Source organism: Notechis scutatus, chromosome 2 (genome assembly GCF_049901735.1).
Source record: "Notechis scutatus isolate UNSWTSFEM ecotype Mainland chromosome 2, rNotScu1.2, whole genome shotgun sequence".
NCBI lineage: Eukaryota > Metazoa > Chordata > Lepidosauria > Squamata > Elapidae > Notechis > Notechis scutatus.
In genome coordinates this window covers 44,302,979-44,375,067 of record NC_142010.1, presented here as the reverse complement: position 1 = coordinate 44,375,067, position 72,089 = coordinate 44,302,979, and positions in this window count along the sequence as shown.

Below are 72,089 nucleotides of genomic sequence, written 5' to 3'. Positions count from 1 at the left end.
TCTTTCTTTCTTTCTTTCTTTCTTTCTTTCTTTCTTTCTTTCTTTCTTTCTTTCTTTCTTTCTTGTATTAGGGAGAATAGAAAAATTAGCTGGCATTAAAAAAAACACCACACACCTCTAAAAGGACTTGGGAAAAAATCCAGCCCATTCAAGGAGTATGGTTTTGACCAGTCTAGTTTAGTTCAATGATAAAGCAAAGTGTCAAGAAACAGAAAATGATGGATAAATTAAGTTATAATTTATATAACTTAATTACATAACCGGTTAGTGGACCCTGGGATTTAAAATTATGAGTTTAGTGCTCCCTGAGGTCCAAAAGGTTGGCGACTCCTGCTCTAAGTGGTTTGCAGAGTCACACCAACACACCAACAACACCAACAACAGCCAAGCCTCCTACAACTAGCCCCAATCCATTGGGCTCACAACCTCTGGTGATCACAGAAAAAGAAGTGCAAGATCTATTACACAGACAGAAGCCAGGAAAAGCACCAGGGCCAGACAAGATAACTCCTTCTTGCTTAAAAGTCTGTGCTGACTAATTGGCCCCCATCTTCACTCGAATCTTCAATAGATCACTAGAGATGTGCTATGTTCTTTCCTGCTGCAAACGTTCTACTATCATCCCAGTGCCAAAGAAGCCCTCCATCAAGGAACTGAATGACTACAGACCAGTTGCTCTAACATCTGTAGTTATGAAAATCTTTGAAAGGCTTGTGCTGTCCCACCTGAAAACCATCACGGATCTGCTGTTAGATCCCATGCAGTTTGCATACCGAGCAAATAGATCGACAGATGATGCTGTTAACATGGCTCTGCATTACATCCTACAACACCTTGAATCTCCAAATACCTACGCAAGGGTCCTCTTTGTAGACTTCAGTTCAGCATTCAATACCATCATTCCAGACACTCTTTTAAGTAAATTAAACCAACTAGCGGTACCTTAACACACTTGTAAGTGGATCATAAGCTTCCTAACAGACAGGAAGCAGCAGGTGAAGCTAGGCGGAATCACATCCGATACCTGTACAATCAGCACAGGAGCACCTCAAGGCTGTGTGCTATCTCCACTTCTCTTCTCCCTATATACCGATGAGTGCATCTCAAATGATCCATCTGTTAAAATACTGAAGTTTGCTGATGACACAACAGTGATTTGTCTCATTTGAGACAACAATGAATCTGCATATAGACAGGAGGTTATACAACTTGCCTCGTGGTGTAACCGGAACAATCTGGAACTGAACACACTCAAAACCGTAAAAATGATGGTAGACTTTAGAAGAAACCCTCCCATTCTACCACCTCTTACAATACTAAACAACACAGTATCAACAGTAGAGACCTTCAAATTTCTAGGTTCTACTATATCATATGACCTAAAATGAACACCTAACATCAAAAACATCATCAAAAAAGTACAACAAAGAATGTTCTTTCTGCACCAACTCAGAAAGATCAAACTGCCCAAGAAGCTGCTGATACAGTTCTACAGAGGAATTATTGAGTCCATCATCTGCACCTCTATAACTGCCTGGTTTGGTTCTGCAACCCAACAGGAGAGACACAGACTTCAGAGGACAATTAGGACTGCAGAAAAAACAATTACTACTCACCTGCCTTCAGTTGAGGACCTGTATACTGCATGAGTCAAAAAGAGGGCTGTGAAAATATTTATAGACCCCTCACATCCCAGACATAAACTGTTTCAACTCCTTCCCTCAAAACGATGCCACAGAGCACTGCACACCAGAACAACTGGACACAAGAACATTTTTTCCCCGAAAGCCATCATTCTGCTAAACAAATAATCCCCTCAGCACTGTTCAACTATTTACAAAGTGTACACTACTATTACTGTTCATCTTCTCATCACTCCTTATCACCCATCCCCTCCCACTTATGATTGTAGGACTGTAACTTTGTTGCTTGTATCCTTATGATTTATATTGACTGTTTCCTAGTATGATTTGATTGTTGATTGTACCCTATGACTATCATTAAGTGTTCTACGTTATGATTCTTGATTCTTAACGAATGTACCTTTTCTTTATGTATTTACACCAAGACAAATTCCTTGTGTGTCCAATCACACTTGGCCAATAAAGTATTCTATTCTATTCTATTCTATTCTATTCTATTCTATTCTATTCTATTCTATTCTATTCTATAAGCTGGAAACACATACTATAATAAATGGGTGTGATTAATTTTATCAACAATGCTTTGACCCATGAGAAGATCTTTGTAGGATCAAACCAAAGGCCTGTCTAGTCCAAAATGCTGCCTCCTGCATTAAATACAGAGTGGAATCTCAGAAGAAGGGACATAATATAATACCTCCTCTTTCCATCACACAAAATGATTTGTGTACTATTGGTCTCTGTATGATCCACAATATGTATAATGTTGTAAACATTTTGTGTCATTCTTAATTCTTTAAATGTCTAAGCTAAAAAATGTCAAGATAATTTGACCTTAACTTGTAAGGGAAATCTTTGAATCCACAAAAATAAATTGCTTTTTTCTACATTTTACCCCAACCCCAACCCCACCTGTCATGCCCTTCTTGGAGTCTGATTCTGAGGCGGAGATGGGAGTGGGAGTGTGGGTCTGGTGGCTGTGGAAGAAATGGGGAAAGGGCATAGTCCAGCTGAGCATTCAGAGGAAGACCCAGGCCCACCCCCTCTTCATCCTAGGGCATGCAGAGAGGAACAGAGAAGGGAGCAATGTGGCTTACAGGAGAGAAAAAGGCCCTGATCCCTTTCATTAAGAACAGAATATAAGAAGGGTGTTTGAACACAGCACCTTGCTGGAAGCAAAGCGTGCATTATCATTTGTTGAGGTTTATCTGGATTTTGGCATCCTCCCAACTGTGTGTGCTTCATTATTTTTTGGAAGTCTGCAATTTATTATCCTGGCCAGTCATGTTAATTACTTCAGCATGGTTTGTGTTGGTTTTTTTTATTTCTAATTTATCTGTACTTTGGGTTTGGACTGCATTTCTTCCCTTTGTAGACTGTTTTTGAAAGAGTTTGATCTCCAGCCGAGGATAAGTGGACATTGGGGGCCAAGTTGGATTAAAGGGAATTTATCTACTTTTGTGACTTTGTTATTTTTGTGCCATGCTCCATCATCACACCATTCTTCTTTTAGGGAATGAGTAGTTACTGTATTATAATGTGAATCTATTTCCACATCAAGATAGCACAATAGTATATTCTGGTGTTCTTGGTCATATACTTATTAAATTACTTGTAGAGAAAATAATGTTTAGGCCCACCCCCATATTTGGGGTGCAATCTGAATGATAACCACTAGAAAGAACCAAAGAGATAAAAAGTTTATCTGTGAGTTTATATGAAAGCCAGAATTAGTTACCCCAATGCAGTTTCAAATTCTGCATTCTCAGGGTTTTACATATAGAAAAGGCTGACTCTTCTGATATAATGAATGGATGGCAACTGGGATATGGACATGTTAGAAATGGAGCACTGTCTATAACAATATAAAGGATCAGAAACCTGAAAATTGCATAGAGTAGAGTAGAGTAGAGTAGAGTAGGATAGGATAGGATAGGATAGGATAGGATAGGATAGGATAGGATAGGAATAGAATAGAATAGAATAGAATAGAATAGAATAGAATAGAATAGAATAGAATATGGCTTTATTGGCCAAGAAACTTGTTGCTTTTGGTTCATACAAAAGCAGCCCTGACACCAAGTGTGATTGAACACACAAGGAATTTGTCTTCAGTACATAAGCCCATAGTGTACATATAAATATTAAGTCATAGGTTGTAACTCATAAATCAGGCCACAGGTCATAAATCATAATACTTATTAATATAGATCTACTACAGTATTTGATCATTGGATAATGTCAAACAATTCACATGAGAAACTCCCCTTGTGAAATAGTATTATATAACAAGAAAAAATAAAAAACACCTTTGGTGGTGGTTTTTATCATGGGTTCATTTTCTCATATTCTTTCTCTGAGTCAAAACTATGATCTGGCATACTATGGTCAAACTCATACTTCTTGAATGGGCTGAATTTTTTCCCAATCCCCTTTTAGAGATTTGTTTTTTTAAATACTGGCTAGTTTTTCTCTTCTCCCTAATATAAGAAAGATTCCTAAAAGCCTATTGAACTAAGCCTGCTAGAGAAACCCATGTTAGACATCAGAAGAATTGAATCCACCTAAGCCAATGAGAAGGCAGACTTTGCAAATTCAGGCAACTGAGAGCCAAAACAAGATGGAATCATAAGGAAAATCTTGGGAATCAAAGAATCTTTTCTGGTGGAAGACTTTATTTATGAACTGACTCTCTGATCTCATAAATACTGGGGGAGAGGTGGTGTGTAGAAGTTAGGGCTAACAATTATTGCATGCCATTGTAACTCTGAATATTTACGAATGAGAAATAAAAGGCACGAGTGAGAAATAAAAGGCATCAGATGAAAGCAGCGTCTATTGCAATGATGTTCAGCCTGATGTAAACTTCTCTTGCTAATATCTATTACCTGTCTTTTACCCATCCAATTTCCACATGCTTGACTCCCTGAACTTATTGATATTGTCTGACTCACTTCTTATTTCTCCTGTTGGCTGGATTTCACCTCCCTCTGCCCTCCCTGTTTGAGCTACAGAACAAGATAATTTCTTGGAGTTTTCTTCCTTTCCTACTCATGGAATTGGTATTATGGCTATTTTTCTGTGCCTTCGGTGTGCCAGATGCAGCACTGTTCATGCAAATGGAACACTAACAAAGGCAGGTATTATTTGGGTTGGCTGGCTCAAAGAACAGGAGGGCCAGCATCAGTAACTACCCTAGAATCAGAAGAGCTTATGAGCCTCCTTTGAAATGGAAGAATCTGAAATATAGATGTAGTGAGAGTGCATAGTTGACAACTGTGGCTTTTAGACAGAATGGTTCCTACACTTCTTGTATGAAAGCATTAGAAACCAATGGGGAATTTTCTGACAGCAAATGCCACTTCAGTTGGTTTTCCTCTGCTGGCAACATAGCTAAGATAACTCAGCATTCATCTTCCGGTGCCCTTTTGCATATCTTAGATTGTGACTCTCCAAAGTCCATTAATTCAATAGAGCTTTTTACAGTTTCCGTCCTGTCAATGATGGAGTTCACCTTTATCTTAGACAATTTCCTACGTTGTGACAAAGACTTACTAAAGAAAAACACGTAGACTTTTTTACTTCATTTGGAATATAAAGAGCAACCGGTCCAGCACATGATTTATAAGACAGCATAATAATCATTAGAGTAATTTGATGTCTGTCTGTTGTCTGCTTGCTTGTCGCAGTCTCTGTCTCTCTCTTGAATTCATTAAATGCTATCTACAAAGTGAATGTGATTTTTTTTTTCCAAAGAGACTTTCATGGAAAAGATGTGAATCTTTATAGCCCACTCAGTCTGTCTGTAGATGAAAGGAAAGCCAGCTAAATTCATTTGGAATTAATTCAAGCAAGCAAGCATAGGGAAAGATGAATAAAGAGCCAAACTAAAACTCCATATCTAGAAACAAGCAATATAATTCTGACTACAAGATGCTGGGTGCGCATAATGGAAGAGGTTACTTATCAACATGCCTTACTTGTTAGCAAACCTCCAGCATCGCTTGACTAGCACTGTTGGAACCAGACAAAGCTATTCATTTAGCTTAATATATTCTGTCATGCTTAGCAAATTAGCTTGCAAAGTTAGACCACTCAGGTATCTCAGCCAAGACCACAAGCAGAAAACAAAGAAATGTTTTCAGCTGGATGAAATGTGCAGGTCTTACATGAGGAGAAGAAAGATTTCATAGGTTTATGCTTTCGATACAATGGCAACATTATGGTTTAAGACCTACCTTCCTCTTATTTTTTATTTAATGAACAAATTAAGTGCTGAATATGCTGTATGCAAACTCTATATGTTTTACTTCAATATGCTATACAAAGATTTCAGTCAGATTTCAATACCCAATTTAGCCAGCCACTAAGGTTTTCAAGAAAAAAATAGACATCCATTTGTTGGGAGTTGGTATAAGGTCTCCTGCCTTGGGCATGATGTTGGATTAGAAGACCTCCAAGGTGTTTAGGGGACTGGAGACTAAGGCATATGAAGAATGGTTGCAGGAACTGGGCTTGGCTAGTCTGGTGAAGAGAAGGGGAGACATGACAGCAGTCTTCCAATATTTGAGGAGCTGCCACAGAGAGGAAGGGGTCAGTCTATTTTCTAAAGTGCCTGTAGGCCAGACAAGGAATAATGGATGGAAACTGAAGAAGGAGATATTTAACCTGGAAATAAGGAGAAATTTTCTGTCAGTGAGAGCAATCAACCAATGGAACAGCTTGCCTCCATAAATTGTGGGAGCTTCATCATTGGAATCTTTCAAGAAGAGACTGGACTGCCATCTGTCAGAAATGGTGTAGGGTCTTCTGTTTGGGTGGTGGGTTGGACTAGATAGCCTTGACTCAGCCTTCCACCCTTCCGAAGTAAAATGAGGACCCAGATCTATTAGACTTACATACCACTTTATACCTCTCTAAGCAGTTTTACAGAATCAGCCTATTGCCCCCAACAATCTGGGTCCTCATTTTACCTCGGAAGGATGGAAGGCTGAGTCAACCTTGAGCCTGGTGGGATTTGAACTGCCAAATTGCAGGCAGCTGGTAGTTAGCAGAAGTGGCCTGCAGTACAGCACTCTAACCACTGCACCACCTACAAGGTCCCTTCCAACTCTATTAATCTGTATCTGTATCTAATCTGCCCCTTCCAGCTCTATGTTTCTATGTTTTTTTTAATGTTTCTAAGATCAGCAAACAATCAGTCAGTAATATTACAACATACAAAAAGGTACACACAACAGGCACTATATAAATACCACACACAGTATAGTCCAAAGCACACTCTCTGCTAGAGAGAAATTCCTTGAGGATGGGCTCCCACATGAGTCTGAATGCTTGGAAGATAAAATCTCTAACCAGATTGGATCCTGCAACATTATCCTGGGACACGTATATTTGCTTTCATTCGTGAATATTACAACATGTTTGATGTTATATGGCTTGCAGGATTATATAGGTAATCCTCATCTTCAACCATTCATTTAGCAATTATTCAAAGTTAGAACATTACTGAAAAAAGTGACCTATGACTGGTCCTCACACTTATGACCATTGCAGCATCCTGCAGCATGATAAAAAATTGGGCACTTGTCAACCGGCATGAATTTAGAGTGGTTGCAATATCCATGGTCATGTGATTGCTATTTGTGACCTTCCCAGATGGCTACCAACAAGCAAAAGTCAGTTCGGAAGCCAGATTCACTTAACAACCACATGGTTCACTTAATAACTGCAGTCATTCACTTAAGAACCATGTCCCCTCCCAAAAAAAAACCCTTGCAATATCGGTTGTCTTTCTTAGCAGCAAAAATGCTGATCCCAAAGTTGGTTGTAAGTCAAAGACTATCTGTACTCTTTGCCAGCAAACTTTGGCCTCTAGAATGGATGTAATATGCATGTGCACTAGAGCAAGGGGATGGTGAGAAAGAGAGAGATTGGAAGGAAAAAAAAACCCCAATATTCAAATGCCTTGTGGGAAAGATTGCCTACTAAAGAACTGTATCTGCATTTGACAACTCAGAAACAGATTTTTGACAGCGATACTGCAGTAGAGAGAGAAGAAACATTCAACATTCATGAAGTTGCAAACCAATCCCAACACAAAGCCTCTCTGCCCTCAAGGGAATTTATTAATTCAAGGATGAAATGCTGCTTTCAATTTTTTTTAAAGGAACCCAAGAAGGAACTGCATTCATTAGTATTTCTATTGCTACAGGCAATGATTTTGCATTATATTTTTATTTGTAACATTGAGGGTTTTGATTGCTCTATTTTCCCCCCAGAATTGCCTTTAGTGGATATGCACACCAATATTCAAATGAGTGATAAAGTGGACAGAATGTGATAACAGGTCAATCTATAAGTGAGGCTGGCATTTGCAAGGCTAAATACACAAGCTGTACTTGCTGTTTCCTCTCTGGTACGTATCTAATATTTGTAGGTAGTGACAACCTGGCCATAAATTTAGAAAGGAAGCAGGAGGGGGGAAATCTAACATCCAGGATGTTCAATTTTTTTGCCCTGCAGATGCAGAAGGAGTCTTTGATTAAGCTGCCTCTATTATCATTATCCTATCCCCCACTTTCCCCAACAATTTTAGATGAGGAAAAAAAAAGATTATCTCTTAATATCTCTTGAAATTTGGCTCCCAGGTCCATCAAATGAATGTAAGTATGCCTTGGATTTGCATGCTCTGGTCATCACTCTTTCATCTTTCCACATTGTCTTCTTTGTCATGTACACTGGAAAAACAGATGACTACACTTGGAATATTTCCCCTTTTTAATGTTATGGTGAGAATAGAATAGAATGGAATGGGATGGGGTGGGATGGAAGAGAAGAGAAGAGAAGAGAAGAGAAGAGTTGGAAAAGACCTTGGAGGTCTTCTAGTCCAACCCCCTGCTCAGGCAGGAAGCCCTATACCAGGGGTATCAAACTCGTGATTTGTGGACCGGATGTGTCACACACTGGCCATATCCACCCCCAGTTTAGCAAAGGGGGAAAAAGTCATGATATGTCACATGGTGACAATGTGACACTGTGAGTTTGTAACCCCTGCCCTATACCATTTCAGACAAATGGTTGTCCAATCTCTTCTTTAAAACTTCCAGTATTGGACCATTTACAACTTCTGGAGACAAGTTTTTCCGCTGATTAATTGTTCTAATTGTCTGGAAATTTCTCCTTAGTTCTAGATTGCTTCTCCCCTTGATTAGTTTCCATCCATTGATTCTTATCTTGCCTTCAGGTGCTTTGGTGAATAGGTTGACTCCCTCTTCTTTGTGGCAGACCCTGATATATTGGAACACTGCTATCATACCATCCGTAGTCCTTCTTTTCATTAAACTAGACATACCCAATTCCAGCAACCGTACTTTACATGTGTTAGCCTGCAATCTCCTAATCATCTTTGTTCTGATGTTCTAGTATTCTGTGTAATAAATTTAGGACAGCCAAAGGAGAGATGATATGTCATAAGGAAGGGGGAAAGTATATCACAGTGAAGGGGCTTCATAAAAGAGTATATGAGCCAATCAGTTTTTGACTTTAATTTTACTCCATAACTTGTGATTCTCTGCTGCTCTTCCAGAACCATATATCTTGCATAATATTTTACATGCCTGAGACTTGTAATCAAGTCTAGGCAACCCTTTGGAATCTCAAATTTTGGAGTATTTGTGGGGATTAGGGTTTGCAGATGTAACACCTGTCAGCAGCTCCTTAAAGCTGCTGTATCTTTTCCTGGAATCAGGTAGTTGCCCTCAGATGTTTTGGTTAAGGAGCTGCAGACAGGTGCTAATCTGAGCATCTGGATTTGCATCTGCTCTGCTGCTCTGGGGGAGGAAGACCCAGACTGTCAGCACATCATGAGTTTTCATATGTTCATTTCAAAGATACATAGCTCCACTTTTCTTGAAAATCTTTTCTCGCTTGGTGGTATATGGCTGACTGGCAGATATTTCTAATCAGAAAATCCCCTTTATTTCCTGTGCAAGCTGAAGTCTAAGAAAAAAGGCATGAGAAATGTCTTTTTGGCTGAACACAAGCAGTTGACTGCAGTTGGGCTAATGTTAATATAGTATTGGAAAGTGGATTTAAAATGGTTAGGGATTTTCACTTTGTCTTTTCACTGAGCAACAGGCTCCTCACACATTTTGAGTCATTTACTGTGAGTTTCAAGAGGTAGATCAGAGTTCATTCAACACTTACAGCCAAATGGTTTCAGAGAGTAGAAGATCTGTCAATTGAGACAGAATGTTGGTGTTCCTAAATTGTACTTGTCCAACCCTAGAGGCCACCCAAATTCAGCAGCTGAAGACTGGATCTGCTACCTTTTTATTTCACCCCAGAAGTCCCTTAAAAAGTAAAATCCTTGAGTTGACAGCAGATTTTGTCTAGAATCTACAAGGTTAACGAAAAGAGAGTTAGAAAATTTGACAAGGTGGTATCGATGTCAAAGTGAAAAAATATAGGAGCTCATATTTTGGGGAAATCCTTTACCTACACATTACATCAATTGGAATAGCTATTTCCTTATGATTATCTTACTATATCTTCTCATATTATTAATTATTAGGAGGAAAAAATCTACCTCATATTAACTAGACCCTAAACGAATGTACAACTGAACCCATATATGCAACCTTTTACAATGCTGTTACAAATCTGGGACTGGAACAACTAGTAACCAACAATACTAGAATTAACAACTGCCTCAATCTCATCTTCTGTAATAGTTTGAATTTAATTTACAGAATACAAACTAAAGAACCCTTTTCCAACAGTGACCACAATATGATTGACTTTTATCTCAACATACGCCCACACAAAAATAATCACAATGACGTAATCCCCAATTATAACTTCAAAAAAGGCAACTATGATCTTATAGACAACAATTTCTCATCCCTTGATTGGCAATCTCTATTCACTGAATGCAATACTGTTGAAGACCATTACAACATATTTTTACTTGAAGTCAAACAAGTCATCAAACTATATGTACCAATAACAACTCCCTCCCCCCCCAAAAAAAAAAACAGATTAGCCATAACAATAAGGAAACTTCAATCCAAAAAGAGATCAGTCTGGCGGAAAAACAAATCTGGTCACGTTGCCAACTTCAAAAGCCGATACAAAAATTTATGTCACCAGATAAAGACTGAATGCACCAATTATCACATTAAACAAGAGGAAAACCTTCTACGCACCAATTCCACCCATGCTTCTTACAATTTTGTAAACAACAAACTAAAAGACTCAAGGTCCATCCCACCCCTGATAGGACCTAATAGTAAAGACTGCAACGATGACACCATTAAAGCCAACCTCTTTAACACATTCTTTGGCTCAGTATTTGTAAACAGCAATGGATCATGCCCAGTATTTCCTAGCTGAACCACAGAAAGCTACAATGATCTAATACATATCGATTTTACAGAAGACAATGTTGAAAAAGCACTACGCAATCTAAAACCACCTCTATCTGTTGGACCAGACGGAATATGTACCTACTTCTTAAAAAAGCTATCCACTGCCATAGCAGAACCTCTAAGCATAATCTTTGAAAAATCTTTCAGGACCAGCTCCTTGCCTAACCTATGGTCACAAGGCACAGTCATCCCCACCTTCAAAAAGGGAGACCCCAGCCTAGTTGAAAATTACAGACCAATCCCTTTATGTTGCATCACCTGTAAAGTCATGGAATCAAATATTAACCAATCCATTATCCTCCACTTAGAGACAAACAACCTACTCTCTAACAAACAATTTGGTTTCAGAAAAAACTATCCTGTAATCTGCAACTCTTACACTGCAAAAACATGTGGACTACACAACTCGATCAGGGCAAAGCAATAGATGCAATCTACATAGACTTCTGTAAAGCCTTTGAAGGGGAAAAGAATCATCATTTTTTAACTTTTGTATTTCCATCAAAATTTCTGCATTCTGAATTGTTTATTATATACAAAGAAAGAAAGACAATCAATTTACAATCAATTTGCTATCCTTTTACTCTAACAGACTTTTAGCAATTTATCTGATTCTGTATTTCAAACAGTTCTTTAGTAAGTTTCCAAAGTCTGATTGTCAGCATACTGCATGGGATGACCTGTTTTATTAATTGAAGCAGAAGTTCTTTGCCTAACAAATCAATCTGTTTTGAAGTTGGGAGAATGTATTCCCATTTTTAAATTGTTTTCTATTCCCTCCTCCAGTTTCTTTACAGTTTCATGTTGCCTTCAGTTATTTAAACTATCCTGTAATCTGCAACTCTTACACTGCAAAAACATATGGACGACACAACTCGACCAGGGCAAAGCAATAGACGCAATCTACATAGACTTCTGTAAAGCCTTTGATTCAGTGGTACACGACAAACTACTCCTAAAAATAAAATCCTATGGTATCTCTGGACAACTGAATAACTGGATAGAAGCATTCCTGGCAAACAGACAACAAATGGTCAAAATTGGGAGTGTCCTATCAAATTCTGTACCTGTCAATAGTGGTGTCCCCCAAGGCAGCGTTGTAGGACCAACTCTCTGCATACTCTACATAAATGACCTCTGTGATCATATTAAGAGCAACTGCATTCTTTTTGCTGATGATGTAAAGCTGTTCAATACCACAGACAATACTGCTACCCTTCAAAAAGATCTTGACTATGTATCAGAATGGTCAAACAAATGGCAACTTCAAATCTCAACAAATAAATGCTCTGTCTTACATATTGGCAAAATATATCAGAAAATAAAATACAAACTGAATAGTCAAGACCTTGTTGATGATCTAAACTCTGTAAAGGACCTTGGAATTCTCATCTCAAATGATCTAAGTGCTAGAGCCCACTGTAACTACATAGCCAAAAAGGCATCAAGAGTTGTTAACCTAATCCTACATAGCTTTTTCTCTGATAATATCACACTACTAACTGGAGCATACAAAACATTTGCTAGACCAATACTTGAATACAGCTCATCAGTCTGGAAACCACGTTACATATCTGATATTAGCACAGTTGAGAAAGTCCAGAAATATTTCACAAGAAGAGTTCTCCACTCCTCTACTCATTGTAGAATACCTTATGCCACCAGACTTGACATTCTAGACCTAGAAAACCTAGAACTATGCTGCCTTCGGTGCAATCTAAGTATAGTACATAAAATTATATATTGCAATGTCCTACCTGTCAATGAATACTTCAGCTTCAACCATAACAATACAAGACCACACAATAGTTACAAACTCAAGGTAAACCACACCAAACTTGATTGCAGGAAATACAACTTTAGCAACAGAATGGTCAATGTCTGGAATACTCTACCTGACTCTGTGGTTTCTTCCCCAAACCCCAAAAGCTTTAACTTTAGACTGTCTACTATTGACCTCACCCCTTTCCTAAGAGGTCTGTAGGGGGCGTGCATAAGCGCACCAACGTGCCTACCGTCCCTGTCCTATTGTTTCTTTTATTTTCTTATATGTACCCATTTCATGTATTAATAACTATGTATATACTTATACCTATTATCTTGTATACAATTGACAAATCAAAATAAATAAAAAGTAAAATAAAATATAGTGGAGGGATTCCCTTTTACCCAAAATTAATCTTTTCAAAAGGCAACTGAACATTTAGCTTCTCATCCAAGGAGCTTCTTTAGTTCTGAAAATCTTAGATGAAATGAAATGAAGATGTTTCTTGGATGAGAAGTGAAATGTCTTCAAGTTTTCAAAAGTCCAGTTGCCTTTAAAAGAAGCATCCTTGGGACAACTATGACCTGGATGATTAAGAATCAAAAAAAAAAAAAAAAAAACATTATTTAAAAATCCCAATCTGGATCTCAACAATGGATGCGATGATACATCCAAATAATCTAGATCTTAATAAAATGATAAAATCCAAAGACCTTCTTGATGCGCAAGAAACTTTAAAATCATGGCAAGATCTCCAAGAACAAGGGCTACAAGTAGACTGGTGGGCTTATCTGCAAATTCAAAATAGATATAGCCAGGACAAGAAAATTTTTGGAATTTATGCTAAGCTACAACAATTAGATAAAATCCTATTAGGCCCAGATAAAAAAATATATAACTAAATTTTATAATTATTTATTAGAGGTAGAATTAGAAGAGGAAGTAGTCAAAGGCAACATGATAGCTTGGAGTAGAAACATAGGACGTAGCATTACATTATTAGAATGGGAAAAGGTCTGGACAAGGAATAATAAAATTACAAAATCAGCAACATATAAAGAAAATGCCTATAAATGTTTTATAGATGGCATCTCTCGCCCTCGAGAATAGCGAAAATGTCTCCTAACATGAATCTGAATTGCTGGAAATGTAAAAAGAAACAGGGAACATTCTTTCACGTGTGGTGGTCCTGCACTGAAGCCCAAAGATACTGGCATAGAATAAAAAATGGTTAGAGAAAATAACAGTGGAGCAAATTGAATTAAAACCAGAATTCTTCTTATTGGGGATATTTAATAGACTAATTTCTAAAAAAGTCAAATATATAATACTGCACATTCTTACTGCAGCTAGAATAACCTTTGCACAGTGTTGGAAACAAGCAGATATTCCAACAGAAAATAACAGCCTGTGCAGAGATGGATAAGTTAACCTTAGCACTTAAGGAAAAAGAAACATCAGAATATTATAGAAGCTGGGAATGCTGGTATGACTGGATAGAACAAAAATAGAAAATATATTAGTAAACAACATAAAATGTAAAAGAGGTAGTAATTATATACTCGCAATAAGATGTATTTGTAAATATATCACCAATATATATTGGTGATATATTTACAAATACAAGGAGCCATAGGCTGTCGATAATAGAATTGCTAGTTTTTAATTTTTTTTCCTTTCTCCTTTTTTTCTGTGTGTTGTGTTTGTGTTTGTTTGACATTTTAGTTGTATAATCAATAAAGTTTGTTTGTTTTTTAAAAAAAGAATTTCCACAGAGATACCCTTTTCCTAACATATACCCCCCCCCCCCAAAGTATAATATGCAACAAGATTCTGCATGTATAGTTCAAGTGGATAATGTGAAAGATATAAAAATGTGTTATATTTGTCTTCAGGACAGTGCTTTGAATTTGGGACTTCAGGCTATGAATGTAGATTTTGATATGAAAAGGCAGGAAATGGCATCTCTGTAACCTGTCTCTCATTTCTATATAAAAAGAAGATAGCAGCCAGTGTTGGGCTAGATGCATATACTTTTGCTTTGTAAATCTTCTTAGGTAGAACTGACATTTCTGGAAAATAGGGGTTCTAGAAAAGATACAAAACATGTAACCCAAGAATTATTGGTATTCCTGTCCTATCAAGCATATCTTGAGATATTTCTCCAAAGCTCATTAGCAGGATCTCTTAAATGAGTCCTCCTCCCTTGGGAAGCATATAATCTGAAGCACATAGTGTCGACCTGCAAAACAAGTTCAACTCAAGTCATTCTTTCTCATGCTTACTCCTGCTTCGTTTCTTGGTTGCCATTCATAGGGGGAAGGATGGCAGAGTTTGAGAATGTGGTCAAAACATCTACCAGCTGTGAACCAAGGTCATTGTTGAGGTAATTCCCCGTTAGGAGAATGAGCGCATACAGGGAGACATATTTGAGAGAAGTGTTTGAATAATACACACACAGTACACAGATACAGTGTAGACTAAATGTAGGTTTTTACTTCCAGAAAGGTTGAAGCAAAGTTCAAAACAAGCAGTCCAAAGTCATTTGCAGGTAAAATCAGTCAGTTTTCAGTCCAGGGATAATCCAATAACAAAGTCCAGTGTCAAAAACAGTTCAGTATCAAACTTACATCAAATCCAGGAATAACAGTCAACTAGAAGAAATGGCAAAACTCTCCAACAGAAGGAAACAGAGAGACTCACTCAGACACACTCTTCTGAGACTAAGACTAAACAACCCAGGTTTCTGGCTCTATCTTATGGCCGTTTGAAAAACCACACCCAATTACAGTTTTTGCATTTTCTTAAAGATACAGTATTAAAATGTCATGTCAATGGACCCCTGTCAGAGCTGAGTGGGAATCTGTGGCTGAATTGATTGCCCCATGTGATCTAAAAGACACAGGGGGTGGGGTGGGGAATTTCTATTCTTTTAACTATCCCTAAGCATGGAAACCCTTTAGAGCTAGCTTCACCTATCTAAATGCCAACATGATGTACTCAATACAGGGTTTCTTGAACCTGAGCAAGCTGTCCAGAGTCTTGACTGCTTTGAGTTCATTACTCAGAACGATGACACATAGTCTAATGCTTTTCTGCTTTCCTCAAGTTTTACCTCCACTTGTGCCTACCCAACGACTTTTGCATTTTCTGCTTGTCTTTACCACATTTAAGCCACCCTGAGTTGCTCTGTTGGGGAGATGGATGGCGTATACATTTAATAAATAGATAAATAAATAAAAGTTTTCAACTAAAATATTGCTTTTCTTTCTCCATCTCCTACCCTCTCTCTTCCTCTTCTTTCCATGTTCCTGTCTGCTTTCTCTTGTGCCTCCCTGCTATCTGTCTGTCTCCCTGGCTTTCTCTCTGAATTTTCTACTGTTTTAAGCACTGCCTCTCTCCAGTCCTTCCAGGATTGTTACAAGAAGTTGTTCTCCTCAGGCCTTTCTCCTTGTAACTTTTCCTAACTTCTGCTCACAATTTTAGCAACCCACTGAAAAGTTGTTATTATTATTATTATTATTATTATTATTATTATTATTATTATTATTATTATTATTATTATTATTATTATTATTATTATTATTATTATTATTATTATTATTATTATTATTATCATTTTGAAGAAGTTGCTATGACATTGAGTCTTAGTTTCATTGCCTCTTCTGCTAATGGAAGGAAAATGTAGCCTCTATCTCTTGTTTGCCTCTGGAACAGATGGAAGAAATAACTTCTGTCTGGAATGGACAGGAAAAAAATAACAAAAATGTTTTGATGTGCTTTGTTTTGTTTCATTAGTAGAGGAGACTGTGAAACAATCTCAGGGTCATAGCATCATTTATTACTGAAGGAAAAAAAGTTGCAGTTTCTTTTTCTTTTTAATGTTGCTATTCTACTCCCACACAACACATAAAATTAAATTAAAAGTAACAATAATAAATATAAAGAAATAAGTTTTTTTAAAGAGTTTCCTTTCCCACTTCTGCAGTGTGGCAATCAACAATGAACATGCAATATAGCTCTTGTATTGATGGAAGTTGGGCATCTCTCATTTATGGCAATGAAGCCTGTAATATAATCTTGGTATTTAAGAATGATGTTGGAATGCTCAGGATGAGAAATGTCATATCATGAGAGGGAATATTGTAGAAAATTATTCTGACAGGGATCTCTTTACATTTTTAAATCTTTACACTTTCTATTTATTTTCAAAGAAAGACAAATGTTTGTCTTCATATTAAATAATATGTAACCTTGCTGTGACACCTGAATTTCAATTTTAAGATGAAAAAATAGATTGCACAATGAGGTGAAAAGGATGCAAGTTAATTGTAGTTTCCTGCACTGAGGTGTTCTAGGCAATGAGCCTCAGATCACTAGATAGGAGTGAATGTGGCTCCACAAAGCCTTAGAGAATTCTAAAAATTTATGATTAAATCTAAAGAAATGCCTGGACAGAGACAAAGGCTAGATTCACACAACAGTAAGCAATAATGTGGTATCTTCACTTTCAAGTTCTTTATATACTACCAAATGATTTAGGTACAAAACAACAGACAACATAAAGATAATGGCATGGTTTGTAAACACAGGCATTGTAGTTGGTCAACTCTGGCTTATAGCTTAGCCAAATGTGTCAACCCAACCTATGTGGCTTGCTCGGTTCAAAATTATTGTGCAGGTGAACTCAGCCAGTGTGGTTTCTGGGTTCTAAACTAAATTCAGATGCACTACTTATTTACAATCTTCTTACTCCTACCTCTGATAGTTTTTTGGGGTTGAATGCTGCAGCTAATTAGTTGATGCAAGTAACTACTCTAATTAGTAAGTTATAATAAGCCTAAAGGAAGAAGGACAGCAAAAAAAAATTAGAAAATAGGGAAAGCATATTTTAGATGAATAGAGACAGAGAGTGCAGAGTCTGTAAATACACTGAAAACATGCTACATATTTTATTTTCTAATTGGTCCCCTTGAGAAAAGATTTTGCCACTGAGGTTATTGTCCTGGATAGACATTTGAATTAGACCTTGTCAACAGCCTTCTGACTGCCTTCAGTTCTCCATATGCTAATTATGGATTTGGGCAGTTCCTTCTGAGTGGCTAGATGTTCAGAAATGTATTTAATTGCTCTATCTTTTATGTACAAATAGGAAACAAAGCCATCTAAATCTCCCGAAAAGGCAGAAACTGGCAGTGGATTTAAAGATGCAAATGATTCTCCTGTTATTTGTAAATTCAATTTGCCATTCATTGTCTCTTCCTCATATAGGTGAAACTCAAAAAATTAGAATATCATGCAAAAGTTCATTTATTTCAGTAATGCAACTTAAAAGGTGAAACTAATATATGAGATAGACTCATTACATGCAAAGCAAGATAGTTCAAGCCGTGATTTGTCATAATTGAGATGATTATGGCTTACAGCTCATGAAAACCCGAAATCCACAATCTCAGAAAATTAGAATATTACATGCAATCAATAAAACAAGGATTGTACATAGAACAATATCGGACCTCTGAAAAATATAAGCATGCATATGTACTCAGTACTTGGTTTGGGCCCCTTTTGCAGCAATTACTGCCTCAATGTGGCATGGAAGCTATCAGCCTGTGGCACTGCTGAGGTGTTATGGAAGACCAGAATGCTTCAATAGCAGCCTTCCGCTCTTCTGCATTGTTCGGTCTCATGTCTCTCATCTTTCTCTTGGCAATGCCCCTTAGATTCTCTATGGGGTTCAGGTCAGGCGAGTTTGCTGGCCAATCAAGCACAGTAATCCCACGGTCATTGAACCAGGTTTTGGTGCTTTTGGCAGTGTTTGCTGGCCAATCAAGCACAGTAATCCCACGGTCATTGAACCAGGTTTTGGTGCTTTTGGCAGTGTGGGCAGGTGCCAAGTCCTGCTGGAAAATGGCTCCCCAAATCAACACAGACTGTGGAAACTTCACACTGGACTTCAAGCATCTTGCAGTGTGTGCCCCTCTATTCTTCTTCCAGACTCTGGGTCCTTGGTTTCCAAATGAGATGCAAAAGTTGCTCTCATCAGAAAAGAGGACTTTGGACCACTGAGCAACAGACCAGTTCTGTTTTTCTTTAGCCCAGGTAAGACACTTCTGATGTTGTTTGTTGTTCAGGAGCGGCTTGACAAGAGGAATATGACATTTGAAGTTCATGTCCAGGATCCGTCTGTGTATGGTGGCTCTTGATGCACTGACTCCAGCCTCAGTCCACAACACTTGTGAAACTGACTCCTTGTGAAAGTCCACAACACTTTTGAATGGCCTTTTTCTGACAATCCTCTCCAGGCTGTGGTCATCCCTGCTGCTTGTGCACCTTTTTCTTTCACACTTTTCCCTTCCACGTAACTTTCTACTAATGTGCTTTGATACAGCACTTTGGGAACATCCAACTTCATTTGCAATTACCTTTAAAAAAAAAAAAAAGTTTTATTTGGGTTTTCACATACACAAAATACAAGTAAAACATCTTTTTTGAAAATAGCATGGTCCCGGGTTATGCTTCTTTATACAGACACAAACTCAATTTCATGCTCATTTTTGTGTTCCTTTGCATATCTTATTACTATTCTGCATTTTCTGTATAGTTTTTCCCCTCTTTTAATTTTCTCAATTTTATTTTGATTATCTCATCTCATCTCAATTCAAATCATTATATTTATACTTTTGTCTCTTCTGTTTCAATTTCATATTATCTTTTCTCATTAGACAAATTTTCTCCTGTAATTACTAATTGGAGTATGACACCTTTATATCTTTTAATTTTATCCATTCAACTCTTATTTAAACTTCGATATATACCTTAAGGTTATAACATTCAATATAATACATAACTTCCAATCTAATTCTGCTTGGTACATTCTTAAAATACACACTATATTCTTTAAAAAAAGGATTGTAAATATATGCAATTAAAACCCTCATTCCATTCCAATTCAGTTCTATCATTAATATTCATTAAAGTCTTAACCTCTTTAACATTTCTTTTCAATTAAATATCATACTTCCTTAAAGACACATATAATCTCCATACTTAATTTTTCCCTTATTTCTCTTCACATATGTTTTATATTCATTTTGTTACATTTATTTATTGACAAGCATTCCACTAAGTTACAATAACTATTTTATCAAAAATTTTAATCATACATTGTTTCATATTTTCTGAAATTATTTCTATTTCTAATATAACAATACTGTCTTATGTACCTTTGCAGAATCCCTTTTTCCATTAAGTTTTCACCCATTATCTCTAAATAGGCCCTGTTTCTCAATATTTTGTTTCTGTCCTTTATAACTTCTTTTCCTTTCTTTCTTCCCTCTCTTCTTCTCCCTCCCCTTTTTACCCCCTTGTCTCTCTATTTCTAATTCTCTCTCTGCATTTCCCTCTTCTGTTGCTTTCTGATTTTATACTTATTTTTCACTCTATTCTTTTTTGGGGTTGTTTTTCCCAATCTTAAACTTTCCATTCTCTTTCCCCACTTTCCTTTTTTCCCCCCACCTGAGATTACTTGTTCATTAAAGATGGCTTCTTCTTTGTCCCAGTCTTCTTGTTCTGCAGGCATTTCTTGTTGTTTCTCATAGTTCCAAATCTCCATTTCCAAGAACTGAAATATGAACCTCTCCCTTCTTCTGCATCTTCTTTGTACTTTTTAAGTTCCATTTTCAATTCTTCTAAAAGTGGAGCCATTTTAAACACTTTTAAACAACCACCCAATTGATTTTAGTCATTCAAATGCAGTAACCAAGAATCCAGAGATCACCAAATAATCCAAATTGTCCCAAGCTGTTTCTTCTTACTTCTTTTTTCACTTTCTCTTTCTGGGGTTTTACTATTTTGTTGCGATGTTTCAGTTAAGATGTATCTTTTGAAAGTCTTGTTGAGATTTTACTGTAAATTCTTTTAAATTCCAGGCAGTCTCCTCCCTTCCAGATCCTGCCCATTTTTTCTTTCTCTCTCCTTTCCTGTTTTCAAAACCTTTAATTATCCAGAAATCTTTATTATCCCTTTGACTTTTTATTTTCAGCATTAAATGCCTATTAATGTCAAACTGGATTTTTTTTTCCAATTCCTTGCTTAAGTCTCTTAGCTGTCAGTATAGGAAGAGGAGAAAAAAAACAAATCCTTTCCCTTTTCTCTCTCCTTCACTGCTTAGAAATCTTCTTTGGGACCTTTGGTTATTATTTTTTTAATAGTTTAAATTCCAGGGTACCTTATTTGTTGCTTTTGCTGTTTGACCCGGTCAACCAAAACTTTCTCTTCTTATCTTCCTCCTGCACATTCTTTTCCGGTCAAGTTCTTCTTTGTGGTGGCCATTTTTGACCACCGCTGCAACCGCGGAGGTGGGAAAGGGAGTAATGACCAGCTGAGGAGGAGAGGTGGGGCTCTCCTCAACCCTGCAGGCAGTCTCCTCCCTTCTTCATCACCTCTACAGGGTGGCTTAGCCCCGAAACCAGTCGGCTCGGGGCGCTCCAGTGGCGAGCATGGATCGAAACCGCGCAGAGTCGCGGTTTTGTTCTTTCCCCGAAGAAGCTCAAACCAGAAGTCATTTACAATTACCTTTGAGGCTTTCCCTCCTTATGGAGGGTGTCAATGATGGTTTTCTGCACAACTGTCAGGTCAGCAGTCTCTTCCATGATTGTGTTTCCTACTGAACCTGACTGAGAGACCATTTAAAGGCTCAGGAACCCTTAATTAGCTGATTAGAGTGGGACACTTTGAGCCTAGAATATTGAACCTTTTCACAATATTCTAATTTTCTGAGATTGTGGATTTGGGGTTTTCATGAGCTGTAAGCCATACTCATCTCAATTATGACACATCATGGCTTGAACTATCTTGCTTTGCACGTAATGAGTCTATCTCATATATTAGTTTCACCTTTTAAGTTGCATTACTGAAATAAATGAACTTTTGCATGATATTCTAATTTTTTGAGTTTCACCTGTATGACAACTCTTAAGAATATTATTTTCTCATTAAATATGAATGTCCTTTCTTCCCTTTGCTCCTGGGCTATAGAATAATAAAAACTGCATTACTACTTTACTTGTTGTTAATCATACTCTTAATATTTTCTCTGATAATACACTTAGCAACTTGATACTTCAACTCTTTCCCTACTCACTTCTAACTACAGAAGAAATATACAACTGGCATTTTTTTTTTCTGTCTTTCTTTTTCTCTCTCTGGGAGTGGTGAAGATGCTCACCTCCCAATTGGAAGGTTGAGAGTTCAATCCTAGGTAACAGCAGATGTTTCTCTATCAGGGTAGAGAGAGAAAATATCTGCTGTGAACTCCACATAGGCATCAGGAAGGGCATCCAGCCAGTAAATGCTCAGCTCCATTCAGTCACCCTGACTTTACCCTGAATAAAGGGATTGAAGAGTTGCAGAAAGAAAAAAAATCTGCCCTGTCCTTTATATTTTGGTCAAACCTGTTACATCTTAAAAGTCATCTTTTAGTCTTGTATTAATTGAGGTGGGGGGAGTTGTTCCCTTTAAACAAGCAACAAGCTGCAGCAGGTCTGCCATCAAGGCAGTCTGTTATGGTTCACTGGCAATGTAGCATCACAGTTCTTAAGGAGCAGGATCAATCAGCATCAATTAGCTGTTTTAGGTGTGCCTCATCACCCCAGTCCCTGGGCCATTTTGCTTAGGCAGAAGGAAAGATATTTGAAGCCAGATATTTTCGTTGTACCCCAGGCATCTAAAACAATCTCTGTTAATCCAGATTAGCTGACTAGCAGAGCTACTGCTGGTAGAACTGTACAGTGAATCATGAAAGCTGTTCTACTGCAGCTTTATAGCATAACTGGGTTGATTGGTATTGTTTAGGTTGCTAATGAATGTGGGTTTAATTGGAATAGTACTTCTTTTAGAATAGCACTAAACCTGTTCCCAAAAGGAACCAGGCTATCAGTTAATAGAATGGCTCACTTTGAAAACTCTTTCATAAAAGGCACAATCAGAGCAACTATTGACAGGTAGCAATAGCAATAGCACTTAGACTTATATAGTGCTTTTACAGCCCTCTCTAAGCTGTTTGCAGAGTCAGCATATTGCCCCCAACAATCTGGGTCCTCATTTTACCAATCTCAGAAGGATGGAAGGCTGAGTCAACCTTGAGTCAGTGGGACTAGAACTGCCAAACTGCTGACAACCAGCAGTCAGCAGAACTACTCTGCAGTACTGCACTCTAACCTCTGCACCACCACAGCTCTTAGGTAGCTAAACCAATGAATTTAGCCATGTATTATTTGCATCCTCCACATCCCCTTCTAAGGCTGAGAAGGTAGTGTTAGGTATTGGTAGGTATTTTCCAACTAGTTGGCATTGTTCTCTGGAAGTGGATGGAAACAAAGCTGAGGAATCCAACAATTTCTGTTCTTAATATACAGTATCAGGTATACTGCAAATAGGAATAGCCCCATATTCTGCATTTTGTTTCTAGCGAGATAGGCATCTGTGGAGAGAAAGAGTAAATATTATACCAGTAGAATTACAAGCTAAGTATTGATGGATAGTATTTTAAGGAAGACCATTTAATTTATTTGCAGATGAGCCTTCGATTAAGTGATTCATATTCTGACAAGTAAAATCCCACTTACAGTTCAATATTGTCAGAGAGCATTAAAGGCAAATTTCCCCATCTGACTTTGGAAATGTGGTATGACTACAGCTCCTCAATTTGAAAAGTGGCATGGACAGTGACTAAGAAGATTGGGAGTTTGGGGAATCCAGAACATTTTGAAAGCACCAGGCTGTGAAAAGCTAAGATTAGTATTTAGCAGACCTAAAGAAGAGCTTGGGGCAAGAGTGGCAGAGGGCACCTTACTTGGACAGATGAAATGTTGTCTTCTTAGTGTTTAGTTCTAGGGTTTAAAATTCATTGCCTAAAGAAGTCAGGAAAACGCCCTTCATGTTATCATATTGCTTTTTGATATATGTGTCTTGGCAAGTTTGGCTCCTGAGTTGGGGACTTGTTTGTCTTTACAGCATTTTCCTAAAATTACATTTTATATTTTTAAAATCAAATTGGAGTTTGCTTTGTATTTTACTTTACTTTTTACTATTAGCCACATTTGTAAACATTTTTTTTGAAGAAAAGTTCAATAAATATCTCAACTTATTCAATATAAGACAACTTCACATATTGGTTATTGGAAGCACTGTAGTCTAGGATGCCCTGTTATATTCTATTTAGTTTTCAATCATTTTTCAAAAGTCATACCCCTGCCATGTAATCAAGATTTGAGAGAGTTGGGTTGCTGCTCATTTTATCATAGCACAGAATAAAGGAAGAATTTGCCCTGTGGAGCAGTCAAATGGTGAATATACTGGTAACCCATTTTATTAAATTAAATGTTAGCAATCTGAACTTTCAATTTGTCCTTCAGATTTCTATAAGGACAATTATAATCTCAAATTACTCCTAGGTAGTATTAGATAATAGGTACAAACCCCTACTAGCTATGTCATAGATAACAAAGTCCACCAATCGCTTCCCTGATCAATCCACATAGTCTAAAATGCGCTGACATTGACCATCCAGCCACCACATGACAGGACCATCCAGCATTTCAAAATATATAAGAGAAACATCTTTTATCTCACTCTTCTAGCCCTGATAACTAGCTACTTTAATCTTGAGGGACACAGTCAGCAGTCAAGTAGTATTAACTTTAATCAACTAACTATTCACTTAAATTATTGAAGGATTAATCCCAGAGTAATTATGCATGGACAGACATTATCAAAGCACCTTGTATCAACAATGTTGAAATTGCAGGTCAAAAGAGTACTAGGATCTTGTATGCTCTAAAATGTTCTTCTGAGATTGGGAGAATTTTTATTTATTTATTTATTAGAATTTGTCAAACAAAAATGAGAACAAGAGTAAAAGAATAAAAATACAATGACAGGGATGATAGGCATGTTAGGGCACTTATTCACACTCCCTCTACTAACCACTTAAGTATGAAGTAAGCTCCATGGAAGTCAGTTTGTGACTGAAACTGTGAACATTTGTAGCTGAGACAACTGAATCAGGTAGAGCATTCCAGACTGTCACAACTCTATTGCAGAAATCATATTTTTTACAGTCAAGTTTAGAATGGTTTACATTGAGTTTAAAGCTGTTGTTAGCACATGTATTATTGTGATTAAAACAAAAAAAGTCATTTACAGGTAAAACATTATAATATTATATTATATAACATATAATTTTGTATGCAATACCTAGGTCTGATCACAAGCAATACAGTTCTAAGTTATCCAAACTGAGAATTTTGAGCCTAGTAGCATAGGGAATTCTATTGTGTACAGAAGAGTGCCAGACTTTTCTTGTGAAATACTTCTGAACCCACTCAATGGTACTGATGTCAGATATGTGATGGGATTCCAAACAGTTGAACAATACTCTAAAATTGGTCTAGCATAAGTTTATACAATGTTTCCAGAAAAAAATGCAAAATTAAATTTACAACTCTTAATGCTTTTTAGTAACATTGTTACAGTGAACTTTGGAGCATAGCTCTTCAGAGATAAGTACACCTAGGTCCTTGACAAAGTGTGGGTCATCATCTAGTTCAATGCCATCTAGCTTATACTTGACATTCTGATTATGTTTACCAATATGTAAGAGCATTTATTGATCGAAATTTGAAGTTGCCAAATAGATGACCATTCAGACACATAGTCAAGATCACTTTGCAAAACAACAGAATTATCTGTAGTATTGGATAATTTTACATCAAAAAGGATGCAATTGCTTTTAAGTTGATCACATACATCGTTGATATAGTGCAAGAAAAGCAAGATGTTGCCTTGCAGAACTGATGCAGGATTGGACAGTGAGTTCCCTATTTTGACTTTCTGCAGTCTATTAGACAAGAAAACAGCAATCCACTTGTGCAAAGGACGAGAAATGCCACAAGAGTTTAATTTCAACAGCAGTTTATCATGTACTACTGTATCAAAAGCCTTACAAAAATCTATGTAAATTGCATCTACAGCTTTGCCTTGGTAAAGACATGTAGTCCAGATGTTTTTATAGTACAAAACTTGTAGATTACAGGATGAGTTTTTCCTTGTCAGATAGCAAGTTCTTTGTCTCAAAGTGGTGAACAATGGATTGGTTTATAATTGATTCCACAACTTTGCATGTAACACAACGCAAAGAGATTGGTCTATAATTTTCAACTGAATTTGGCCCACCCTTTTAAAAAATTGGTATAACTATAGCTGATAAACATGTATCAGGCAGAGAACTAGTTCAAAACGATACTTTGAAAATTGTACACAAACTTGCAGCTAGGATGGTAGCAAGCTTTTTCAAGAAAAAAAAAGCATATAAACCATCTGTTCCTGTGGATAGCGATGGTTTTAGATTACATAATGCTAATTCAACATTATCTACTGTAAATTTAATATTCAGCAATTTGCTACAACTATTTGTGGTTCAACTTGCAAATGAGGGACTGCAACCATTGCTATCCACAAAAACTGAAATAAAAAATGAACTGAAGTGATTGGCCTGGCCAACATTGTCATTACAATCAACCCCATTTTGCCCTTTGTGGAATCACTTGCGAGTCTTTAAGTTTTGAGTTAACAAAGTTGTAAAAGGCTTGGGTAGAGTTCGAGTTTAAAACTTTTCCTCCTGTTTGCAGAAGTAATTGGTGCATTCATCTTTAATTTGGTGACATAAGGCTTTGTAGCTGCTTTTGAAGTTGGCAAGTTAAGCTGTCTTGTTGTTCTGCCAAATACATTTTTTTGTTTAAACTGAAATATCTAAAACAATAGTGTATTTTCTTTCAGAAGCCAGTGGGGATGGGAGAGTAAGAGATAGGTCTTGGTTCTTATTGTTTGCCTGTCCAGGTCTATTGCCAGAAACAGCAGCTTCACTTCATCTAGAGGTAGGAAAGCAAATCTAGCCCAGGATTTTGTGAAGGTTATTATTCTAAACAATAAAACCTTTCATTTTGCTGATCTTCTGCCACAGAGAAGTTTCTGCACTACTTTAAATTTCCACCAGGATCAAAAGCCTGTTCAGATGAACAAATGATATCACTATCCTGAAGACAGTAGAGTACACAATGTATTTATCTTCATTTCCTTTCCACTTTTTGGATATTATTCCTGTAATAATATAAGATCCAGTTCCAACAGAAGTCAATGTATAGAAAAAAGCATTTTCTTAAAACTATTCTCACTCAATGGGCAAAAGACTCCAGGAAGGTGACATGACATGAGATTTCTTGCCAGGGGGCAAAGGGCTTTAAAAATAAGTCAAGTATAGTTGCTTCTTCAATGCAGACATTCAGCCCAATATGTAGAGAGTTGTGGCAGTGCAGGGGATGAAGTATCTGCTCTTCCCATGCAGGGTGACTGTTTCATGAGATCTTAAAAATAGAAGAAGATCTTTGTTGGATCTAGTAATTAATCTGGCTAGCCCAGTTTTTGAATCATGCAATGGTAGGTAGAAGGTCACACATATGAGCATGAGGAGAGTGACAGCCCTTTTCTACTAGTGCCTCCCATCAGCTGGAAATTTATCTTGATAAGTTATCTTGACTGGGTTTTATCTGTTTGTTGCATATCTACTTGCTTTATTTTATATTTTAATTTGTTTTAATAATTCCCTGTATACTTGTCTTCAAAAACCTGTTTTTGAGATGGTACATTTCTTGGAGAAAACTACAAGCTTAGGAGGGGACATCTCTTCCATGAGAAAGTTTTTAATTTATTTAAAAAGTTTTTCTTATTAATAGCTTGGTTAGAACTAATGGCTCAACCTGTTCTTCATAATGTCTCCACCAGTTCTTCATTATATTGGTATCAGCTTATAGCAGTCATTTTTAATTTTTTGTAAAGAAAAAAAAGGGACTGCATAAATTATTATTATTTTTTTAAAAAATGATAGCATCATTTTTGAAAGGTGCACTGTGTGTTTAGTTTCAAATTTGCATAATGAAAGATAGGTTGGGCATATCAGCAATGTCTTTTGCTGATATATCATGTTTGTTCTCCCACAACAGAATGATCATAACTACTTGTTCAAATGGGAAAAAATTGCTCATTATTGTCCTTGCAGTAGAAGCAAGAAGGGCATATAATATTAGTATCTCTGAGAGTCAACCTTGTAATCAAGCATGGCACAAGTTCAGATATAGATGATATTTTCACAAAGTGAGTTGTAGACCTTTCAAATAAGTGTGAAGGAGTAGTGAAGAGGGAATTTCATCCCCAAATCTATTGAGGTAAATTACTTTATAATTTACTCCTTTTTCACTTTGGCTGTTTCCCTTGGTAGCAAAATGGATTAAACTAGCTGGTTTAAATCAATTTCTCATCAAAGTTAAAAGGATACTGGAGAATGGTGATACACAGCACAGATGAAAATGTTCTTTACACAGCACAGATGAAAATGTTCTTTCGTGCGATTCTAGATTGCTTGGAAATATTTCACTGACCACTGATAAAAGCTGTATAAATTCAGGTTATATATATCTTGAGGTATGCCATCAAGCCAATGTTGACTCCAGTGCAACTGCATAGACTTTCTCCATGACATGTCCCCAATTTGGCTATTAATACCTCCCAATTATGTACCTGTGGTTACTCTAATTATTGGGTTGTCCTTTCTTTCCACCCCAGTATATAGAATTCTAAAGAGAGTAAGATTTTCACATATTGTATCCTAAACATAATAATTCGTGTTTGATTGTTTGCAACACGGGTGAGAATTCTGGATTCATTTGTTTTATGATCCATTTTTTTGGTTAGTTATCAATGGTATTCTCAAGGATCTTCCATAACATCAAGGTTCAAAAGCATCATTTTTTCTATCCTGTTTCATCAAAGTCCAACTTCACTTCTATAAAGTATCACAAGGAGAACTGTTGCCTGGACATTTCTGATTTTATGGGTATAAACATATCATGGTATCTGAATAATTTTTCCAAGACCTTCATGGATCCTTTACCAAGTGCTCCCATGCAGTGACAATTGACATTGAGGTCAACTGCAGATTCCCCAAGGCAAGCTCTGCATATGACCAATGGAATAAGCTTTGGTACAAAGCTCAAAGTCTACCGAGCAGTAGTGCTAACTACCTTGATGTATAGCAGTGAGACTTGGACTGTATACAGGAGGCACGCTAGGCAATTGAACCACTTCCACATGACCTCCACAGACTTCTGAGGATTTGGTGGCAGGACAAGGTGCCAGACACAGAAGTCCTCTCTAGAGCAAGTCTGCCATCAGTCCACACCCTGCTGATGAAAGTCCAGACACACTGAGCAGGCCATGTTGCAAGGATGCCAGACCATTGCATCCCTAAATAGCTCCTCTATGGTGAGCTGTCTCAAGGAAAGCGATAGCACAAGGGACAAAGGAAGCAATAAAAAGACACATCGAGAGCCTCCTTCAAGTCCCTGGACATTGACTGCACCTCCTGGAAAATCCTGGTACAGGATTGATCAACTTGGTGCAAGTTGATCCACCAAGGCTGCCAGACATTTGAAGACAGAAGTACAACCACAGAACAAGCACTCCGCAAAGGCAGAGCTGCAAATGCTGCAACAATGGTGCCCACACATGTTTGCCCAACATGTGGCAGAACATTCCATGCCCACATAGGCCTTACCAGCCACCTGCAGACACACCATGGATAGCTTACAACCTGATGTCAAGGTTCTCTTTGAACATGATGGATGAACATCACCAAGTGCTAGTCTATGGTATATTTCTTGACTGTTGGTTCCTTTACTAATTGAAGCTAGAAGGCAGAAACTACTTCAGAAAACACTTCAGTGTTTTCACAGTCAATTCGAAGGCTGATTCCTGTATCTGTTGTCATTATTTTGGTCTTTTTTATATTTGATTTTAATTCCTCCCTTTTATGGTTTTCATTACTAAAGCTTTCAGTTAATTTGCATTTTCAACTATCTTCCATTTACTACTGTACCGTTTACTACCATGTAAAATTGACTGAGGCCTTAGAGACATTGGGATGGAGGATTAAAAAAAAAAGTGACATAGCTTCACTTAGAGTCCTGCCCCTTTTACAGAAGTTCTGTGCATCACACGTGTAATAAAAAGATAGACTTTCAATAATATAATTGCAGCAACCATTTTGACATTTTTAAATCCCTTCTAGAGATACTGATGTTGAGGCCTTCAAAAATAACCAGACCTCCCTTACTTGTTCCTCCCCCTCGCTTGAATTGCTTCCGTGATTGTAGCAGTGAGGCCACAACTTTGTTATTCTTTAAATAAATGTCTCAGCCTGGCATATCTGAAGACTGATAACCCTTGATTCAGCTCATCATCAGACATTGCCGGGAAGATGATTATAGAAGTACGCTGTTTTGTAAGAGGCTGTAAGAGTCAAACCCTAAGGGTACTATCTGGCCTGTTGAGTTCCATTGTGGGATGAAATGTAACATCTGGCAAGCTTAATGAGATGCCAACCCCTCTGTTTCCATGTACGAATGACAGCTGGCAATACCTTCAGCACAACACATAGTTTTGAATTCATTAAATAAACTTCCTAGCCTGTATTTTTATGATAGTAAGCAACTATGCCATACTGATTCTCATTCCATTTGTCTCATTCAGCAATACTTGCCTGTATTTATATCACTGAAGATGGTGTAATTCAAGGTTTTCTAGGTCTAGAATTTCAAGTCTGGTGGCATAAGGTATTCTACAATGAGTAGAGGAGTGGATAACTCTTCTTGTGAAATATTTCTGGACTTTCTCAACTGTGCTAATATCAGATATGTAATGTGGTTTCCAGACTGATGAGCTGTATTCGAGTGTTGGTCTAGCAAATGTTTTGTATGCTCTAGTTAGTACTGTGATATTACCAGAGAAAAAGATATGTAGGATTAGGCTAACAACTCTTAATGACTATTTGGCTATGTAGTTACAGTGGGCTCTAGCACTTAGATAATTAGAGATGAGTATTCCAAGGTCCTTTACAGAGCTTGGATTATCAACGAGGTATTTTATTTTCTGATATATTTTGCCAATATGTAAGACAGAGCATTTATTTGTTGAGATTTGAAGTTGCCATTTGTTTGACCATTCTGATACATAGTCAAGATCTTTTTGAAGGGTAGCAGTATTGTCTGTGGTATTGAACAGCTTTACATCATCAGCGAAAAGAATGCAGTTGCTCTTAATATGATCACAGAGGTCATTTATGTAGAGTATGAAGAAAGTTGGTCCTAGAACACTGCCTTGGGGGACACCACTATTGACAGGTACAGAATTTGATAGGACCCTCCCAATTTTGACCATTTGTTGTCTGCTTGACAGGAATGCTTCTATCCAGTTACGCAGTTGTCCAGAGATACCATAAGATTTTAGTTTTAGGAGTAGTTTATCGTGCATCACTGAATCAAAGGCTTTACAGAAGTCTATGTAGATTGCGTCTATTGTTTTGCCCTGATCGAGTTGTGTAGTCCATATGTTTTTGCAGTGTAAGAGTTGCAGATTACAGGATAGTTTTTTCTGAAACCAAATTGTTTATTAGAGAGTAGGTTGTTTGTCTCTAAGTGGAGGATAATGGATTGGTTAATAATTGATTCCATGACTTTACAGGTGACGCAACATAAAGAGATTGGTCTGTAATTTTCACCTTTTTGAAGGTGGGGATGACCATGGGTTGTGACCATAGGTTAGGCAAGGAGCTGGTCCTGAAAGATTTTTCAAAAATTATACTTAGAGGTTCTGCTATGGCAGTGGATAGCTTTTTAAAGAAGTAGGCACATATTCCGTCTGGTCCAATAGATAGAGATGGTTTTAGATTGCGTAGTGCTTTTTCAACATTGTCTTCTGTAAAATCGATATGTATTAGATCATTGTAGTTTTCTGTGGTTTGGCTAGGAAATACTGGGCATGATCCATTGCTGTTTACAAATACTGAGCCAAAGAATGTGTTAAAGATGTTGGCTTTAATGGTGTCGTCGTTGCAGTCTTTACCATTAGGTCCTATCAGGAATGGGATGGACTTGAGTCTTTTAGTTTGTTGTTTACAAAATTGTAAAAAACACGGGTGGAATTGGTGCATAGAAGGTTTTCCTCTTGTTTAATGTGATAATTGATGCATTCAGTCTTTATCTGGTGGCATAAATTTTTGTTTCAGCTTTTGAAGTTGGCAATGTGACCAGATTTGTTTTTCCGCCAGACTGATCTCTTTTTTGATTGGAGTTTCTTTATTGTTATGGGTAATCTGTTTTTCTGGGTGGGTGGGTGGGGAGTTGTTATTGGTACATATAGTTTGATGACTCTTTTGACTTCAAGTAAAAATATGTTGTAATGGTCTTCAACAGTATTGCATCCAGTGAATAGAGATTGCCAATCAAGGGATGAGAGATCGTTGTCTATAAGATCATAGTTGCCTTTTTTGAAGTTATAATTGGGGATTACATCATTGTGATGATTTTTGTGTGGGTGTATGTTGAGACAAAAGTCAATCATATTGTGGTCACTGTTGGAAAAGGGTTCTTTAGTTTGTATTCCATAAATTAAATTTACACTATTGCAGAGGATGAGATCGAGGCAGTTGTTAATTCTAGTATTGTTGGTTACTAGTTGTTCCAGTCCCAGATTTGTAACAGCATTGTAGAAAGTTGCATGTATGGGTTCAGTTGTACATTCATTTAGAGTCCAGTTAATGTGAGATAGATTGAAGTCACCAAGAAAAAGTGTGTGGGCAGGATGTTGCCCATGTTAGTAGTGAATTTAGCTTGTTTACATATTCAATGTCATAATCAGGTGCTCTGTAAGAATCAAAATGTAATATTTAAGGATAGTTCACAGATGATGGTCTCAGGAAGAGCAATCTCCTGGGTAACTTGGATGTTTTTTAGATGTAAGGACTTTTTATAGAAGATAGCAACACCACCTTTTCTACGAATTTCATGATCTGATCGGTAAACATGATAGTCTCTTGCTGTGGTAATGGAGTCAGGGAGAGATGCATTGAGCCATGTTTCACAGACAAATATGATGTCGAATTTAGCCATATTTAGTAAGAGGAGAAATTCAGGTATTTTATTCAGAAGGCTTCTTGCATTGAGTAGCTTGCATTTAAGGCCAGCTGTAGTTGGAATTGAGGTAGTTAGGGGCGTGCGTGCCTAGTCTTAGGTGATGGTGGAGTGGTTGAGGTAGGGTTGTGGTTGAAGGTTAAAGTTGAGTTGCGGGTTGTGTGACTTACTTTTGATACAGACAGCATGGTAGTTAATGTCAGGTCCTTCTCTCCATTGTCTAGACATTTTTTGAGTTCTGTGCGGAGTACACGGGAGCAGGCAAGTTGCTGTATGGTTAGGTCAGGGCAAGAATGGAGGTTCTTATGGTTGGTGTTGGTTTTGGCAAGTGAATTTATAGTATAAATGAATTTACATTTGCTTGATTCATTTTTGCAAATGATCCTGCAGAAGCATGGGGCCATAGAGCCATCTCTGTTTTCGAGCTCTCGGCCAATGTGGAAAATGTCAAGTATTTCATCAGGGGAGATGTTTGATGCTTGATAATCACTGATGATGTTTCAGACATTTGTGATGTCATCATTGTCATTGATGTCCTCTAGACCAAATAAGATGGCGTTTTGACATTTCCGTTCATGCTCAACAGCTTCTCTGATGAGGATTGGAATATCATTATTTGTCTGATTTATGTTTTTTTATGGATTGGGTTGTGGTTGTTGGTTAGAGATGTAGTTTGTAGCTATTGAATGTTCAGGTTTTTGCGTTGTGTCTTTTTTTCAAGGTTGAATAATCTTTCTTTTAAAGTGTCCAGGGATGCTACTATGGTGTCAAGGGATGTTATTCGTGTTTCTATGGTATCAACTCTTTCAAACATATCCAGTTTGGGTCTGCATGATTTGCAGAGATATGGAAACTCATTGGATGATTCTAGGTATTGAATCATTTGCTTGGGTAATCCCAAGCAGTCATGATGAGCATATTTGTTACATAGAGAACATTTGATGGAATTTTCATTATCCTTTAGAGTTTTATAGCATTTAAGGCATGCGCAGGAGTCTTGTGGTTCATTGGTGGGGATTACTTTCTCTTTAGGTTGTGGTTTGGCATTGCATTTTTTTCTTGGCATGGTAGGTTTGTTAAGATGGTATGTTAATTAAATTACTTAATGAAACAATTTTGGGTAATCAATATAGCCAATATCACACCAATCAATCAATTGGAATAATCTCTCTAGTCAAATAATTTTGCTAAGCAACAATCAGCCTAATCAATTAATTACACTAATCACTAATCAATTAATTACACTAATCATTAATCACACTGTTCAATTAAATTCACTAAATTACTAATTTTACTAATCAATTAAATTACATGAACCTTGATCTTTTAAACTAATCAGTAATCACACCATTTGCACTAAACACTCTATCACACTAATCAATTAAAACAATAAATCAATTAAACCATTAATAAATTATTTTATAAAAATTGATTATCTAATCATTGATATAGATAATGATGTAGAAAAGTTGTAAGTTTTGAGGTAATGAATTAATCAGTGTTTGATTAAAGTAATGAGGTAGTATTGAGAGTCTGCAAGGAGAGGGTTAATTGTTTTACTAGCAGCTGTTATTTACTGGGTGGGAGGAATTTATTGCTCCAATGGCTGCTGCTATTACGCTGTAAACAATAAGCTGTAACAGGATGTTCAAAAGCACACTGGATTATTGAAAGAGAGCAAAATTCGCTGAATTAAAACACTTTAACTACAATCAATATGTCTCTGAATAAGTTTGTTTTCCAATAGTTTCCCAAAGTTCTTCAAGTTGAGTAATAGTAAAAATACAGTCCAGAAATTTGGGTTAACCAATGCAATCTGTCCTTTACTTTTAAGGTTACTTCTAGCTGCAATATCTTTTTTTTCTTTACTAAATCTGACAGTCACTCCCGATCGTTAATCGCAGCTAATTTCCACCTTTGAGTCCCACTTTCCAAGGAAAATTCCACTGCAGAAATTGGCGTGATTCTTACCAAGACTAAGCACACTGTTACAAGATCTTTCCTTTCTTTTTCACTTCCGTCTCAGCTGCCTTCCTGGCAATCAAGCAATTAGATCATAAATCCCTTTATAGTGTAATATTTAAACTTCATTAAGCTGAGACTCATTTCTTTTGCGAAATATTTGTGATTGCATTTACTAACTAAAGTTTCAATGGACAGAAACTAATCAAGGATGGAAGCAACTTAGAACTAAGGAGAAATTTCCTAATGGAATAATGTATTTATTTATTTATTGAATTTATATTGCTGCCTATTCGCCCATGGCCACTCAAGGCAGCTTACAGAATGTAAAATATATTTAAAATAAAAATAATAAAAACTAATAGAAAGAATCAAATAAATTAAAAAGTACAATAGAACAAAATCTGGAAAAAATAAATAAAAAAACATCCCCAACTCCCATCCTCTGCCCCGATGACAGCAGATCACACAAGCCATTTGATGGGCTTCATCCCACTATGGGTTCCCCAGGTCCACTGACAGAACCAGTTCTCCAGTTTCTTCTGAAAGAGAGGGAGCCACTATGGAAAAGGCCCTTCTTCTGGATCCCACCAGGTGAATCTCCCTCAGGGATGGGACCTGAAGCATTTATTATTATTATTATTATTATTATTATTATTATTATTATTATTATTATTATTATTATTATTATTATTATTATTATTATTATTATTATTATTATTATTATTATTATTATTTGTCAAAAGCTTACAATACAATAGAAATAAGAATAAACATAAATTTAAATATAAGAAATAGGAACTAATAATTGGGGACAATAGGACAGGGATGGTAGGCACAATTGTGTGTTTATGCATGCTTATGCATTCCCTGCTCCCTGCTCTAGATGTAGATGTGACCGGCAAGAGATGTTCCCTCAGATAATCTAGTCCCAAGCCATGAAGGGCTTTAAAGGTGACAACCAGAACCTTGAATTGCACCCAGAAGCAAATCGGCAACCAATGCAGCTCTCGCAAAAGAGGTGAAACATGTGCACACTGGGGTCTGCACAAAACTATGTGGGCCGCTGCATTTTTCACCAACTGTAGCTTCTGGATGTTCTTCAAGGGCAGCCCCATGTAGAGTGTGTTGCAATAATCAAGACGGGAAGTGACTAAGGCATGAGTGACTGTGAGTAGGGACTGTTGGTCCAGTAAAGGGCGTAACTGGTGTAGTTGTGCAAAGGCCCTCCTGGCCACGACCACCACCTGCTCTTTGAGCAGGAGTCGTGAGTCCAGGAAAACCTCTAGGTTACGTACATGGTCTGTTTGGGGTAGTGCCACCCCATCCAAAACCAAAGGTGGCAATTCTCCCTGAGCCAACAAACCCCAAACCCAGAGCCACTCACTCTTGCAAGGGTTTAGTTTCAACCAGTGGATTAATCAGTGGAACAACTTGCCTCCAGAAATTGTGGGTATGCCAATCCTGGAAGTTTTGAAGAAGAGGCTGGACAACCATCTGTCTGAAATGGTATAGGGTTTCCTACCTAAGCAGGGGGGTGGACTAGAAGACCTCCAAAGTCCCTTCCCTCTTCTCTTCTCTTCTCTTCTCTTCTCTTCTCTTCTCTTCTCTTCTCTTCTCTTCTCTTCTCTTCTCTTCTCTTCTCTCTTCTCCTCTCCTCTCCTCTCCTCTCCTCTCCTCTTCTTCCCTTCCTTCCCTTCTCTTCTCATCTCTTCATAATATCACAGACTGTGAGATAGGACAAAAGGCAAGCAAAAGCAGAGAGAGAGAAGACATGAACAACAGGCAAGAGTTTGCCTTGTTTATACACCTATTGTATTTACTCTATGTTGAAAGGCATAGATGCTGCCTGAGCTGGAAGCATCGCTGTGTGTACTTAGCCTTTGGCTGTTCTAGCTTTAATCTTTTCATATACATAACGGCTGCAGGAAAAAGATGGAAAGGAGGAAACCAAGTGATCCACTGTGGTAGATGGGGGAATGCATAATTAGTTAATTATATCCTTTCAGACATGCATGTCTGCAAAAGCAGCATTGCGCTATTGTGATGCAATTCACTTTTTGTACATGTGTGATGTTATGATACATTTTTAACCTTCTCATCCTATGATACTGTACTTTATTGTTAGCTAGGAAACAGAATCCCCCAAACTTTATTCATTTTTATTGGGCAGCTCTGAGATTTCAGGACATGTACTGTACTTGAGTACATGCAGAGTACCCTTAACATTAAGTGAAGACTTTCTTTTTATAGAAGAGTAAAATTGAAGTTTCCAGAGTGAGTATGGATATCAATCGCATTGATGAAGACAAGATCGATTTAATACTATGCTTTAATAATATTGTTTGCTAGATAAATTAACATTTGCCAAATGAAACTGATGCTGAAAGAACAATTTCATTTCTCTCCTTGCTCCTGAATATCTTTGTCTTAACAGTAGAAAAATAGCAAATGGCTTCATAATGAACAACAAATCAGTACCAATATGTTCCAAATCATGGAAATATTGATTCAAGAACTCAACTTGAGAGTCAATCATGTTGCTACAAACAGCATCAATACCTTTTCTCTCAAATGCAGACCAGTTGTACTCTTCGCTTCATTTAGTGTATTTCTTTCAGCTGAGTTCCTGTTCCGCTATGTAATTGTTTTTTTTTCCTTAAAAGCCTTGATGCATCTGCCAAACAAATGCTCCTCTTTTGGCACTGAGAGCTTTGATTTTAGTGATGTAGATTGCTTTTCTGTTCCACAGAGACTGATTCAATTTCCTTGCAGCTGTATTTGACACCTACTGCACTTAAGACCACAACTTTGTCAGCTGGAAAAAAGCCAGAAATAAGAGCTTATCCTCAAGAAGGAATGCAAGAACCTGATATTCTACTGATAGTCCTCAATTTACAATCACTTGTTGGAAGAAATATCCATCTGGTTCAGTTCCAAGCAGGGAGAAAGGCACTGGACACAAAATGGAGGCTGGAAGCTGATTGGAAAGAGGGTCCATTTGTTGATGAACAGAACCAAATGTTTGCAGTTCTGGTGCAGCTGACTACATGGAGTTGATAGTGTGGGGTATTCAGGGATGGGATCCGACTGGTATAACTACCGGTTCTGTTGCTGTGCATTGCACGTACATGCGCAAGTCACGCGAGTCGCTTGAGTCCCGCGAGTGGAATTTACGACCTGCTGAGCTGCCCAGACAGTTGAGCAGTGCTGCATGCGGGTGCACAGCAGTTGGAAAAGCCCTTTTTTTCTGCTTTTTCAACCACAGCTGTGTCACGCAAAGCAGCTGTGGTTGAAAAAGCAGGAAATAAAGGTCAGGTAAGAGCGCAGGCAGGTGGGTGGGCCAAAACAGCAGCAGACACAGAACCAGTTCTGTGTCTGCTGCTCTTCAGAGCTACCACTTCTGTAGACCCAGACAGAACTGGTAGAATCCCACCCCTGGGGGTATTTATACCTTCTCTTGGGCTTTGCACTTGGGCTTCCTGTCCAAGAACATGTATTCTATTGGCTGATGGCAGACTCCTACATGGTCATGTACAAATCTTGGGAGTTGTCTGAGCTAAGTTTGGTTGAAGTTTGGATTGCTGATGCAATGAAGGGGCATTGGGCAATTCCTATAGTGGCTGAGGGCTAATCCTATCTTTGTTGGATCTTGGGTGAGGGTATTTGTTTATGAATAGAGCTAGCTACCTCTTTATCTCTTAAGTGCTGACATCTGCTGAGGGCTATTAAGAAAGGTGGGGGCTGCTCTCCAAGACCATGTTTCTCCATTTCTCATCCAAGGAAATATAATCTGCCTTTTTAATATTTCTCAAAATATTTCATTCTAGGAGAGGGATGGGTACTAATATTTTACACATTCATGAAGTAATTGTGCAAAGTTATGGTGGTGCTGCACTTATGGGACTTATTACCACTTCTAGAAGTTACCATTGCAATGTTCCTGCAGTCCTGTCATCAAAATCCAGGGATTTGCCATCCTGTTTGCACTTATAACCACCAGAGTACTTCTATTCCATCCACTTCCCTATTTCCCCCCCTGCATCTCTGCCCTTTTGACCTGCTGCATTTCATAGTCCATGCTGTTCTACCTGACCTTTGTTGTCTTCTTGCTTCCACTGCTGACCAAGGAAGTCCAACCTGACCCCTGTGAGGGAGCTGCTGGCTGCACAAAGCTTTCTTCCCTAAGTCATGCATGGTGGTTTCCTTGCAAGACCTGGGGAAGATGGCTTTATGTGGCCAGCAGCTGCCTTGTGAAGGCCCAGGATGTGCATACCATATCAGCAGTGGGATTAAGAAGACAGCAAAAGTTGGCTGTGATGGTGCAGCACAGGGTGGCAGGGGTCTCAGAGTGTAGGGTGGTGAGGATAATTGTGGTTGGAGCTGAGCTAGGGTAGCTGCAGCTTTCCAAAGCAACTGTGGCTTTGTACTATGCTGTTGGGTCATATTGGGTTTGGGGCGAGGCTTTGCAGTGCAGTTCAGAGGTAGCCCCAGAGCTATAATGCACCAAAGATCTCCTCTGTACAGTGCTGCTGAGCCAGGCTGGGGCTGGACTTTGTGCTGTAATGTGGCTCAGAGCTTCTTGTAGGACCAGAGCTGTGATATGCCTTTGGGCCAGGCTGGATCAGTTAGGCCTCCAGGAGTGATTGTGGGTTCACAATGCACTGCACTCAGGGGTTTCTTGCAGCCCCATAAGTCAGGGGAAGGGCATCCAAAAGGAGAGAAATGAGTAGGGAGTTAGATGGATGGAAGCAGTTGAAGAGGAGGTAATCCCTTACCTTACTGAGGATTGGGGTTCGGAAGGACCAAGCCCAGAATGGCTTGGATTAGGTGTCTCCTTGGCTAATGACTGGTGTAAAATGGCAACAGGGTGTGCCAGGATTTCCACCATTAAGCAATGCAGTCATGTGACAACTCACTTTATGAACACATCCTTTAGCGGTGGAAATTCTGGTCCAATTGTAATTACAAGTCAAGGTCTACCTATACCTTGGAATTCTTTAATAGGTGGTTTAAGGACACAATTATTGACTTCACAAACAAGAAGGGAATGTTGATCTACCTGACCAAAGTAAACTTGGGAGTTACTGATGTCAGCAATGTCCTGAAAGTCTCTGCATTAAAATATCTGCTGAGTTTAGACATTTTTTGATCTTGGCCTTCATGCAAAATTAGATCCATAGTGTCCACCCTAAGCTTCAGCAGAAAGAAAGGATGTCCATTTAGAACAGGAATAGAAGTCATGCCAGATTTTTGACATGTATGAATGGATTTTTCATTTGAGACTTACATGAAGATTTGTTTAGAGGGGAGACATTCAATAGTTTTGCTCCAACTATTTCTAGTTGCATGTTTTATATGTACCACAATTTCAGGGATCACTAGCCCTTCGGAAATAGAGAGCTTTATCAGATACTCGTGTGTTGTCTTTTGCAATTATATAAATGTTGTTGATTCTAATACCTTCATTGTGCCTTCATACCTCCAAGGTAATTCCACTATGTCAGATGTCAGTTTCTCGATGAGATGATTGCTATCATTTTTCTATGAATCAGTGCATCAAAAACATTTCTTTTGCTTAATCGCTGCACTTATTAGTGGGCTAGAGACTAATATTCTCACTATATTGTGCCAGTCTATACCTTTTGCCCTTTAAAATTCTGACAAGCCACAGCTGGGATGTATCAATCTCTAGAATTACAAATAATTCTGTATATAAATACAAAATAATTTTGCAACCTGCAGTTATGCTCAGTAAATTGCCTTCATTAAGTGTATATGTTTAATGCAGAGGTGGTATTCAGCAGGTTCTGACCAGTTCTGGAGAATTGGTAGCAGAAATTTTGAGTAGTTTGGAGAACTGGCAAATGCCACCTCTGACTGGAGATTTTACAGTATCCTTCCCCTGCCAAGCCACCAAGCCACACCCACAGAACTGGTAGTAAAAAAAATTTGAATCCCACCACTAGTTTAATATATTATATAATCTCCAATGGGATTTTAAATCTGCTCTATTCTGTTTCTAAAACTTCTGACAGAGCAATTGTAAGGAAAATAAATGTGAGAAAGCAGTATAGAAATTGAAGACATGACTCCAGGCACTCACTTTAGGGGTAATACATACCATTTCATTGTAACTGTGTTGTATTATGTTTTAGGAATTACAAGTCTTTCTGAAATAAGTACTCTAAACACAGCTGTGATGCAATATGCCAACATCATTCAAGGGTCACAGACCCTGGCTACAGATTCTACAGGAAAATATCATCTGTTCTGATGGGATTTCTGTAACTTTTCCATACGGATTGTTGCATGAATAACTGCTTTTAGTTCATACAACAAGTGAGATACTAGAGGTTTGTAAGGATAAAAGTTAGCCCTGATTGAAGTGGCCTATAAATACATATAGATTCCTAGATGACCCAGTTGACAGTTTTAACCTTTTATCAGAATTATTGTTGCATTATTGTTATGAATAATTATGATATGCAGTGTGTGTGGTATAACATTCATGTAGAAGTACCTCAAGCATTTTTTCAGGGACCACTAGATTCCTTTCCTATCTGATATCTTGGTAGATAGTCTTGTAAAGAAGGAGAACACATGAAGTAAAGTAACAGCCTCCAGTAAGCTTCCATGGTTGAGGGTGGATCTTATTTGAGCACCTGAATTCTTACACTGTGAGTCATTGCTTCAGAGGCTAAATAGAAAAACAGTTTGCCCACAGTAGTGGGAGTAGGAATGACTTCTGACTTTCTGCCAGCTTCCCCATTGAATTTTTTTGTGGTAACTGGTAGAGTGCATTGGAAATCTTCCTTCCTTCCTTCCTTCCTTCCTTCCTTCCTTCCTTCCTTCCTTCCTTCCTTCCTTCCTTCCTTCCTTCCTTCCTTCCTTCCTTCCTTCCTTCCTTCCTTCCTTCCTTCCCATTCTCTGATGATCCCATTCCCTGATGATCTAAAGCCCCTGCCCTCAAATCTGTCACCCAAGAGTGACAAATTAAGCGAACAACTTTCAAGCTCTCCTAATATAATTTTCACAGCCCAGGCCAGTCCAAGCACTCCAGTCTCAAATCTCTTTTGCATTTTCAAAGGCCAGTAAGTTAAGGCTTGAAGATTGCTTGATAGCTCTGTAGTTCATAGAACTAGATACTGTCCTTCTTTGCAGTGAAGTCTTTTGAAGGTCTAGCTTGGGTTGTAAAAAAAATGCTATCCACTTCAAGCTATTGTTAGTGTTTTGTGGCTGTTTACTAAGATAGACCACCCTTTCAAATAATGGCTTCATTATTATCTCATTAAAAACTCATATGAGCTGATTTATAAATATTAATGTGATGCAAAAAATTCACGGGGAGCAATCTTATTAATTGTATATAATTGAATAGATTTAATTAAATTTTACTTTTAATGTTAATTTGATTAATTTTTCATCCTGGCATTTTTAAAATATGCTTGGATTGAATGCTGTATATTCAACTATGCATATGTTTTTTGGGGCTACATCCATAATATTTGGAATCTGTTAAGAGATCACATATAGATTTTTCAGATACGGAGGTCTGGATAAAAACATTATTATATAATACTGGGAGGGGAAAAAAATCTGCCCCAGCTGTAAATTGTTCAGATAACCTTTGTATTATTGTTGAGCCATGCCCATAGAGTGTTGACATGTGTTGTTTGACAGGATTTGAATTAGCTACTTTGTTTTGCTTTTCTTTTTCCTTTTTGGACAGAAGAGTAGGACAGAAGACTTTCAAGCAATATGGTCACATTTGTTGGAGTTATCCAGTTTATAGCAATAGCACTAGAAACACCATTTAAACTTATATACCATTTCACAATGCTTTGCACCCCTCTCTAAGCAGTTTACAGAGTTAGCATATTGACAATCTGGATCCTCATTTTACTGACCTTGGAAGGATGAAAAGTTGAGTCAACCTTGAGCCCATCAGGATTGAACTCTTGGCAGTGGACAGAGTGAACCTGCAATACTGCATTCTAACCAGGGGTGGGATTCATCAGGCTGGTTCAGAGGAACTGGATGTTAGTTTTACATCCAGTTCGCTGAACCAGTAGTTCCAAAGACCAACTAGCCCCGCCCCACCCTGCCCCACTCCTCCCAGGAGTCCCCATGTGCCTGATTCTGGCTCCCAGGGAGGCTTTCTAGGCCCAAAATGGGGTGCAGGGGTTGCAGCACCCCCTCCATGCCCCATTTTGGCTCCCAGGAGGCTCCAGGGAGGCTTCCTAGGCTGAAAATGGGACATTGGGGGGGTGCAGCACCCCCACCCCATTTTAGCTCTCTGGAGGCTCCAGGGAGGGTTTTGAGGCCAAAAAGAGGGTACAATGGGGTGCTGTGAGCCCCCTATGCCCCATTTTTGCTCCCAAGAGGCTCCAGGGAGGCTTCCTTGGTTCAAACTGGGGCACAGGAAGGTGGAAAGAAAGAAAGAAAGAAAGAAAGAAAGAAAGAAAGAAAGAAAGAAAGAAAGAAAGAAAGAAAGAAAGAAAGAAAGAAAGAAAGAAAGAAAGAAAGAAAGAAAGAAAGAAAGAGGGAAAAGGAGGGAAGAAGGGAAGGGAGAAAGAAGGAAGGGAAGGGAAAGTGAATGAGATATGGATGGATGGATAGATGGATGGATGGATAGAGGGAGGGAGGGAGAGAGGGGAAGAAAAAGGAGAGGAAGGAAGGACCACAAACCTTGGCACTAGACACAGCTTCAGAAGATGCTTTGAAACAGCACAGCAATCCAGGGCTGGAAGGGACCTCAGAGGTCATCTAATCCAACCCCCTGCTCCAAGACCATTGTTAAAGTGAGTTTCTCTCGGAGTTTCCGGTTTGTCGGCCGCGAGCGGCAGGGATTTCGCGGCTGCGCGATCCCTGCCACGCTAGCCGTTTTTGGGGCTCCGACCCAGACGGGTACGGAGCTAGCTGCCACTGCAGGGGCAGCTGAAGGTAGGGGGATCCGGAGAAGGGTTTGGGGTGTTGCAGACCCCTCCCGGCCGGCAGAACCCCCTTTTCCCAGGACGGTGCAGCGGCGGTCCGTAATGGCCGCCACAAAGAAGCTGGCAGCCGGGTAAGAATGCGCAGGAGGAAGTGGAGAAAGTGCTTGAGAGGAGAAAGTCTTTCTTGGTTCCTAGGACTCTAAGACATATTTAACAAAATTCCTGAAAAGTATGACTTTCTGAATGATACCTTCGAGAAGAGGAAAAAAGCGGCAGTTTAATGGTGCTGAAAGGATAGCTTACCCTCTTTTCCTACGGAATAAATAAGTGAACATTAAGAAACCTATTTTTTTTAGGTGAAAACTGGCTATAAGCGGTGAGTGGGAAAAGAGAGGACTAAAAAAAAATATTTGTATGCTAAGACCTTGTTGGAGGAGATGCCTTAAGGATTAAAAGACTAAAATATGTTGCAATAAGATTTTAAGAAACAGATTTGGACTTTCTTTTTCTTTAATTGATACCACCCCAGGAGGAGAGAGTGGGAACTCTGTCTTGGTTTGAACTGACTGAGAACTTTGGGATTGTCTTATTTTTCCTTTGGAATATTCTGGCTGTTGTAAGAGAAAAGAAAAGAAAAGATTTATAATGGCTTTTTCTATCGAGGAACTGAGAAAAGATTATGAGCAAGCAAAACAAAATGGTAAAGATGATTTGAAAGAAGCCTTTCTTTTTTTAGAAATGGCGCTTATTAATTATCAACAAACATTGCAACAGATGAAGACAGCAGAAGAAGAACAAAGGGAGGAAGCCATCTTTAATAAATCTCAGAACTCGACCAAGAGGGAAGGAAGAGGAAAAAGAAGAGAAATAAAGGACTTAAGATTAAAAAAAAACATTTAAGAAAGGGAAGAACAAGGTGCAAAATCAATATAAGGATGGTAAACAAAAGGGAAGAGGAATACGACAGAGAAGAGAAGCCAGTAAGGCAGAGGCTAGAAGAAGGGGGGCTAGAAAGGTTTGTTGGGGGAAGAAAGAAAGGGAAAAGGTGGAGAAAAGCTACAAAGTTTTGAAATTAAATGAGAAAAAAGAAATTTTTTTTAGGGATAAAGGATAAGTATAATTTCTTCAAAGAGATTTTGCAAGGTACATAAGATGATATTGTAGTATTGTATCAGAAATAGAAAATTTAAATGACTTGAGAGTTGATAAGAGATTAAAATGTTGGAATGTTAATAATGATTGGTTTGAAAATATAATATGAGGGGAGATTTAGAATATTAAACTTTAATTAAAGAGTTTATTAAGATTATGGTATTGATGTTATTATAAAACCTTCATTATAGTATTTTGTTTTTAATACTTAAATCTATTGCTTAACTATGTATTTAATTGTTTTAGATGTATTATTCAGTTAGAATGTACCAAGCAAAATCGGATTGGGTAGTTTAAAGATTAATTTGATTAATTTAGTGGGGAGATAGAAAGGCATCATACTCTGATTAGTGATTTCAGGAGAAATTTCTTTCTTTTTAAAAGGAATGAGACAAAGGTATAATAGAGAATGGACAAAAGATATAAATATAATGACTCAAATTAAGATGATTAATTAAGATAGAATCAAGAAGAGTGAAATATGTGGAGAAGTTAATATAGAAGACTTAGAATGGTAAATAAAATAAGTAATGATATGTAAGATGAGCCTGAATATTATTGAAGTCCATGAAAAGAGAGATACCTGGGTCCAAGTTACTTTCCAAAAGATCTTTTTTATGTTTTGTGTGTTGTGTAATTATGTTGTTTTTTTTGGGGGGAAATTAATAAAACCTTGTAGAAATATAGAATGAGAATAATGGTAACTAAGTCAGAAAGAAGTAGATGAAATAATAATAATAAAATTGAATAAGAGTGAAGAGAAATAAAGGGAAATTGGATAAGAGGTTTTTGTATGCTTATATGGAAATGGTTTAAAACAGAATTATAGTTTATCTGACTTGTTAAATTTATAAGGGAAAAAGGTTTAAACATGTAATGGATAATGATGACTTGTGTGTTTTGAAAATCAATAAAACTTGTTTTTTTAAAAAAAATAAATAAAGTGAGTTTCTCTCTTTTGACCCATCCAGTCACATGACCACCTAGTCACCCCCACCCAGTCACATGACCACCAACCTACGCCCACAGAACCGGTTGTTAAAAAATTTGAATCCCACCCCTGATTCTAACCACTGCACCATCAGAACTCTTATCGTGTCGTTTTCCATGCTTTCCCCCACCTTCCTTCTCCCCTTCTTTCTTTATTATTATTATTATTGTCATAGGTGTATCAGTATATTGTCTTCTTTTTGCTTTCCTTTGTTAATACGATATATCAATAAGTAGATAAAACCACTCATTCATTTCTTCTGACTGTCCACCTGATGGCATTGGGATCCTAGTAATGGATGATAAGACCAAACAAACTGAAATGAAGTTGCATGCTCTTGTCATGCACAACTGTCCCAAGTAAGTCCCGTTGGATTCAGTTAGATTTAACTGGAATTAGTTTGTATACAACTGCAGTCTAAAACAATGAAGCTCCATTGGATGGTTAACAGTTGATAACTATCAGTTCCAACCAACCAAGAACTGGAAGAAGAGCAGTTTTCAAAGAAAACTGAGTGAGAACATGGCTTCTGGTAGAAAAGGCTCCTAAAGTGAGGTCCATCTGAGCATTTGAAGGGGAAAAGAATCATCATTTTTTAACTTTTGTATTTCCATCAAAATTTCTGCATTCTGAATTGTTTATTATATACAAAGAAAGAAAGACAATCAATTTACAATCAATTTACTATCCTTTTACTCTAACAGACTTTTAGCAATTTATCTGATTCTGTATTTCAAACAGTTCTTTAGTAAGTTTCCAAAGTCTGATTGTCAGCATACTGCATGGGATGACCTGTTTTATTAATTGAAGCAGAAGTTCTTTGCCTAACAAATCAATCTGTTTTGAAGTTGGGAGAATGTATTCCCATTTTTAAATTGTTTTCTATTCCCTCCTCCAGTTTCTTTACAGTTTCATGTTGCCTTCAGTTATTTCACAAAACAGCTTTTGAATCTAATGAAAGGCATTAATGGATAAAAGGGACATAAACCTAGATGTATTTTTGAAAGAAAAAAAGGAAGGGTGTAGCTTAGGTTAAAACATAACTTCTTGTACTTATTATTATAAAGCTCTCTGAAGGAGGAACTAAAACAAACAAACAACCAGACATTTCATGAGAGGGTCTATCATTAGCAATAACTTTACAGGAAAGAGCTGAATATGAAGAAACTGATAAAGGCAATGTCCATTATTAGTAATAATCCTGAACAAACTCTAGTTTCTTCCAAATCTCTCCCTCTTCATTATTACAATCTTGGCAGCTGTCATGCCCCTGTTGGAATCTGATTCTGAGGGGAAGGTCGAGCAGCTGACAGGGAGTGGGAGTATGGCTCTGGTGGTTGTGGAAGAAACTGGGGAAGGGCAAGTCTGGTTGAGTATTCAGAGGAAGACCCAGGGCCACCCTCTCTTCATTCTAGGGAACGCGGGGAGGAATGGAGAAGGGAACAACATGCGTTATGTGGTTTACAGGGGAGGAAAGGGCTCTGATCCCCTTCATTAGCTGCAGCTGGGGAAACTGTTTAAAAAGGTAAACTACGCACAGCAAAGTTGCTGCAAGCAAAGTGTGCATTATCTTTGTTTGTCGAGGTATATCTGGGTTCTGGTGTCATCCCAACTGTGTGTGTTTTGTTATCTTTTGGAAGACTGCAATTCCTTATCCAGCCCTGTCTCGTTAATTGCAGCGTGATTTGTGTTGGTTTTTATTTATAATCTATATGTACTTTGTACTATAATGATATGTACTAGTTTTTAAGCCTAAAATAGGCAGTTTTTGAATGCTGCACATGCTCTCATAGAACCAGTAGCAAAAAATTTTGAATCCCACCACTGATGGATAGCTAGACAGACAGAGAGACAGAGAAACAGACAGATTATAGATAGAAGATGATAGATAGATGATAAATAGGTGACAGATAAATGATAGACAAACAGACAGACAGACAGATAGACTCACCATAAGAAGAATGTTTAAACTTGTTTGAAGCCTGAGGGCTTTGGAACCAGCCTTTGATGGGTATTCCTATGAAGTAAATCAGGTCAGAATAAATTTATTGAATTGCATTTCACCGAAATTCCATGTCATTCATTAAATGAAAACTTTTGTGCAAAGGGATGTACTTATTTATGTTTGCTGAATGGTTGTATAAAAAGAGTTGCTGGAAGGCAATAATTGATTAGATCTCTTGTGTCTGGATAAGTCTATTTTGAGTGCTATAAGGCTTTTGGAATCATATATGTCCTTGGGAAAACTTGGCCATCCTGTACTGTAGTAGGAATAAAGTACTTCATTTTTTAATGTTTCTTAGTAGGACAGAATGCTAATCCTATCAATTATGTTTTAGAATTGAAAATCCAGTCAGTATTTTTCAGACCTACAGACACCAGGGTATTTGACTTCATGACATGCAAGTTGGGTTAAATATTGAATTTTCATTTCTTTAAATGATTATTTAAAAAAAAAACATGAAAAACAAAAAGAACATACTTAGAGGAATTTTTTTCGAGCTTTTCCTGGAACCATCATGTGGCACAGACTGACCAAGAAATGGCCACTCCAGGAAATGCTTGAGCAAATAATATTGGAGCCTAATGCTTTTGGTAAGGAGTTTCTTAATCATCTCTTAAATCTTTTCAAGTAAGTTAAATTGAAAATATCTAGCTTCTATTATATGTTGGGTTTGAGTTAGCATTGATTCCTGGAAACTGCCTGGATGAGTCCCTGTAGTATTCTTGGGAAGTTTTTGGAAGTGGTTTGCCATAACCTTCTTCCTAGGGCTGAGAGTCACTGGTCTAAGGATATCCTACTGGTTTTATGCCTAAGGTTTTATACTAAGTGCATGTCTTCTACTGAAATTGACAGAAACATAGTTCATCTTCTATTACAGGGGTGGACAACTGTGGCTTTTTTACAACCTGTGGCTGGCTCAGAAAGTCTGGAAATTGAAATCCACATAAATGCCCAGTCCTGTACTATTATGTCTGTTGGAACTTTTGCACATCCTGAAATTACTGATATTCGTATTTCTCTTACTGTAAATGATGTGGAAGGACCAATGGGAATATGGAATCATGGGAATAAGGACTGTATGGTAACACAAGTAGCTCTCATCTGTGGTGTGTGTGTGTGTGTGTGTGTGTGTGTGTGTGCCTAGAAAAGATCTATTTGGTAGGTGAAAGGTTAGACTGAATCCACTTCAGTGGAGAGGTTACAAAAAAAGAATGTAATCTGATTAATGCAAGAATAAAATCTGATTAATGTCTGCCTTTCCCAAATAAAAATATGTGGTAGAAACTAGATGAGAGCCAGTTTGGTGCAATAGTTAAGGCACAAGTCTTGAAACTGGTAGATTGTGAGTTCTAATCCTGCCTTAGGCAATTAACCAGTTAGGTGATCTTCAGTCCTAAAAAGGAGGCAATGGCAAATCACATCTGAAATCTTGCTCCAGAAACTGTATGGACTTGTATGGCAGTCTCCAAGAGTCAATATTGACTCAAAGACTTTAATTTATTTTCCTTTCCTTTCTTTTCTTCTTGAACCAATTTAATATAGCACTTAGGACATCAGGTTAGAAATCAGGAGGCTAGGAGTTCCAAAACCTAATTTTGGAATGTCTAATGTGGCACTTAGTATTTCCATTAATATTATATATTATTATATATAATATATCATTCCATATACAGTATATTGATAAAGGTATGGAAAAGCCAGTGTGCTACAAAGCACCAGCTTCTACCAGCATCCATACTTCCAGGTATGCTTCTTTAGAACACTATCCTCAATTTATTTTCAAAATGTCAAATGTGCCTTTTATTAGATTGAAAATATCTGGAATACTTGGATTGGCGCATCCCACTGATTATGTCTCCCAAAGGTAAGCACTGGGATCGAATTCTCCATTCTACCAATAAGAAAATGTTTCCTATTTCAGGTTCCTAGAGGAAGGGAAAAAATATAAAATTCTGATAATATCGCTTTGGGACAAGCTAATGTGAAGGAAAATGCAAAAATAGAGGGATAAATCAAAAGTAGGAGGGGACAGATTTCATGTGAGAACAGGAACAAAGATATACCACGCAATCATCAAGAAGTCAGTTGCATCTCCTTGTAATTCTTCCATTAATTTAAGCCGCCATTCAAACCATAGCACAAAAATTGCTTTTCCTATGGCCATTTATCTGATAGTGAATTTAATTTGTGGAGTGATTAAAGTGCCATCAGAACTGTTATAATTCTCACAATAGGGTAACATTTAAGGGCTTGGAGGCAATGTTGAGACGGGGTTGAAGAAAGATGTGCTTTCCAAAGGTTCAAGCCAAACACGGTCCACATTAATTTATCTGCGTGTTGTCGGGAGTTTCTCTTATGACTGTCTGAAAACTTTTATTGATTTGACTTCAATGTGTTGTGTAATAATGGGATAATTAGTACATAATTGCAGAATAGATGAATTTTAGCAGCTTGGAATACTGGGCTCATGAGCCACCTGCTATTCTTGCATGGAATTTAATATGCTGCAAGCCTTTTTGTGGGAAAAAATGGAATAAAGTGGAAGTGCTAGAAACAGAAGATCCCTTGTTTTAAGTCATAATACCTTTTGGTTGAAAGACTTCAGCTTTTGTATATATTTAGATTGGTTTTGATTGGCTGTAGCTTAAATGGCATGATTTGTAACTGAAGATATCTAAGTCACAATGTAAATGCCAAGGGCAGAGCTTAAATTGTGGCATTGCAACACATTTCATCCTTTTGGGATCATTGTGGCTATAAACCCTTGCATTGCCATGACTTGCATATTCAGTGTAAGAACATTGTCTTTTAATCCAATGTTGTAGTGATGTGTTACACATTTTCTTACATTAACCAACTACATTATGCGTATCATTACGGTCACCATCATCATCATCGTCATCATCATTATCATATGATGACAATGACAAGGGTGATGGTGATGATGATAATTACTGCTCCTGCTATCCCTCAGCTCTGAAAACCACTGAGAAAAGTTGGCTAAGGAGATGTTTTCAATATCAGGTTATTCTGCGAGACTCAGTTTTCCAATAATAGCACTTAAAGTTATAGATATCTTTGTGCATTATTTTATCGACTTTAGAAATGAATCTTTATGAGAAGCAGCAATCCTATGGGAGAAACCTAAGAAAATGTGACTCTTGCAACTTGGTTCCTTAAAAGCGAATAGGATCTAACTGAACTAAATTTTGTGGCCAAGGGCTTCTATCTCTCTGAATAAATGTTTTGATGTTGGGGTTTGGTTCCCTTCAAACTGGATAGATTTACATCAGCCAGAAATTAAACCAATTGACACCTTTTGATGTTATCCCTCATTCTTACTGTTCTCCAGTTGTTACTAGCATGAAACTGATTTAGAATCCTATTAAGATATGAATATTTCTTCCACAAATGCAAATTACCAAATATTGCATTCTCTCCCTCTCCCTCCCTCCCTCCCTCTCTTTCTCTCTTATATGTGTGTGTCTGTGTGTGCCCTCGTGTGAAGCCAATTTAGATATTACATTTCAATTGTTGCTCTGGTTAAGTCATTAGTAAGTGGGTCCCCAGGGAGAAATATCATATTGCAATGGAGGTGATATCTGACATTAACCAAATGTCATACTTTTTGATAGAAGAAGTCAAATTAATCTTAGAATGCAACATGAACAGAGTTAATTTCCTAGGAGTCATTCTGATGACATTTTGATTATAGCCTCAAGTCATAGGGAACTTATTTAACCTCTTTTCTTTGTGCATATAATTTATTGCTTTTATATTTGTTAGATTTTTCCGAACCTTACTTGATGTTTCCAATTTCTTCTAGTTGCTAAGTTATCTTAAACAAAGAGGTATTCTGTTAGATTTGTAATCTTGATTTCATAAGATTATGACATCCACCCAATTTTACAAGAGGTTCCCTTTTGATATCTAATAGGTGTGCTTTAAAAAGAACATTCGGATTAATGTGTCAGATAATGCCTTCAAAATCCATATTCTATTCAGATTGTTTTCAAATATAATGCCGATGTTTGACTGATCTGGACATGGTGGGATGTGACACATGGGCAGCACCTAAGGATTCTGAACAGAAGTGCCATCTAATAAATATGTTTGAAAGTCACTGATTCTGTTTTGGATTTCAGACAAATGAAGACCACTTCAAGTTGTGTGGTTTTCAATTATTATTCTTATCTAGGTTCCCAAATCTAAGTCCCATAAGGTTTGAATCCTGTGACTGCATTCCTGATTTCTAGGTCTTCAATCAGTTTGTACGTTGCTTTAGTTGTGAGCTTTGACGGTTGACACTGACACATGGAAAAAAATGTGCCACCATTGCTGCTTATGGACTGAATTTGGATTGATTCTTGACTGATGTTGCTCAAGTCAGATTTCAGAATACAGAAATTGGCGAATGCCCTTCTCCCTCTCCCTCCCTTCTCCTCTCCCCCTCCCTCTCCCCTCCCTCCCTCTCCCCTATCTCTCCCTCCCTTTCCCTCTCCCTCTCCCTCCTCCCTCCCTCTTTCTCTCCCCGCCCTGGATGTGTGAGTGAGTGTGTGTGTGTATGTATCTTAATTATTTCCTAATATAGATAGATAGATAGAAAGGAAATATAGATAGATAAATGATAGATAGATGATAGATAAATAGATAGATAGATAGATAGATAGATAGATAGATAGATAGATAGATAGATAGATAGATAGATAACAGACAGACAGACATGGAAGAGGCCCACCACCAGCCCCAAATATCATTTATAGAACTAGGAATGAAATTGATGCAGAAGTCTGAAGCTTTCTTTCTCTGCTACCGCTTCCTCTTTAACTTTCAGAAAGAAATTAAGTGCTGAGGGACAGGGAGTGCCCTCAGACAAACCAATGCTTACCCTTGATCTAAAAGGTGATTGGCATATAAGCTGCACTCTGAAAAAGCCTCACAATCACCACAGCTCTGATGGAAATTGTTACAGGTCAAAGAATTGTTTGGACTAGATGATCATTCTCTTGCCCTACTCGCTCTATAGCACACAACTCAGATTATGTTCCATCAAAGGGTTCTTTTTCAAATGCTTTGCTTTCCATCAAAGTGTTTTTTTAATGTGTTGCTATTTTCCAAATGCATTTCATTCTGAACAATATTTCAGATGCACTCTGCCTCCTTCCCTTCCTCATGACAGCACAGAGTAACCTAGGGACCTAGATAAGCACAGGATTCCAGATCTTCTGGTCTTTCCTTTTGTAGAACAATGATACCTGTGGGTTTTGCATTTCGATTATCACACCAAATGCATGGACTTTAAGGGGATATGTCAGCAGCAAGGACAAGGACAAATACTAACAGCCCCGAGGATGTCCATTCCATGCATCTCACAGAATGAAATACACAGAACTAACTTATGAATAGAATGGAGTTGGACAAAGAAATGGCCTTGTACAGCCAGGCAAAGAAAGGTGTAGATTAATAAAGACATTCTTCCTTTTGCTCATGTTTCCATATTTTTGGACAAAATGTCAGTGTTGTCAACAGTAGTGCTGATGGCACACAGTGTCATTTGGCTCTAAACAAAACTGAATTTGGGAAATTTGGGAAAGAAATACATAGAAGTGTGCTACAATATATCTAAAACTGAAAGTAAGGGGGAAAAGGTAAAAATTAACACACAATTTGTAAACCAATCATAAATGATGAATCGGACATTTTGGGCTCATCTTAGAATAAGTCACTGCAGGAATCATTTATCTTCATAACTGAAGAGACAATGACTAGGAAAAAATGTTGGTACTAACATTTCTTCCATTTTTTCCAGTGTTGGGGAAAAGGGCATTATGTTAAAATACAAAATTTCTTCCCTGAGACCCGAAACATGTGACAGATAAGAAAAAGCAGGCCTAAGAAACACTGTAAAATTATACTGTGTAGGATTATGCCTTCATGGAATATGCAGCAGCTGCCACACTGAATAAACATATGTTTTTCATTATAGTTTTAGTGCACATTTAAAACACATTATAGGAGCAAAGAAGCATCAAAGAGAAAAGAAGGGAAGCATATTAGATTTAGCAAATAATCATATCACTTTTTAAATGTATGAGTGTATTGTGAAAAGAGAGAAAGATGTACCTCTGCTGTCATCTTGGGCTTTCTGGAAACCCATTTTTCCTTGGGGAAAAAGGATTAGTACATATTTTGCTAGGTTTCTTTTCCTAATGCAAGCATATTTTGTCTTTTTTATTATACATTTTTACAACTAGAGTCATTTCCCTTTGCAGCAGTCTCATACAGTACAATGGCTGGAAAAATAATTTACTTCATTTGTCTTCTTAATGGATGGACATTGCTTTGTCTCATGTGTGAGTTTTACACCAATTGTTACTTTCAGGCATGCCCAATAAAGGTCAAATTATCCACCTCTAAGGCCCTTTCTGAGCAAGAACAAATCATGATGAGGCAAAAATGTCACATTAGGAATCAAGGCAACAATATTAAATTCAGCAGAAAGACTGGTATTGGGTCCTGTCAGCATTCTCATAGCCCAGCACAAATGATAAGGTGATTGGCAGTTATATTAATTTCTTAACTGCAGCATCAGATAAGGTGTTAAGAGATATCAGGATTTTTCATCACCCTCAAATATAGTTGCCACTATCTTCCTTCCCCTCTATGATGTACTGCATGCAATGCCATTAATAGAGAGTTTATTTACACACACACACACACACACACACACACACACACACACACACACACACACACACACGTGTGTATGTGAATTTATTGTCATGAATCCTTTAAAAGTATTCAGAAAGTTGCATATTGCCTACTGGTAACATGATTTGTATATTCCTTACTCACAACATGTCCTCTGTATCTTTACTGCTGCTTTCCACATAGCCATTTCTCCAATTATCTGGGATCAATAGTTTATGCCAATTACATTTTCAAGCATCTCTCATTGAAATTCTGATAAGCTGTTTACAGAGACCAAAGGCAGGAGAAGTCAGTACTGTAAATTTGTTTGATTCTTAGACATCCTTTCTTAGAAGACCACAGAAATGTCCCGAAATACTTATTTGGTGCAGAAGTATGATTTCTCAGCCAACCAAGTAATCCTGTCACCCTTTTATGGTGACTTTTATTCCTAAAATGAGTGGGGTTTGACTAATTGGCAGGTTTTTTTTTTAAGATTTATGGGACATTTCCAAGGGGAAACCTTAAGTCTTTTAGAAGCTTATGATATCTATGTCACCTTAAAACATTTCAAATTTTCAGTGCAACTGGAGGATCTTAAGGGGTAATTTGTTTACCTTAAGCCTTGATACTTCATTCTTGCCCATCCGTGTTATCTTTATCTTTCATCTGCACACTGCTTATTTAAAAATAGCTGGTCTGTTACACCCTATCAGACTCATTTTGTGCACCTGGATGAGTTCCACAGTGCTTTTATTAGGTTGAAAACTCTTTCCTTTTTAATGGATCCCAGTAACTGAATAAACTTTGCACATCCAGAACATTTAATCACAAGTGTCAGCATATAATTCTGCCTGTGAACTGGAAAATGGTGGCTATACCCATTGCATTTTCAAAGTGATAGATGTAACATCTTTTACAATTTCTCTACTAAGCAATGGACCAACATAGTCAAGGCAATGCATCTAGTTGAAAAATATGTTGATTTAAACTCATACTATCTCCATTTTAAAAACCAGTTAGAAGATATGTGATAATGTCTAATCCTCAACTCCTCTACTTGCAACAGAATACCCTATGCCTCCAGACTTGAAATTGTAGGCTTAGATAACTTAGAACTACACCACCTTCAATCTGACCTAAGTGTAGTACATAAAATTATCAATTACAATGTCCTACCCATCAATGATTACTTCAGCTTCAACCTCAACAATACACGAGCACACAATAGATACAAACTCAGGGTAAACCACACAAAACTCAATTGCAGGAAATATGACTTCAGCAACAGAGTGGTCAATGCCTGGAATACTCTACCTGGTTTCTTTCACTAACCCCAAACACTTTAACCTCAGACTATCCACTGTTAACCTCACCCCATTCCAAAGAGGTCTGTAAGGGGCGTGTGTAAGTGCACCAATGTGCCTACTTAATGTTCCCTTTTAGTCGTATCTATTTCATGTATTAATAATCATGTTTATACTTATATATATTATCAAATGCATGCTTGACAAAATAAATAATTAAAATAAATAAAAGTGGCTAACAAGTGAAGGATCAATGCAGTGAGTGGATCAACATTAGACAAGAAGATTGATCAGTGCTGGATCTGTAAGTTTTCTCTTTCATATGTCAGAGACAATATACCTATCAAATTTTTCAGGGCTATAAAACCTTGTTTGCTGAATGAGAGGAATAAGGCACCTGATAGATCATATGCTACCAAACTTGCTAGGAAACTTTTTCCACTGGTGAATTATTTTTGTAGTTAAGAAGTTTTAGAAAGCCAATGACTTTCTATCTCCCATTTATCAACAGCTTAGCCTTGAACATTTTTCACTATGGAGAGTGAACATTTTATCTGTATATCTTTCCTCTTTTAAGACATTCAGAACATGAATCCTCAGAATGTCAGTGGATATTACTATATCTGTCTCATTCTCTGACAAAAACGAATCAAAATGAAAATACGGAGTTTATAAATCAACTTCAACTTGAAGATTTACAAAACCAAAATCAATCAAGTATCTTTCTTAAAGCACATTTGCAACTATCTGCTTATATCAAATTGCAAAAACACAAATACTTCTAGGGTGATAATTACAAGTGGTTAACAGCCTATAAAAGCAAGCAAAAGAGTGAAATATTAGCTTTTAAGTAAAACTCAAATTTGATTTCTAAAGGTTTTCCTTTACTTTTACTTAATAATTTATATTTTTTGAAGTAAGAACACGTCATCTATTTAAACATATTCCCCCAAGTCCTTTTTTCACTTAAGGCTACAAAGAAATACATTTTCTGTCTCAAAAACAAATTGATTTCTTTGAATTCTGTTTAAACAAATAATATTCTGGTCATCCGAGTCTACTTTAGTAATCTGCAGCTTTTCTTTCTAAATATTGTTATGCTTTTGCAGCAACATGCATTTATGGTTTTATGATTCCTAGTTTCTGTTTTTCTGTACTTATAAAATTCCCAATACAAATTCTTTTTGCAAAAATATTTCTTAATTCTCAGAACAAATCATTATGTATTATGTATTAGATGTATTAGTTATGTATTAGATGTAATATTTTAATTGATGAACCATTTATTTGAACATATCTAATAAAATTATCTGTGTTTCGCCAGGTTCTGTTATAGCATGTTGAGCAAATTGTGGCAGATTTGTGACACCAAAATCTTCTTTTCATAATACACATATGAATAGAATAGAACAGGACAGAATAGAACACTTTATTGTCATTTTGAATGTACACAAATCGTCATACATGAAAATGAAATTACATTGCATACAACTCTCAATATTAGAGGCATCCACCTCTAATATAAACATAAACATGACAAGATAAATAAATAAATAAATACAGAATTATGCATGTACCTACATATATTGTATGACACAGAGAAACAACACAGTCTAGTTCGGATATATACTTGTACATGGCAAGAGAAACAAATCTTGCAAGTTTACCAGATAGATGGCATATGGAACAAAGCTGTTACAGAATCTGGAAGTCCTGCTAGAAATACTTCAAAACCTCCTATATGCTTTTTTGTACTTTGTTGGTTTGTATACTACTTTTATTATTTTTAAAAATAAGTCAAGGTGGTAAACATATCTAACACAATTTTCCCGTCCTATTTTCCTCACAACCACAACCCTGTGAGGTGGGTTGGGCTGAAAGAGAGAGAGAGAGTGAGTGACCCAATAGGAAGACCAATATAGGAATATATAGGAAGACCAATTTACTTCTTGTGTACTATTCTAAATCTAAAATTAACACACAATATTTTCGGGTGAAATGCTTTGCATGACAACTAATCGTGGCAAGGTTGGAAGAAAATAGTTTTTCTTGAAACCAGACTAGATGGTTACTATAAGCAACATGTAAAAAGTCTTCCACCCACACTACAGAGATAGTTTTTACCTATGGCACCATTTGGGCAGGAGAATAAGAATTTGAATCTTAAGTTCATTATAAATAGAGCTTGCATTTGCTACACAGTAATCCCTGATTAATTTCATTACTTCTTGCAATAAATTTATCAGATTGAAACTTTGAGTCCCTGCCGACATCATTTCCATGTCTTGTGTCTGGCAAGAGAAATTTGACATTATGGATGCATACATTATTTTAACATTTATAGGTGGTTTTGTCACATTTTAAGGATGATGGGAGAACCGTTTGAGTATTAGCGGTGGGATAGAAATTAACTTCTATTCCTCTTTTCTAGAATAAAGAAGGTAAAAGTAACAGGGTTGAATTTGCTTCAGGAAAATATGCAGACCAATAAAGCAATTATTCTGTGACAATTCAGAAGAAAGTAGACAAATTTCTAGAAATAAACAAGATATTGTTCAGAGTTACTCAATTAAAACAAACTGGTTCAAAATTAAAGCATCTGTTTTTTAAAAAATTCAACTAATCATTTGACTGATTTTGTGGAAGTTTTTTAACTTGTAGTCTTCTAATACATTTTAAGAAATAGGATTAACAGTAATCAGCATGGTTTCTAATGGTTTCTAAATGAGTTAGAAAATAACAGTATTTTAGCATTAAGTGGTGTTAGATAAAGCTGTTGAAAAAAGCTATCCATATAAAAATGTTTTTTTAAAGATACAAGACAATGGAATTTTTCAAAATGACATTGTCAGTGGATTTTCAGTGGATATAATAGAGGTTTCCACAAAATGGTTGGGCTTGGAAGAGGGCTTGTCTATTTACAAAATGGCTTTCATTTTATGTGTTATACCCAGGCACAAGGTATGCATTTACTAGGTGATTTTTTCCTTCTATTACTCTTGTCCATTGAGATGAATCTTGTTCCTTGTGATCTCAGCTTACCTTGTCCCTTTTCTGAGTAACTAAGCACATTTCCCAGCAAAGTATGGGATTGCATGCAGTCATTTTCTTTCTTTCTTAGTGATGCCCATTTGTGAATATAAAGATGATGCCAGAGGCAGTTTAGCATAACACTTTTTTTAAAAATTGAAATAATGTTTCTTTGGTGTCTTGTTGATTCCTGGTGATGGCCTGAATTAGTCCTTGCACTTTTCCTTCAGAAGATTCTGAATTTGCTATTGCTTCCTTCCTAGGGCTGAGAGGGAGTGAGTGGCCCAAAGCCCAACTCACCCAGCTGGCTAGAACTCACAGTGTCCCAATTTCAAGCCCAGTGGTTTAACTAACACATCAAATCAGCTCCTGTTGAAAGAATATAAACTCAGTATTAATTATCTGGTATTCTTCAAATAAAACAAGCAGAAGTCCGGAACGTTCAGCTTTCTGGAAGATACATTTTCAAAACAGCTGGTTCTGCAGGGCATTATTATTTTGTAATAAAGCCTGCACTAAAAAAAATGTAAGCCTAACTTAATAGGAAAAAAATAATGTGACGGAAATCATGAATAAAGCTACTTCTGATTTTTACTAAAGACATCCTATATTAGACCTTTATTTACTTTTATTGAACACATATTATTGAAATCTACCACCTAAAAGAATTTATTATCACTTTTTTTTTTAAAGATACTATTAGAGAAAGGAATACAGTATTTGGTTGTTTTGAACATTTCAGGGAGATCTCACCAAATTGTGAAGAAAGAGGAAGAACTAAAATACTTTTAGTACTAATTACATAGATGTGAATTAATCTGGAGAAAATTAATTTATAAAGGCTAGCATTAAAATAGGGTATCAAACTGAATAGTTAGGGAATAGGTGCTAAAAGAATTATTGGCACTTATTGTATTGCTTATTATTAATACAGTACAGTAATTTCCATTCCATCTGATAAATATGTTATATATAAAATTTGCAAAAAAGACAGAGAGGAGGAGGACAGAAGGCAAGCTTGGTTCTTAATTGTGTTGTTCCAAAAAGATTTGGCATCCTTGGAAAATAATTGGATGTTGACATTTGGCTAAACATGCTGAAGAGAAGCTTCAGACGGTACCTACCAGACAGCATGCACTCTATCCTTTATTTTAAAAATATTTTGCCTGGTTGCCAAAACAATAATTCTATGTAAAGACTCATAAAACTTAGATTGCTCTCCAGACTGCAGTTATCATTAAAATGATTTCTCAGAAATTATTATTCCTATTTGTTCAATAATTATCAAGGAAATATGATTTGATTCAACATTGCTCCTCCACAGTGGTGGAATTCAAATTTTTTTACTACTGGTTCTGTGGGTGTGGCTTATTTGGTGGGAGTGGCTTGTGGCCATGTGACTGGGTGGGTGTGGCTTAGTGGTCAAGTGACTGGGTGGGCGTGCTTGGTGGTCATGTGACTGGGTGGGCATGGCTTGGTGGCCATGTAACTGGGTGGGCATGGCCAACTCAATGTCACTCACATCAAGGGGTGCCTCACCTGGCCCCTCCCCTCCCAGCCATTCCTTGTCACCCAGCCTCAACTTATCTATAGTTCTGTAAAAATGTTGTTCACCTTTTATGACTTTATTATCTCCATACTATAGATGTACTTTCATGGACCACTGAAAGGAAGAAATGGCTCACATGCTTTACTCAAGAGTGTGATAGGCAACAGGCTTTTAAGGGGCTGCCACAAAGAAAGGGGGACAATGTATTTTCCAAAGAAGCAGAATGCAAACAAGAAGCAATGGATGGAAACTAAACAGAGAGAAGCAACTTAAAACTAAGGTGAAACTTCCTGTGAGTGAGAACAATTAACCAGTGGAACTGCCTGTCTCCAGAAGTTCTGGGTGCTCAATCACTGGAAGTTTTTCAGAAAAGACTGGACAGCCATTTCTCTTCACCCCAAGATCCCTTCTAAGTATTATTCTGGCACCTTTCCCAGGATTTCTACTCAGAGTTTGGCATCCTCAGTTTTCTTGCCTGAGCTGGGGGTTGGACTAGAAGACCTCCAAGGTCCCTTTCAACTCTTGTGAAATGCATCTGTATTTTATGCTCTGGACTATTGACACTGAATGCATGTAAACCCTGAAAAATATGTGGTAGCCGTGGGCAAAAGAAAGGCAGAAAAATCACTCTAAGTGTAGGGACAGTGTAAAATATTAACACATGATAAATAATGGAAAAATTAAAAATAATAGCACAGAGTTTTACCTCTCTCTTCCTATTTCTTTCTTTCTTTCTTTCTTTCTTTCTTTTCTTTCTTTCTTTCTTTCTTTCTTTCTTTCTTTCTTTCTTTCTTTCTTTCTTTCTTTCTTTCTTTCTTTTCTCTCTCTCTCTCTCTCTCTCTCTCTCCCTCCCTCCCTCCCTCCCTCTCCCTCTCCCTCTCCCCCCTCCCTCTCTCTCTCTCTCTCTCTCACACACACACACAGAGCACTTAACAGACAAGCATTTTGGAAGCAGCTTCTTTAAATTTCTCCAAGGCTGGAGTGGATTCCCCCACACCTTCTGTCAGACCACACTCTTTCTCACTCCCGACACTTTAACTCACACGGGGAAAGTGATACTTGCAGCGTCCATGCCTTTCTTCCTTTTCCCAGGGAGAAAGAGGATGTGGGGAACGAAAAGCTAGGAGAGCAATCGCAAGTGAGCGACTGGGCGACTAGGTTGGGGGGTGGCCAGCCAGGGACTGCCACCGGTTCAGCGACCCATGCCAAAGAACCGGTACCGGTTCACCCGAATAGGTGTGAACCAACCTTTGCACCTTTGCTCCTCCAGTTATATTTATCTGGATTACTCTGGGAAGGATAGAAAGAAGGAATTCAGAGCCTTTTTCCATAATGGCAGATTAATCCAATGCTAACTGGGAAGTGATTTGGTGACCAGTACCACCCCTTTCCAAATCCTGCTGGCTCATTATGGTGATTAAAGAAATATTTAATTTCTAGAGAAAATTGTGTGAATTTCAGGGAAATGTTAGGAAATGAGGATTCTTAAAATACATGTAACTGAAACCTATGAAATATTCCTCTTTACTTTCCCAACTGGTTTCTCAATGCAATATCAGAACCTGTTCCATATTTTCAAGTGAAGCAGACATCTGGAATTTGTTGTTTCTCCACTCCTTTCATATGTGCATGCAATATCATGTCATACAAACAACATAGGTGGGGCTTGCATTGAGGCACCTTTTTTTCAGTCTAACACCTCTGCCTGCTTCTCCCATTCCAGTCCAAAGAGATACCACTGAACCCAAAGATGCATTTATTTAACTTCCAACAATTCTGAATGTAGTGTTTGTTCAATTGTGTGATATCATTAAAAAAAGAAAAATGAAGGACAAACAAAGCATCATTTTCCCTCCATTTCCCCCCTCCAAAAGTTATTCTACATACATGTTAATATTCATACCTTTTCAAAATGTTGAAAATCTACGCACTGTTGAAAAATAGACCTAGCTGATGTGTTTCTGCAACAATTCTTATACACTTCATCTTTTTCAAAAGAAAACTCCATATTTTAATGTATTTACATATAGTCTAATTATGCTGCTTTTCTCAGATTCTAATTATTGTTAACTTGGTCTACCACACAGTCAGCCAGATGTGTGGACTGGATTTGGCATTTTTATCCAACTTTGGAGTGCTTCCCAAGGACCTAGGATAGGTGGATGTTGTTTGATGGTGTTAAACTTATGCAGGACATAAGTTATTTAGAATAAAGGTACTTTTTGCATTGACTGACAGTGATTTTGCTACAATTTTTTTCCAGTCATCCTGCAGTTGTTGGACACATTATTATTATTTGTATGGCATTTATATATGAACAGCTTGTCAGTCATAAGATGATGGATGTTATACACAACATGTGAAAGGCAAAGCACTGGTGGGTTTCATCACACAAAAGGGGTGATGAGTTGATATCTGCCTTGCAATTCCCTAAAACCCTTCCTTTTTCCTGCCAAAAAGCATCTGTTTTTCTACTCGATTCTCAAAATAATTGAGAAGATCCTACTCATTTCTTCATGTTTTTGGCTTAGTTTATAGCTGGAAATGTTGGAGAGACTACTGTTGATATGGTTGCTTATGTTATTTTTGGTACCTGCAATATTTTTCAATTGTTCTGCAGCACCACTCATGGGTTCCTTTAAAAAAAAATGCATGTCACTATTGAATAGTCTCACTGCTAATTCCTTTCAACTAAATATCAATTTCTGTTATCCTCTTTCCTTACCCTTTTCATTTGTTCTTTTCTTCTTGTGATGCCTCCATTGCCATTATCATTTTTTTCACCTTTGAGCCGATGTAGGTAATTCGGAGGTTTCTGCTGTGCCCTGCTCTTTGTGAAATGTTTTTCTGTGCTTTTGAGACCTCCTCCTCACAGCCTCCAGAACCATCATGATGCCTTGAAGGCTTGTTAATGCATTCAAGTTCTGGCTGAACATGAGCTGCTGCCCTCTGTGTTCTTGCCTCTCCCGTTTTATGTCCTGTGTGTTCTGATGTAATTTTATTTGGCTTTAAGGACCCAGTTCTATAATTATTTTACAAGAAAAAAGGAAGTAGCTAAATAAACAACATTGCATGTAGCAGAGTTTATTTTATTCAGATGTTGATTTTTGTCTCTACAGGATCCATTTCAGAAAAGAGCAACAGGGGCTGGAAAGGGTCACTGTTAAAACTCAACTTACCTGCAAATTTCAGCATATCTATCTGCCAGCCAGGACTACTTTGCCCTTCTCTGCTGGCATTTACATGACATATACCCATTTAATGATGGGGAAGTACTAAATTTTTGCTCATGCCTTCATTTAAGATACAATTTATGCCCTGGTAATAGATCCAGTTCTCAGCTGCCAGATAGATCATTAGCTTGGCAGGGAAGAGTAATGCTTCATTGTTTCCCAAAGGACTCCAAAACACAATTTTCAGCTAAATGACTGCCATTGTTGAATGCACATAGATTTAAATACAAGATTGATAGTTGCCTGAAGGCTGCTGGGGTGCCATCAGTCAATCAGCAGGAGCTGCCTGAGGCTATGAGAGAGTGAGTCAGGACATGACTGAGGCTGAGCAGAGAAGGAGCTGAGCTTAGTCACAATAGCTTCTTGATATCCTTCCTGCTAGAAATCCTGGTTTTTCTCTTTGGTTTGCAGAGAATACAAATCTGGACAGGTCACTTGTATCTCTAAGATCAGCACAGTCATTCAAGGGTCCAACTCTTATGAATTAATCCTGTGCCAGATGCCCAGGAGCATCATCTGAAGTGCTCCACTTTCAGATCCTAAGACAAGATGGAGTCCCAGGAAGGAAAGGAAGTAAATGGAAGACAGATTCTTATCTGTATAACCTGATTGGAACTGTAAATTGAGACAGGATTCTGAAAATGTCTGTAAAATTCTCTTGGTGGGATGCAGCTTGCTGTACTAGCTTAACAATGAGATGACAGGAACATCCTGTTTTGAACAACCCTTTCTCAATCTCTGCTGCCCACATCTCAGTTAAATTTCTGTGAAGATATCCTACACAGATTCCTTCTATGGAACAATAACAGATTAGGAACCACAGATATCAGGACAAAGTAATGAAAAGTAGGGCAACTGAAAACAAACCAATCAATTTGCAACCTCAATATCTGCTTCCTCTTTCAAACAGTACAATAAACCAAAAAATTGCCTGAAAACATCAACTGGTTCAGAACACAGTGGCATGCACAGTGATGGGCGCCCCTAGGTTTAGCTATGTAATGCAAAGTAGACCACAACCTACTGTTTGGTAAGCTAGAAAAATGTGGGATAGACAGCATCACCACCAGATGGATTTGTAACTTGCTGACAAACCATACTGAATGAGTAGTGTTTAATGGTACTACATCTACAGGGAGGGAAGTAAGCAGTGCGGTACCACAAGGTTCCGTCTTAGATTCAGTACTCTTCATCAATCTCTCTATATAGAAGCGAAATACCTCACGCATCATCACGCATCATCACAAAATCTCCAGAACAGTTAAGCCTACAAACTTGAAATTTGGCACATGTGTTCCTCTTGGCTTCTAGATGCTCACTAAGAAAGGATTTTTCGAAATGACCATCACAGCATTAGTATTTCGTATATTATTATTAACATGCTTTGATGCTAAGGAGTTCTACTCTCTCTCCCCACCTGAAAAAAAAATCTGTTCCAAATGCAAAACACAAGTAGAGGAGAGGAGTTTCACTTTCAGTTTTAGTTTCAAAGCAGCAACCAGCTTTAGTACAGAACAGTTGAGCTAAGCCATGCCCAGGCTCCTTGCTGTCTCCTTCTTGCTCACACAGCAAATAGATGTTTCAGTTTCCAGATAGCCCTCAACTTTCTCATACTCTGACAGGATGTTATCCAGATGGAGGCAGAGGCAGAATTCCCCCCCCCTTTATTTTCCTCCTCCCAAACTAAGCCTGATGACATAGTTTCGTAGCGAAGCATGGGTATAGAGCTAGTATCTTCATAAATGACTTAGATGAGGGAATAGAAGGGGAACTCTCATCAAATTTGCAGATGACACTAAGCTGGCAGGAATAGCCAACATCTTAAAAGACAAGCTCAGGATCCAAAAAGATTTTGACTGACTTGAACAATGGGCCCTATTCAACAAAATGAATTTAAATGAGGAGAAAAGCAAGGTTTTACACTTAGGCAGAAAAAAACCCAAAGGTACAAGTACGGATTAGGCAAAACCTGGCAAGAAAACAGTAACTGTAAGAGTGAAAACCTAACTTTATGTCTACCTGTACTACCGGATTAAATAGGCTGTGCATGCTTTTAGTCCCCTCCCTTAAACATTGCCAAATCATGGACGTTAGAAAGCCAGCCTTTTCTCTGGCAACTTTTGCCCTATGGAACATTCTTCCTCCTGATTTTCAGCAGGTTCTATATTCTTAGCCTTCTAAAACACACTGAAGACTTGGCTTTCCCCTCAATCACAAGGATAGAATGTTGGAAGCTTGATTTGGTGCCAGGTAAAGACTTACATATAAGCAAACAGTCCAAATATGCTTAAGTATATTTACAATTTTATACTGTACATATCAGAAAATGTCTGCAAGTGAAATAAATGAATATGGAATATATATATAGATACTCATCCCCACCCTCTCATGGAATGCTAAAAATCAGGGCTAATATTGTAACTGAAATAATCTTTCCTATATTTTTTTAAAATGATTTTTTTCCATTGACTTAATAGTTGATAATTGCATGGAACATGTGGGGTCAAACTGTACAAAATCAGAATATTGCATTGAAAGAAAAGTATCCTTACTTTCACGGGTTTTTCTTATAGATTCTTCTGTTTAGAAGAGTTTTATGGAAAATAACTTGCTACCTACAGTTCTTCAATATCTCTTGTATTATTGTTTGAGTCGTTGCTGGCATTTGACAATTTCTTATATGTGCTTCTGGAAACCACTCAAGTGTGATTTAAGAAATCCAATAATATAACTGCAGTAAAGAATCATAGTTAGGTCCACTGGAGAGGAGCACTCCAATAAAATTATATCTTTAATTTTAAAGCTGACCTTTAGTATAATTTAGTAAAGGCCCTTTTGTTCCTAAATGAAAAAGAGGTGACCCTCTTTGTCTATGTGTGTGTGTGTGTGTGTGTGTATACATACTGTATATATATATATACAGGGAGGGAGGGAGGGAGGGAGGGAGAGAGAGAGAGAGAGAGAGAGAGAGAGAAGTATGCATGTGAATCTGCATGTAATTTTTAACTTGCACATGTAGGTTACAGTCTATAACCTACAGTGAAAAAGCCATTATCTTGCAGAGAATTGATTTTGGATTATGTATAAGTGTGTGTGTGTGTGTATTTTCCTGAATCAATTCACAGCAGGATGAAGGCCTTTTCCCTGAAGATTATGGACTGTATTCTACTATACAGCCTTAGGAAAGATTAGAATTAATATCTCCCCGTGGCTAAAAGTCTATAGAGATTTTTAATCATCCAGGTTGTCCCAAAGGTGCTTTTTTCAAGAGGCAACGGGACTTTCTTGTTTTTCTTTGAAAGTGTTTTGCTTCACATCCAAGAAGCTTCTTCAGCTCTAACTGGGTGGTAGGGAATGGAAGAATTTATATTCCTTGCAGACAGCTCATCATTTGCATCATTTTAGAGGGTTATTGAAGCACCTGGAGGTTTATCTGTATCCTCAGGGTCACCTGAGTAATGCTAATGGTTCCTATAGTCTGCAATTTTTCTGGGAATCCGTTCATACTCCCACACCATTCGAAGGGTGTTCATTCCAAATTGCACAGCTAAAAGTCTATATGGATGAGAAGTGAAACATCTTCAAAGAAAAACAAGAAAGTCCAGTTGCCTTCTGAAAAACCACCTTAGGAGTATCTCCCCATATTTATATCTCAAGTAAATGATAAATAAAATAATTTCATTATTTTTATTTATTTCCCATCTTCATTATTTTTATAAATAATCCAAGATGGCAAACACACTCAATGCTCCTTTCCACTCCTATTTTCCCCACAACAACCCTGTCAACTGAGTTGGATTGAGAGGCAGTGATTGGCCCAAAGTCACCCAGTTGCTTTCAGGCAAAAGTTTCATACACCTCCTGGTTTCTAATCAGCAGGCCAAACTGACTCTAAATAGGCAACAAACTCTCCTGACTGATCTACCATCTTTCCCATTAGAAGCCCATATTGAGTGTTTTTATTTTATTTATTTTTGTCAAGCATGCATTTGATAATATACAAACAAACAAGTAGAGCAGTTCCCAAACACCAGTATGTTCCAAGTGCATCAATTACACTCAGAATAAGGAGGGAAGCAACACTGTGAAGGTGGCATGGTAAATGAGGGGCACATGCTTCCACTTTCCTTCAGAGATTAATCATATGTATTGTTAACATATGGGGAACTAGCATCTTCATTACTAACTGTATTAAATCTGCAGATATATGTCACTGTAGGCCAGCAGTTAAAAGAAAAGGTATATCAGAATCCACTCTTATTCCAGTATTTCTATATTTGGAGAATACCAGGCTGGAAAAAGCTGCAGTTGATATGATGGTTGGAGATACGTTGGAGCTCAATAAATATGTTGAGTATAAATGCATGCAGTATTTAAAGAGCACCACTGTGTAAAGCTGCTCTAGCCTTTCATTGCCAACTGATCGCTTAGCAAACTGTTCTGCAGCAAATATAGAAGAGATGTTTAAATTGTAACTGACATATTATCCTAAAATACAATATCCATACATGGCCTTTTTATATCTGGAAATGAGATGGTTCTATATAGAACCATCTCAAAAATGAAAGAACTGGCTTGATTTCATTATCCTTGCATATTAAGCCTAGGTGATGAGTACCTGAATGGGACTAGAACCTAAACAAAACAGCATTTTCAGATTTTGGAAGGCTTAAATGGAGACCATGGTACTAATGAGCATACAGTATTTCAGTTGGGAGCATGGGCATCACTGGAAAGTAAGAGTGGAGGAGGCCCAATGGAAAAATGTATACCATGTATGTACTGATTTTGTAATGCAAGCACTGCTCCTTATATACTTGTGTGTGAAGTTGTGCTTCATATACAAGAGTGGAGTTTGTGGCGTGATGTCATAATACACATTATCTGGAGGTGGGTAAAGTGGGGGAGAGTGACAAAAATAATCTGGCAATGCAAACTATGCATTGTATATGGGTGATGCAGGCACACCCAGTTAAGAAAGCAGCAGAGCTTGACAATGATAGTGTCAGCGTTCCAAGTTACGTACCCAGAGAAATCAGAACTCCAAGGCAGGCAGGGACCTCAAGGAACATGTTTATTGGATATATCATATTGGCATGGCTAGTGAAAACCAACTCTGAAGTTTCCTGCATTAATAGCTTAATTGAAAGAGTATATGTGTCCTTCCCCAAATATCCCAAGTCACATTGTCCAATTAAAACAGTCGGCGGGCTCCCCGGTCATTCCTCACCTCCTTCAACTGCCATCTGTTGGGATGACCTTGGTTCCCATGGGGAGGTTCGTTGTTTTGTCTGTGAGATATCTACCTGCTCCCCCCCCCCCTCCTAGAGTATGTGGCAACTATGAAGCAGCAAAAGATGGCTTCAGCCAGGTTCGATGACAGATAGTATAATAGTGTTTCATTGTTTTTTAAAAGACCCTGCAGCTGCCTCAGCCTTTGTTATAATAACTATGGTTACTTTAATTATTAAAACCCACAAATTTACATGGTGTCAAAATCCCAAGACTCATAAGGATGATAGTTTCTCTTCCATAATGTGACCTACTTGATGCGGAGATTTAGGGTTAGAGTTGGAAGGGCAAAAATAGTTGTCTTCCTATATCACATCTCAATTCATGTACAGATAGTCCTAATTTAATAACCACTCATTCAGTGATCTTTTGAAGTTACGAAAGTGCTGAGGGGACTTAAGATGGACCAATCTTTAAAACCATTGTGGTGGTGTCCCTGTGGTCATGTGACTATGCGATGCTGTGATTGTGTGGGATTCACCTAACAACAGCAGCTGGGACTGCCAGAATTGCAATCATGTGATGTTGTGCTTTATGACAGTGTTAATAATAATAACATTCCCAGTCCAAATTATCATCAGTATATTATTAAGTCTGAATCTAAATCAAGTTAAAGAACCACAAGAAAGAAGCTCAGGCTAACGAGTTCATAGCATGACTTTTCTTTGAAGCTTAAGCAGTGGCTAATTTTCTTCCATGATGTTAGTGAAACTGTCATTCAATTCCCATGGTTTTTGTCTAGATAATAGGCAAAATATTCTTCAGAAGATTTGCAACAGCTGTTCTCCCGGCATCTCACAAAGGGACAAGGAGCAATTCCCCTCCCCCCCTTTTTAAAAAAATGTTCAATGAATAGAACTATTGATTCCTAAACACTATTATAAATGAATTACCACCCTTTGGTCTTCTAACCTCAACAAATTTTGAAATAATATACTTATACTGTATAAAACAGCTGTGAATTCTATCCCTGGCTTACCCGATCTGTGTTAAAATGGTTTTGTTCTCTGATCCAACAAGGAATTGCTTGGCAGAGTTTGTTATGTTAAAACTTTTCCAAAATCAATTCCGCCAGTGACCTTTAATGAAGCTGACATTTAATAAGATATATCAGTTGCTCAGACAGTACATGACTGTTCACTTCAATGCCTGATACCTGTCCTGCGAGCTCTGATCTGAGATTTCTTGTTCTTTTGAGAGCTGGATTGTTTTTAAAACTAATTTTATCTATTATTCCTTTTTTGTCTGGGAAAAGTCATAGATTTTTTTTTAAAAAATGACAAGGCCATTCAAAGGGCCATGTCAGCTTTGCTCACAGTCCTGCCATGGCCACTGATGTAGAGGCAATTTAACTTCAAATCAGTGATGAAAGGAGGGTCAAGAAAAGTCTGCCATCTTAGATAAGGTGATGTGATTTTCATTTTGTGTGTGTGAGACAATTTTCAGATCATTTCCTAGATGTCCTCTCTTCCCCACTCCCCCCAGAGTTTCTGAAGCCTAGACTAACCTTTCTAAAACATGTCTATGACTTCTCTATGCTGAGTGAAATCCACTTTAAAAAATAAAATAAAAATCAAATGGGCTCAAGATCCAGGTGGATTGTGACAGACTTGAACACTGGGCCCTATCTAACAAAATGAAATTCAATGTAGAAAAAAGTAAAGTCTTAGAATTAAGCAAGAAAAACCAAAAATAAACATATAGACTGGGTGAAACCAGGCTCAATAGCAGTAACTCTGAGAAGGATCTTGGAGTCTTAGTGGACAACCAGCTAAATATGAGCCAGCAGTGTGCGGTGGCAGCCAAAAAAGCTAACACAATCCTAAGTTGCATTAACAGAGGGATGCAATCAAGATCAAGTGAGGTACTAATATCAGAGGTGGGCTGCACTTATGTTAACAACCAGTTCGCTAGTTGTGAGTGCATGCACACTTTGGGGCTGCAATGGAGCTTCAAAAACGCAGCTAATCTACTCAGACATTTCCGGTGAGTACAGTAAGCACCATGCAGAACACAGCTGGGCAGTATGGGTGGGGGAAATGAGCCAGAAAGTTAGTTGTATATGGAAAGGATAATGCAGGGGAGGGTGGGGAGGCCCAGCCAGTGATCACAACTACCGGTTGGCCCGACCGGTCCAACCATGCAGCAGCCCACCACTGACTAATACCACTCTATAAGACCACACCTGCATCCAGTTAAAAAAAAGATGTTGAGACTCTAGAAAGAGTGCAGAGAAGAGCAACCAAGATGATTAGGGAACTGGAGGCTAAAACATACAATGAATTGTGGCAGGAACTGGGCTAGTTTAGTAAGAGAAGGACCAGAGGAGACATGATAGCAGAGTTCCAATATTTGAGGGGCTGCCACAGAGAGGAAGGGATCAAGCAATTTTCAAAAGCACCCGAAGGCCAGAGAAGGAATAATGGATGGAAACTGATCAAGGAGAGATTGAGCCTGTAAATAAGGAGAAATTTTCTGACAATGAGAGCAATCAACCAATGGAACCACTTGCCTTCAGAAGTTGTGGGAGCTTCATCACTGGAAGCTTTCAAGAAGAGGCTGGGCTGTCATCTATCAGAAATGGTGTAGGATCTCCTGCTTGGGCAGGAGGTTGGACTAGATGACCTACAAGGTCCCTTCCAACTCTGTCAAAACCTCCACTAAAATGCCAAATAAAAAGCTCCACTCCTTTGAAATGTGTGTGCAAAATCATAGTAATGCTGGAAAAATGGAGGGCTTACATCAGAATGATGAAATCCTACTTACATTAATATGACCCCATAGTTGCTGCTGCTGCCGCTGAATGGCTAGGAGGGGTAAAAAATAGGAATTCACCAATCATGAGCTGTGGTAAGCATGATCCTGGCAGATGGCCAAAGCAGAGGAAGGAGATGACACCTAGAAAGGCATTTTTAAACCAGTTTGATTTGTAATTTATTTACCCATAGGAATCAGATAATATTATAATACAGAAAAGCCCAAAGATTATTTCAGGATTACATATTCTGCATAGATAGCTTCT